This window comes from Nicotiana tomentosiformis, chromosome 6, assembly GCF_000390325.3.
Source record: "Nicotiana tomentosiformis chromosome 6, ASM39032v3, whole genome shotgun sequence".
NCBI lineage: Eukaryota > Viridiplantae > Streptophyta > Magnoliopsida > Solanales > Solanaceae > Nicotiana > Nicotiana tomentosiformis.
In genome coordinates, this window is record NC_090817.1 from 80,184,933 (window position 1) to 80,257,021 (window position 72,089).

General features: G+C 39.6%; 3 protein-coding genes across 3 annotated transcripts; all 3 read left to right on the top strand.

Annotated features, from left to right (window-relative positions):
• Positions 1-22,487: 22,487 nt before the first annotated feature.
• LOC138894274 (uncharacterized) lies at positions 22,488-23,120 on the top strand. Its single transcript, XM_070178958.1, has one exon. The coding sequence runs from the start codon at positions 22,488-22,490 to the stop codon at positions 23,118-23,120; it is 633 nt and encodes a 210-aa protein (XP_070035059.1).
• A 2,203-nt stretch (positions 23,121-25,323) lies between these two features.
• LOC108943917 (uncharacterized mitochondrial protein AtMg00810-like) lies at positions 25,324-26,259 on the top strand. Its single transcript, XM_018768488.1, has 2 exons — positions 25,324-25,496; positions 25,611-26,259. The coding sequence occupies exons 1-2, from the start codon at positions 25,324-25,326 to the stop codon at positions 26,257-26,259; spliced, it is 822 nt and encodes a 273-aa protein (XP_018624004.1).
• Positions 26,260-31,061: 4,802 nt separating this feature from the next.
• On the top strand, positions 31,062-33,478 carry LOC104089216 (transcription factor MYB119-like). The gene is made up of 3 exons (XM_009594060.3): positions 31,062-31,474; positions 31,629-31,755; positions 32,538-33,478. The coding sequence occupies exons 1-3, from the start codon at positions 31,125-31,127 to the stop codon at positions 33,378-33,380; spliced, it is 1,320 nt and encodes a 439-aa protein (XP_009592355.1). The 5' UTR covers positions 31,062-31,124; the 3' UTR covers positions 33,381-33,478.
• Positions 33,479-72,089: the final 38,611 nt, after the last annotated feature.

Here is a 72,089-nt window from a genome sequence, read left to right on the forward strand (position 1 = left end):
GTAACATGTGTCATGCCGCGGCGTTAAATCAGGCGCTTCTTGGGAGCCAACCCATGTGTTTTTATTTCTTTATTGATTTTCTTCTTATATCAGGCTTTATTTTGAACTAACTGGTTGTGCCTCGGCAAGTTTGATGATAGCCATGTGGTGGCCTTGATCAATTTCCAATGATGTTGGTAACATGTGTCATGCCGCGGCGTTAAATCAGGCGCTTCTTGGGAGCCAACCCATGTGTTTTTATTTCTTTATTGATTTTCTTCTTATATCAGGCTTTATTTTGAACTAACTGGTTGTGAGCTTTGTGTAGGAATTGTTTGTGTAGTATAGGACTATTACTGGAAAAATTTGCCTAAGTTTGGGGAATTACGTGGACCGCGCTCAAAATTTCGCGGTCAGCGAGAGCTTTTCACGGGGGCGCAAATTGTCAGCGGACGCGGACTTGAAAAGTCCAGAATATCAATTCTCTAAAGTTGTATTCGTGTCCGCATTCATAATTTTGCGGTCCGCGTTGATCTTACGCGGTTGCGCCCATTAATCCGCTTTAAGAGGAACTATTTCTAAAAAGGCTCTTCGAAAGGTAAAAAGCATGGACCGCGATGGAATTTCGCAGACTGTGCTCAGGTAAGTCAGTGGGACCTTTGGGGTTGGTATAAATAGGAAGTTCTTAGGACTTTTACACTTTTTGAACCCCACACTCTCACCGAAATGGACCACTGTTCATCTTCCCCTTCTTACACTTTCGATTTCATAGCTCATTAATCATGAAATAATTTCCTACTACAAATCCATATCTGGTATGCTCAAATCTTTACATTAATTTCATCTTTTGATTTTCTTTTCTTCTAGTTTTACTTTTTATTTTTTAGGGTTTAACACATGTCATGATTTCAAAATGATGCTTGATTGATGCTAAAATTGCATGTGGGTAATGTTTAATGCCTAATGGGGGATAGGGTTGTTCACTATGCCTATTAATTGCCTAAATATTTTCACTAAGTGAAACCCTAGGTCTTAAATAATTCATCAGTGCCAGTATGATTTGAATTTCGCGGACCGCGGTCCGCATTCATGCTTTTGTGCGAACTGGGTAGGCTTATATGTTTGCGGACACGGTGATTTTTCCGCGGTCATCGGCTGACTTTACGCGGCCGTGTCCATAATTTCACGGACCTCATTCATGAGCTTCATAGAATTAACAAATTGATTCCGCGGTCGCGTTCATTTTTATGCGGTCCGCGTTTGTTGTTTCGCGATCGCGCCCATTATTTCGTGTTCAGCGAAAACCAATGTTCAGAGAGTTGGTATTCTGAGTCCAACCTCCTCGCGGCCGCGCCCAATTTTACGCGGTCTGCGATGGCCCTTCCGCGGTCGCGCCCATTTTTCCGCGGTCCGCGATGCACTGTTTCATTTCATCTGCATTTCTTTAAGGATTCATTGAACCACAATACTAATGATCTTTCACTAATTGTGTGTGCAGATAATGGTGCGATCTCGTGGTGGTCCCGACAAATCAAAAGGGAGGGGAGAATCCTCCCAAGGTCAAGGCAAAGGGAAGCATACTGCACCCTTAGCACCTCAGAAGATTATTAGCAAAAGGCCCCACCTTTGAGACCTCAGGCTAACTCTTCGGACACTAGTGAATACATCCCTTCCCGAGAGATTTCTGAGGGAGAATCTGCACAACAACCCGATGCTCAATCTCAACCTTTCCGCCTCGTCAATCAACCCACCTCCTCATCTAAGTCGCGTGATGTCTCAGAAGGAGGTAGTGAGACTTCAGCACCATCTCCCCCACCTGCTGCAACTCCGGTCTCAACAGCTACTCCTATTGATAATGATGAATAAGAGGTTCCAGACGACAGGAGAGGAGGTGATACCCATGAGGGGGGTTTGATTAGATAAAGGAAATCGGTAGTTTGGCAAGATAGGTTCGTGAGTGAGAAGGCCTACCACAAATTCTGGTAATGGTGGCCACAAAGGTCGCTCACCCTTGAGCGACATTTCATAGAAAGAGAACCTCTCCCTCACAAACCGAATGTGAAGAGACAATTTGATGAAAGAGTGGGGTGGAAATTCTTCACCAGCAAGTTGTCGGAAGCAAATGAGTACCTAGTTAAGGAATTCTATGCCAATGTTGCCCACATCAAAAAGGATACCTATATGACTAAGGTACGAAATAAGAAGATCCGGTTCGATGGCAAAACTTTGAATACATATGTCGGGTTTGATGATGTAGACACTGCTCTATACATATAGAAGTTGGCATTAGATGAAGCAGCCTGTCCATGGGTAGCAGAGGTGATATCCATACCATGGGCAACACCGACCCGGCTTACATCGGGAGTCTCAATTACCAGAAACACCCTTAGCTTTAAAGCCAAAGGGTGGTGCACCTTCGTCTGCAGCCGCCTTGATCCGTGCCAGCATGACAGTGACATTCCACTCTCCCAGACGATCCTCTTATCGTCCATCATGGCGGGGTACCCAATAAATGTGGGGAACCTCATGGCCCAGAACATATCTAAGGCAACCGGGAAGGAAGAAAGGTCCTACCCTCACCCCAATTTCATCACTATGTACCTAAAGGACCAGGGAGTTGAGGGGAGACACTTTGACATGAAGGTGAAGCCGAAAAGGCCCTTCTCTTGTTACAGCCTTCAGGGAGCAGACAACCCGAAGTCCAAAGGCAAAGCCACTACCTCCACTGGCCAGTCTGAAGAGCCAAGGGTAGTGGCCACTGGTTCCAAGTTTTCCAGAGCATAGGGTTCTTCGGCTGCTATGCCACCTCCCTCATCCGGGCCATCTGTCACAACCCCATTATCTGTGCCCTCATCTTCCGTATATCCTCAGACTTCACTGCGGGTCTCTCAGATGCTATCCAGCGTCAACAACTGGTTGCAAGCAGCTACATCAAAGCTGTCTGTCTTATCCAGTGCAGTCACAGCACAGGCGGCCCCATCACAGCTTTAGGTACCTCCATCTGTGGAGGATTCATTGAAGGAGCTTCTGGACAACCAGAGGAAGCTCCTGGACAATCAAAAGAAAATCCTGGAGACATTAGATACTCATGGGAAGGTGATCAAGTAGCTAGGCAAGCAGGTCAAAAAGATGAAGAAGACTCAAGCTTCAGAAGAGTCAGTGGAGCTACTGAAGAAGGAGGTAGAGAAGTTCAATTTTACCGGAGATATTCCACTGGACCTGCTTATGGAGGAGATTGCCCCTGCAGCATAGACAACACAGGCATCAGAGCAAGAGGCTGATAGAGAGCCGGTGAGAGGATTATTGGTGCCCCAGTCAGAGGACCTAGAGATACAGTTGGAGGACCCGAAGGGAGTTGATGATCCTATGCAGTCCGAGGTCCCCACTAGTGAGCCTTACCCCATGTAGTCAGAGACCACATAGGGAGTTTTCTTTACTCTCTATTCCTTCCCTAATCTTATTTTTGCTTTTAGCATTGAGGACAATGCTATATTTTATTTGGAGGGGGGGGGGGTCTTATTTTGATTTGATGACTGGCATGTAATAATTATGATACTATTTTTCTTTATTTTTACTTATCGTTATTTTCACTTTCGTTATTTTTTACTTTTGGTATGTATATAACTTTATCATTCCATGTATATATTCATCTCCATTTTGTATATATTCGGTTCACTCCATTATTGTACATATTCATTTTACTTTCCGTAGTTTATTTTATAACTTCTTTTGTATTTTTCCTTAATAGCTTAGCTTCTTATTTCCTTTAGTAGCTTCTTTTTGATTTTTTATCTTCTTTTCACATTTTTGCGTGATCAATAAGCCTTTAATTTTTTTAATACTACGGTTCTTTCCAAAGGTGGATATTGTGTGAACCGGGTGACTTTTCCCAACGATGGATGGCATGACCTTCTTAAGGGATTGAGTCTGTTTTACTTTTTGCTCTGATATGTAGTAGTAATGAATAAAAGTGTCTCAAGCAGGCTTCACTTGGTACTAACACATTTACCTTCGACCTCATGGTTAGAAACAAGTTGATTGACAAAGAATAGCTCTAGTTGTGACCTTTAGACTCTTGAGTTGACTAAAACTATCATCAAGTGGTTTCTTTGAGCCATCTGTGATCTTCAATCTTAGCTAGGGTTGTCATGCGCCCTCGACTCTGTTATCTTTAACAATCCATTAGCTTGAGAGAGAGGTGAGGTATTGAATTGCAAGTCCAAGTCCCGTACCAATAAGTCTAGAACTTGCCCTGAATGTTTGTCTAGGCAAAATTCTAAGTGTAGCTCAACTTGAGAAGTGATTGTAGGCTCTCCTTGGTCCCATTTGAACTGTGAAAGCTTCCGCAACCTACCAATATGATATCCCTAGTCAACATCTTTGAGCCTAAGCCTTTTTCATTCAATAGCCATATTACAAGCCTTCATCCGTTTTATAATGACCCTCTCTTGGCACACAATCTTTCCTTAGCATTCGTGATGAGCAATTAGCAAAAACATAAGTTTGGGGGAGAGACGAGGAATTTCAAAGTGATAAAAGGTACAAAGAACAAAAAGAATTGATGAAAAGGAAAGGCAAAGAAAATGATGAAGAGTTAAAATAAATATGTCAAAAAGAAAGAAAAGGTTGAAGGGATTCAAAGAAAACAATGTTGAAAGGTATGGAATGATGAGAAAAGGATAAAAACGATTGTGAGAAAGAAGAAAATGACTCAAAGAGTCAAGAAAGTATGAACCGAAATGAGAAAATAGAGTGCTTAAGGAAAGATGAAACCATCATAGTTCATTATGTCCTACCTTGATCCAAAAGCCTTCATTACATCCCGCTAAAGCCCTATATGATTTCAAGTTGAGTGAGCTTACATTAGTGGTGATTTACATAAGGGGCAAACTTATGGTACTTAGAGCCGGACTTGTGGCATTCTTTTGAGAGTGATGAGCGCACTTCTTTACAATCCTTATTTTGAGTGTCACATTCTATAAAGTGAGATTTGCTCATGGAGAGTAGAGGAGGAGGAGTTTGGAATCCACAATGACCTACGTGAGAGAGCGAGCTTCCTTGATGAATTGAGTCAACTCTTTATGCTTTTGTGTCACATTAGAACTATGGAACTCAAGAAGTCATAGCATGATGTTGTTGATAATGCATTTGTGTTGAGGGTAATTGTTAGTCCCAATTGATGCTTGATGAAGTCACCTTAGGAAAGCTGAAATTTTCCTTTCTTTTTCTTGTGGAGGTGGGAATTACCTTGTTTGCTTGAGAACAAGCAAAAGCTTAAGTTTGGGGGAGTTGATAACTAGGGGTTTTAGCCTATTATTTGCTCTCTTTTGCATAGGTTTTGGGTCAAAAATGCGTAAAGGTATTCCCGAAAACTAACTTAATGTGCTTGCTTACAGGGTTTGGTCAAAATGAGGTAAAGAAGTCATAATCAACTCATGAAGGAGTCAAACTTGCACGAATCCAAGGCTGAGACTGGAGCGCTGAGAGCGGCAAAAAAGCGCGGCTGCGTAAGGACCACCGCTGAAGTGGCCACTATTACGCAGACCGCGAAAGTAGATTCAGAGAAGCTGCTTTCACTATTAAAATCACCGCACACCGCATTGGAAAAGCACGGCCGTGAAATCTTTGGCGCGGCCGCGAGGGGATTTTTGCTTAGAGCATGGTTCGAGGTTCAGAGACTCTACAGTTTGGGCTCAAATGAAGAATGCGGCCCGTGTCCAAATTACGCGGCCGCGAATTGATCTTACGTGAACGCGAAGGGAATTCCGCTGAGAGCGCATCTTGAGGTTCAGAGATCCTGCAAGTCGGTCTTAACTGAAGAATGCGATCTGCGTCCAAATTACGCGGCCGCGATGGAAGCACATGCGAATGCAGTTGAAATTATGCGGTCCGCGAAACTAAGCCCAATCCAAGCCCAGTATTGAAGAAATGCGGACCACGCTCATTATTACGCGGCCGCGAAAGCTCAACCGCGAACGCGGTCAGAATTACGCGTTCGCGAATCCTCCACAGGGGCACTTTTGTCCGAAAATTTCAGCTGTGTATAAATAGACCTTTTTGACATTTTTAAAAAAAGTTTTCTTTAAGAGAGCATGTGAACGGCTAGTTTTTCCCTTTTTGGGCAATTTTAGAGTAGATTTACCTTAAAACTTTAGATTTTCATTTTGAACTTTAATATTATGGCTTATATTTCATCTTTATCTTTGATTTCTACTATTATTATGAGTATCTAGACCCCATAGCTAGGGTTGTGACCCAACCCTAGTGTGGGTATTTAATGGGTCTTGAATTTTGGGGCTTAATTGTTTATGGGTTAGTGATATTTAGCCTAATTCATGCTAAAATTGTAGAATTAGTGGTTGCAAACACTGACTCATGCCTTTATGACTTAGGCTCTTCTTGAGAAAGAGGTACTAAGTCTAGGAAAATTAGGCTAACAAGGAATTTAGGTGAACTCAAGAGATTGATATCCCCAATTAAAGGGTTAAACCTAGAGATAGTAATACCCGACTTGAGCCAATTTCACTTGTATTGTATGAACACCCATTTGGGTTTGAGAAAGCCAAATTGGGCAAAGTCACTCAAACTATCGAGAGGTATAGAGTGAGCACTTATGTGTGATGGTTATATCACGACCCCAATCATAACAAGCTTGTCCTAGATTCTTGATACCCATTAGATACTCACCTAGGCCGAAGTCACTTCCATAGTGCCTTTTAACACTTGAAAACATTCACCAAAAATATTGTACTTAACTTACACTCAGCATACAATAGTATAAAAATTAGAATAGAATCAACCGCAACAATGTTTGGAAGTGCAATTAGGAACAACACGCACATCTAGATTAGTTAGATACCCAACTCCAAGCCAAATTAACTCCCTGTGGAAATCGATTCCGACCTGTTGGATAAAACTGCATCGACCATCCTCGCTACTCTATAGTGGTCTAGGTTTGACATCAATCAGCAAGACATACAAGCGAAGATCCACTCGGGGATGATTAGATAATCTTTTGCTCTATAGCAAATTCCCACCGGAAAGTTAAGTTTGCTATTGAGGAAAGGTTACCTGATCGTTCATGAGCACAAAACACTAGAGGATTATCTAGCAATGTATTAGTGGAATCTTCGAAGATACAAGACTTTCAGTGTTCCAATTCGCGCTCTTCGCATTCAAACACTGGGGGGGAGGGGGATGATGGATACGACAACAATGACTGCCACGTCAATCGAGAAATGAAAAATCGTAAATATAATTGCATCATCGGGACCGGGGACTGCGCGACCAGCCCCCTAGAAACAAGTTGTACAAGTTAGCCATAAGTAAAGGAAATTTCTTTTTAGCATAGTAAATGCTTATGTATTTTTTTGAAAATGGAAGGTATAAAATGAAATCCTTTTGTTTTTAGCTTGTTTCTTCTCTGAACGATGAATTAACTTTGTCATTTGAAAGTTAAACAAGTACTTCAAATACTAGTGCCGTAATGAACATGAGACGTCCTCTTCAAGAGCACTGTAAATATAAGAGAGTCCTCTCTTGTTACGCCCTGAACCTGGGAGTAGGTGAGACCGTCACCTGGTGCCTCACCTATCCTTGCATACCAACTTGCGACTAGGGACTCTGAACATATAGTGCCATACTTTGGCCATGTGCCACATTGCAAGATAATTTGCGAAGCAAAATATAAAACTGATTGGAAACCAATGTTGACTAAACATCAATATAAAGTTGGGCCGGTAAGGCCGTCATGACTACTACAGCTGACAAACCAACAAAATATACACACAAGGCCTACAAGCCCAACATACTGCACTAACTGACAGGTTATGTCTACAAGCCTCTAATGATGGATGTATCGTGATCGGAACAGGGCTCCGACCTACTCATAACCTATATACATATATACATAAGATGTACACAAAACTCCTAGACCCGGTAACTCTGAAGGACGTGGAGCTTATCGATAAAGCTGAACTCGGACAACACCTACTGAGGAGGTCTACCCGCCTGTCTGTCTGAACCTGCACGCATGAAATGCAGTGTCCCCAGAGAAAGGGATGTCAGTACAAAATAATGTACTGAGTATGTAAGGCAACATAATAACTGAAAGCTGAAACTGAACGATAATATAATAACTGAAAGTAACTGGGAGTCAAAGATAATGTGAAGATTTGCTTACCTGCTGATACTGACTCAACTCTCTCAATATAGTAAGTAAAATAGCTGTCCGGCACTATAAGGCTTGGTATATATATAACTGCTCTGCCGTAGTAGGATCGCTCATAGGCGCTCGGCCATACTAGGCTCTGTATCTCGGCCAACTGGGCTCGCTCATAGGCGCTCGAGCACAGCAGGCTCGGTATATAACTTACCATCTGATCAGAGGCTGCCCAATAGGGGCTTGCCCATCGATTATAGCTTGATGGTAATGAAAATACTGTAGTACTGTATAAATAGGCTCCCTGCTCTCTTGACTGGAAGAAGACAATACTCAATTACATATGAAGTCTCGATAAGGAGAACACTGTAATTTATGAGACTAGGGTAATGTATATAAATTCGGGAGTATGAACTTCTCTTTATGCCTCGTTATCAAACACATGTAATTACGAGATCATGCCAAAAGGAAGGAAGGGCTTAGCCTTAACATACCTGAGCCGGTTCTCTGGACAACCTTTCTAGCACACGACAATTGTGACAAAATTTGTGACGACAAGATCGGAGTAGGGAAAAATTCGTATGATATTTTTGAGAAAGATTATACCGGACTTCTTTAGAATTGCCAAAAAAATGTCACGTTGCTATGAGCTTGAATTCTTGAATTCTTGATTGAATTCTTGTTGAATCAGAATATGTCACGTTACTAAGTTTCATATGAAATTGTGGAGAATCCAAATCCCATCCGTTACTGATTCTCTTAATCCATCTCCTTAAGTGATTTTTGGAGGTATTTTTGTTATAGGGGTGGACTCCACTTTGGCAAGGTGACTAAGCCATTAGTTCACAATATTTTGCCACCTTGAAGTGTGGCTTAAGAGTCACTAAATTGGGAAAGATGGGCTGCCACGTTGGGACCTCTTTTAGGACTTATCCAAGTCTTAATTTATTAATCACTAATTCCTTAATTAGTTAATTAATTAATCTTTCATTAATCAATAATCAACTAATTACCCACATAATTAAGAATTATCTCAAATTACTTAAAGTACTACTTATTTTAATACACTTTATACATCATACTATCATGGTCATATAGTACATTGTATGACACTAGTCCATAAATATCGGGTATTATAACTCGGACCGTATTTATCCCAAATCGACAACCTTCAACGAAACTCATTTTCTTTGATTCGTTCACCCTTTATCTTTCACGGCACTTACTTATCGCTTGTTATAAATAGCATAAACGCTTATAATCTCAAGATAATCCCATCCCCTAGCTTACGTCGATTAACTTACGACAAAACTTTAATGTATGAAAACGCGAGATGTAACATCTCTTATAAAAACCCTCACTTTAAAGGATTGGTTCCGGAAGAACTTATGTCCGGAATCAAAAATGCCTTCGGGGAAAGATACACCCAAAGCCGTATATGAAAGGACGCAAAAAGTAAACTTGCAAAAATACTTATCAAAGCCTTCGCGAAAAAGGGCTGGGTCCCAGAGCCAAAAATGCTTTCGGGGAAAATACACCCAAAGCTTCACATAATAAGACACAAAATTCTTAAAAGGAAGAAAATGCAAAGATTAAAGACTTGCAAGAATATTCAAACGAAAAGAAGACTCAAACAATACTTGAGCAAAAGATGTTTTTTATTTATAAGAACATGTCAAAATGGCATAGGTACAAGAATCGGAAAAAGAAAAGAAAAGCTAAAATGCAGTATTTCCGGAACCAGGAGGAAGAGAAGTGTTCGTGCCCCCGGGAGAAGTAGACAGACCCACCAATGGATCAACATTTTCACCAGTTTGGCCTTCAGCATCATCATCCTTCGATTCTTCTTTAGTTCCCGAGAACTCAGAATCGGAACCAGAAGGACTAAGTGCATCAGGCCTCGCTGGGAGTCCACTTTTAGCAACTAACTCAAGTTCGCGAGCCTTAGCAATTTTGTCATCAAAATCAATGACACCAGCTTCGGCCTCTTCCATGGTTTGAGGGAAGCCGCTCGACGCTTGAGTTCTTCTTTGAGTTGGGTCACCTCGGCAGAAAGGTCTTCCTAGGCGGACCTAGCAGATTTAAGGCTAACATTAAGGTCATGGACAGTTGAACTAAAAGCCTATTATGCTCGATAGGTTTCCTGTACTTCTCTTCCAGGTAGGCATGTTTCTCCCCCATAGCAGGAAGCTCTTCAATTTTGGAGTTCAAGGCTGCTTCTAAGTTGATCACTCTTTCAGTGGAGGCTGCCTTGCGTTCAGTTGCAGCAAGAAGGACGTTATGGACTTCAACCTATTTGGCCCTGGCTTCGTCAAATCTAACCCTCAACGGGCAAATTTCTTGGCTAAGGGTTACCATTTCTTGCTCACTTTGCCACAAACGAGCTTCCAATACAACAGCCTCAGCAGCTTTGGCTTCCAGTTCCGAAAGGCGAGCGACATGTTGCTCCTTCTCTGCCAAAAGCTGATCCCGAGCGGAGGTAATTTCTTCCTTTTCACGAATCAACCTATGAAGGCCCTCAGAAGCAAGAAAGTTGGCCTACAAAGTAAGAACGGTAAAATTGAGGATATGTTCACACCAAAAATAGAAGGAATAATAAAAGGAAGAAAGGAACGTACCGTTGCAGCGTTGTGCATGGCGTTGTTTAACAAACACTCTGCTTGAATCTTTATCCAGTATTTCTGTGAAGCCAAAGGCTTCAGATAATTAGCAAGCTCCACCAGCTGGGATAACAAGTTACACCTGGTAGAGACCGAAAGAGTAACATTCCACTCTTTTGTGGATATTTAGAAGGGGCAACATAATTTTGTTCCAAATTCCCATGAACTGGGGACTGTGGAAGAGGAACATCTTCTTCATGGTCAGGTGCGGCCGGTGGAGATGATGTAGCAATTGCTGGTGGAAGAGTGGATGAAGATGGAAGTGATGTAGCAGTTGCTGGTGTTGTCGAAGATGGAGATGAAGCTGATAGAGATGAAGAGTGAGAAGCAGCTGCATCAAGTGCAATGCTGGTTGTTAGATGCTCGCCAACCAAAGGCGGAAGGGACCCGGTACTTAGCCCTGCAGTAACGGGCACAACAATAGGGCCCGAAAATGGGATTTGACATTATCTACCAAATCAAACTCTCCCCAAAGTACCGAGGCATCGTCCTCGGTTGGTGTAACTCTTTCAACAGGTTGAGCATCCTGTTGAGATGATGAGGATCTTTGTCTTCTCTGAAGAGAAGCTCCCTTATCACTAGATTATTCATCATCGTCTATCTTCACAGTGTCTATGACCGGCCCGAAAAGAGGTCAAGTCATCATCGCTATCAGAGATGACTTGGGAGCATCGGTCCTCGCCCTCTTATTCTTTTCCCCGACTGTAGACGTGCACCTTCTCTTCGGTTGTTTGTCTTCTGGTAGGGGACTCCGTAAGAAACATTTTCTCCCGAAGTAGGCCCGAAGCCACCTGTTCGAATAAGCGCCTCCTGAAGCAGCCTCATTGTATCAGCATGATCAACCAAGACATCCTCCTCGGGAATAGCAACAGAGCCCGCGGGTAGACCTAATTTCATAGACAGGTTAGAAGGGATCAATCAAGTTCTTCACATGAAAAAATGAAACAATGTGAGTTTGAATTACCATGATTCTTGGCCTTCCACCCGTATTTAGGGGCCAGTTCTTTCCACAAGCGAGTCTTGGGCATCGTAACGTCTAAAATCGTTTGTACCCACTGGTCCAAACCTTCAATCACCGGTGGGATCCATCGAGTTGCTGAAACAAACGAAGGATGAAGGATCAATACGGCTGTAAAAAAATATTTAGTAAAAGGAAATACTAAACAAAGAGATTACGAGTGCGGTTCCAAGCGGCCGGAAAGGATGGAGCCACTGTCGGAATGATGTCGTTGGTGGCGGCCACAATAAACCATTTCATCCACCCACGTTTGTTGTCATCGTCCATGCTAGACAACAAAGTATAGTGGCTATGCTTGCAGAGGTTTATCATTCCCCCGCGGAAGATTTTGGGAGAATAGAGATTCATCATATGAGCTAAGGTTAGCTCCTCCCCAGTTTCCTGGTACAAACGCCGAAGGCAAGCAACCGTCCTCCACACGGAAGGACTTGTGCCAAACACACTTGATAACGGAGACAAAACTCCGCAATCACGGAGTCAAGCTCTCCGCTCAAAGAGAACGCACCCAAAGTAAAAGGGATACGTATAAAGATATGTAAAACCCTTCTTGGGTAGGGTGACTTGCTCCGATAGATCAGGAGCAATAATTTCCAAGTCATGGCAACAACAGTCTTCCTTCATAGCAAGAATGCTGGAAGGGTGTATGGAAGAAGGATACCTACTAACGGCCCGCGTACAAGAGTTAGCAGTAGGAAATTTCTCCTCGAAATCTTTTATGGTAATAAGACTTCTAGGGATTATGGAGCCCACTGTTGGAGGAGCAGAGTCCTCGGCCTTGTTCTTGCTTTTTGAAAATCGGTACGCTTTGAGAAAGAAGCCACTGTATGGAAGAAGGAGAATGTTTTTCGTTTGAAGAAAATTAGAGAAAAAATGAAGAGCAAGAAGCAAGTTAGATAAGGGAAGCTTGAAAAATTATGAAGTATAAGGGAGTAAGTTGATACGTATAAGTAAATATTTTGGTAGCCAAATTCATGGCCATTATTATCTCGATAATCGGCAAAAGTTGTGCTGAATCATAGGATGACGCGTGTTCGGGGCATTAAATGCGGAGAGACGTGCGTCTAATCAACCGTCAGAAGCCTTCAGAGAGAATTATAGTAATTTTCGCCAAAAGAGTATTTCTACCAACTTCCCGATAACACAAAGTTATGTCACCGAAAAGCAAGGGAACTATCTGTATAGGGTAAAATATGCTATGACACGTGGCCATCCAAAAAAGGGACACGTGGAACCTAAGACGGGGGAATGGTCAAAGACCAAAGGCAGCTGTTTCGGTTGTCACCGAAAAGAATAACGCTCATAAAGATGTGATAAATACTCTTCGACCGGTAGTATTTAATAGAGAATACTCCATGGCATTAAGAGCAATTACCCGTTACAGGGAATTTGACATTTATGTTCACCGTTACATCTTCATCAATGCCCCTCATAATTGACATTAAAGAAGGGCACGATCCTAAGACCTCCTTCATAGCTATAAATAGTGAGATCAATTGTCATTGTAAAGGACGAATTTTCTAGCAAACTTACACTACATTCTATACAAAGCTCAATACAATCTTATCTTCTTATTCTTTTGATTTCGTCGTTGTTGCGTCCGAAAATCCTGTTCCCGGAACTGTTACTTTTACTGTTTCGTCTATATCCTAAGGCTAAGTATTGCATAATTCTTCGATTATTTTATTATTTCAGGATCAAATTAATTCACTTGTCTAGAAATCACGTATAAATTTAACTGTACCATTTTACGGGTAAATAATATAGGAGTTTAGAACCACACATTTGAACAATGTCTTAGTGTAAAGTTTATTTATCTCTACTAATTCCAATATCAATCAGATACTTTAAATCTTTAGTTTGCTAATCTTCAAATGATAAGTCCCATTTTAAGCTCTTTCTTTCCCTGATTTGTCCATTTTAATTCTTTAAAAGGACCAACATAACTGTTCCATTCACAGGGATTACTCCATTACATTTAAACATAATATTTCATCATATTTGTATTATATATCGATGTTTGCATGGGGGAGGGGTGTGTGCTAAGCTTAATAAGGATGTGTTAGGGATTGTTGTGATGTTTCATTTCTTTCTCATAATCAGGGGCGTTTTAGGAAAGTTGGTGGCCTAAAGACAAACGTTAATAAGAAGTTCATTGTTAAAAAAAAAAAAAAAATCTTTTATATATATTTTTATTTGAAATTTATTTTTCTAGATGCAAAATCAAAGCTTTCGAAGACTTTTATTTTGTCATCCCTCTAATTTATTTTTCTGCTTTCATACAGATGGTTTTATCATCGTTGATAAATCTACAGATAATGTTAGCTTTCTTTTTTGTATTTCTCCTTTGTTCCCCGATATAGAAGGAACTATAAGAAACAATGACCAAAAAACGATGATGGCACTAACTACTAATAATAAATAGTTATTGGGGACTCAATAAGTTGGAGCCTAAAGCAGTTGCTTCCCCTTCAGCCGGCACTGTTCATGATCGTTGTGATTGGAATATCAAGCAAAAAGGTCCTTCGATTGCGCACTAGCGTTGAAATTATTGGATTTTGAGAGAAAGTTAAATATTTTGGTCAAAATTAAAATGTTTATAAGCTGAAATTCATAAGAGAAAATTAAATATTTTGGTCAAAATGTTTGTCTTTGTTTTTGTTTATGAGCACTTGACTTATAATTAAGCACTTTAATTTAACCAAGCACAGCACGTAGATAAATAAAAAAATACAAATTTCAGACAAACACCCTCTCAACCGGGCGTTTTATCACTTGACACTCGCCTTTTCTTTAGAATTTCAGTTTGATATTGTGTGCGAGTGTCAATTGTTTTCCCTTTCGGGCATCTAAAACTTTCTGGATTGTGCATTTGTGCTACATACTTTGAGAGTACGACAAAATGAGCAAAACGACTGTTTTTTTTTGGTCTACGTAATTGTTTATATAATTAGCTTAATCTACAAGTTCTATAAAACAATAGACATGGCAATAGTTTATCAGTTTGAACAATCATTTAGTAGCTTTGTTCGCCTCCTGAACTTCAACATATACATGCTGCATTTAACGCAATATAATTCTTTTTTAAAGTAAAAGTTTTCTTCGAATGGACATGGAATGCACTTTTGACAATCTTTATGGTATATTTAGTGTGTTTTACAAGTCTAAGATAAATACTAACAATCACTAATTTAAGCTATAATTTTATAGATCTGATTTAACACATCATAACAAAAGAAAAGTAGATTTGATACGAAAGTAGGTAACATCGCTCACATCTTTTCTGGAAAAGTTAAGAGGAACACACACATATCACGAGCACAAAATGGAAAAGCATAATTTGCTTTTTGACCTTTCGAGTGGAAATTGTCGAGTTCCTTTCATATATATTAGTCTTAACCTTTTCCCGATCTGTATTAATTGACCAAAGTAGCTATGCATTTTGTCTCAGTATTTATGTCTTCGGGTGAATGCAGATATTATGGATCCGCCCACAGATAGCCCTATCCGCCCACAATAGGTAAATTCCGATTGCCTAGAAAACTAGAAAATGAAACATGGCACTTCACGGAATCATAGGTAAAGTATGTAAGTAATGTATAAGACGCCTATTAAAAGGATTTTTTTTAACTCAAGTCTGGCGACCGCAGACGGTCGATATTTCTGACAGTAGTCGGTCGGTAAATTCAACGTACTTTTGCCAAATAATCTGGCACAAACTAAATATACCGACCGAATTCAGTCGGTATTCTAGAAAATAATTTTTAATTATTTTTTAAATTAGCAACCGATATCGATTGGAATTTTAAATGTTTATTTTTTTAAAATTGTACATTTCTGACAAAAATCAGTCGGTATTATTAAAATATTTTAAATTTAAAATCAAAAATTCCGACCGATTTCGGTCGGTAATTTCAAAACCTGAAAAAATATTATTGCTGATACCGACCGAAGTCGGTCGGTAATTTTAAATTTTTGAAAATTTTATTTTAACATTTCCGACCGATTTCGGTCTGTATGCGGTCGGTTTTCTAGGTAAAGTTTTGGCAGAATACAACCGTTTAACAACTGCACCACCTGCCAACAACCAATAACCTATAATGGCAGCACTACATTGCTGCCATTCAACCAATAACAACAACAATAACAACTATCAAAATTATATTAACAATATTTATAGAGTTTCAAAAAACCCAACAACAAAACGTTTCACAAGTTAAAATTTCAAACATCATTCAATGAGTATTTTGTACTACATCATCTCCATCTCCACTACTAGAATCTTCATCGTCGGCATGATTCGAAGGATCACGACGAGAAGGATTAGCATATGGGGAAAACTCACGAGACCGGAAATCGAAAAAGCACCACTAGCAAGAAGATTGACCAGCTGACCTTGAAGGGCATTAAATTGTTCGTCCCTCTTTAATCGAATATAATTGAATTTTCAATTGATCCTCTGATGAAGTATTCGGGCAAAGTACTAATAAGGTGATCAAGAATAAAATATTCTAAGACTGTGTCGATTGTACACATCTTGGAGCATCTAGTCACTCATTATACCAGACCATCTAGTCACTTAAACTCCAAGAATTATTTTCTTATTTAGTTATCAATCAAGCATTCGAGTATGAACAGTTGAGAATAAATCATCAAAGCTAGTCATATGTATGTAAGTGTAAATTATCATAAATGAAATAAAATCATACACTCTATTAAAAATCTATTACACATATACAAATATGTATGTGTGTATACAATTTATGTTGGTAAATATATATAAATTATAAATAACAATAATTTATAAGGGGTTGACCATTTTTAACCACTAATATCGACCGAAATCGGTCAGTATATTCATAATAATTTAAATTTTTTTGTTATGAATTTTTTTTTTGAGCCTGGACGAAAAAAAATAAATCAAAGTTTCCGACCGAATTCGGTGGGTATAATTGAATGTTTTTAATTAAACATTTTTTGACAGATAATATGCAAGTCTGACCAGGTCTTGGTCAAAGATTGACCAATTTCCGACCGATATCGGCCGAAACATTTATAGGTATGAGACATAGCAATGTTTCTTTATGGTGGGACACTTTTTCCGACAGAAAGTGGTCGGTATCTTTTTGTAAAAAAATTTATTTGACTTTTGCGACTAATTTATATATTTTTTGACCGATTTCGGTCGATTTTTTCTTCCGACCGATTTCGATCCGTATAGTGTGGATGAATTTTGGCAGATTTCTAGCCGTGCATGAATTCATTTCGGTGGATATACTTAATTAACAACAATTGAGGGTAATAAAATATTAGCTTCTTCCCATGATCAAGGCGTCAAATGATAGCCAGAAGAACTTTGGGCTTTAGTAGGCTCTGTACACGGGTAAAAAGGGCTTCACTTCTAACTGATCTTCAAGTTGGTTTCAGAACTGGGCCTGAAGTGGCTAACCGACACACAAGTGGGACCTTTTCGTATATATATATATATATACGAAATTTTATACTCATTTACACGAATTATCTAGTTTTTTTGTTATTTACAGAAAGTAACTAAGTTTTTTTGACAAAATATATACAAATTCTGTCAAAATCTATAATTTATTTATAACTTGAATATAATTTTTTGTGCATCGTCCTGTCAAAAACTATAATTTACATATAATTTTTATACAACTTTTATATTTTGAATGTCGTTTGTACACTCGGATCTTCACCAAATTCTCTTAAAATTGAGGTATAAACTCCAAAAAATATTTTTAATTATTTGTGACAACACCCAATCCAAACATATAACAAATCCGCAAAATTAAATTTTTGAATCAAAGCTTCAAAGTCTTTTAATAGTTGTCAATAAAGCTTTTAAACTAGTTAGAAAATGTTATAGACGTGACTCGGTTTGTGATGGAATTGTGAATAATTATGCAAATGAAATGAGGCAGTAGCCGACTCTGCTCGAGCCTCCATGTAAATATTCTCTGGTCATTCAATTGATATGTGTTTCATGGGTTTTGGATATCTGAACTATATAGTAAGTTGCATATTGGATTTGTCGTTAATGTAATTATGAAGGGCTGTCCTACTTTGCGGGGAAAATATTGATAAAATATTATTTTATACTTGTAATGAAATTAAAACTTAAATATTGAGAATATATATATATATATATATATATATATATATATGTGTGTGTAAATCTCTTCTAATATAAATGTTTGGACATAGCTTACTTTCGGGAGAGATTAGTTTGTGGTCTATTATAAATGTTCTTTTAGTTATATATAATTTTTTTTAATTGAAAATCGATAAATAAAAAATATGAAATCCTTGTAGGATCCATTTTTTTTGTTCATATTATAATGGCAAAATACATAAGTAGCCATTTGAACTATAGGCTAAATCAATGTTATACACTTTCTAAGAACCACCATCACCTTACACATGTAACCTTTCAAAATTGTATCTAATACACACCGCTTTTTTCTTGACCAGTTTTTGTTTGGAGATTGTATCCACGTGCCAATCAAAATGTGATACGTGTCATAACTCATAACTTATCTGTAAATAAATAGTACTCCATATATTTAAAATAAATCTTAATTGATTAAATTTAAAAAATATATATTATGTCATCTCCCCCAAGCACCCCCCTTCCCATCAGCTTCCTCTTTGGCCATAGAGCATATAAGAGGAGAGTAATATCATCTGCTATCTATCGAAAATAATATATGGAGCTCAGAAGAGAAGAGCAAAATCAAGGGCAACAAACGAAGCCAAGAATGCAATTATCATAATCACTTCAACAACGTTTTCAGATCCGAGAATGAAAGAGATGAATATTGAAATTACAACTTCTCCTTCCTCCATTTTCAGATCTAATACTACGACCAAACAAAGCAAATCAAAGTTAATTTTTGGTTTCCATTAGAAGTGGCAAACGGACGGGTCAGATATATTTCGGGTCGAAAACGGGTAATGAAAAAATGGATAAATTATCCGACCAGACCCATATTTAATATGGATAAAAAAATGGGTTAACCGGCGGATAATATGGGTAACCATATTATCCATGACTTCTTGAATATGATCACTTTTGGGAGAATTCCTAATCTCCCAAACTTGAAGAATCCCTAGTTTGAGACTTTACATATGTAAAAGTTAAACCTATTAATTAGTTATCCATTGGTTACCCATTGGTTATCCATTTTCTAAATGGATAATATGGTTCTTATCCATATTTGACCCGTTTTTAAAAAGTTCATTATCCAACCCATTTTTAGTGGATAATATGAGTAGTTAACTATTTTCTTTTAACCATTTTGGCACCATAAGTTTCCATGAATTAAAGAACTCCATTGTTAAAAAATCTCCACTCTTCTCTTATAATTTTATTCATTCTCATGAAATACGAAAAACTATTCCTTTTTTATTATGTAATGATTGGATGTTTTGATGAAATTTGGGGGAAGAGATGAAACAAAGGGGAATTTGGGGAAGACAAGTGAGGAAAGGGTGGTGGGACTGGTAGTTTTGGAAAGGCGGAAGGTATTTTCATTTGATAAAAAAGGAAAACTAAGGAAAATGTTATTACTTTGACACGTAGCACTAAATACGGATTTAGATAAAATATTTTTCAAGTTTTACGCCCTCAGTCATTTTGTTAAGCACGCGCGTGTCACGTAGCAAAATTGATGTGTACTAGATTTAATTTTGAAATGTTGCGTGTGTAAGATGATATTGGTCCTCAGAAAGTGTGTAACATGGATTTGGTGTATAGTTCAAGTGGCTACTTATGTATTTTGCCTATTATAATTGGTCATGAAAATCATTCTCTCTCACTTTGCAGGAACATGACTATCTTTATAGAATTATTTTCTTTCTCTTTAAATAATAACTGATTATGGAAAATTATTTCCTCTCTTTTATCGGAATTGGACATGACTATGAGGTATATGCACCTTCACCTTGACTTGGTAACCAACAAGCAAAGAAATTAAGCAAGTTCTCTCATATAGCGTATAAGAAATGAAGAATATATCTAAAAATAAAATTCAAGTGGAGTATATTACAAATGCAACTTGATAAAGTTGATCTCACATTTGAATTATGAGAAAAACATAGAGACGTGGTATGTAATAAGTATTTTAGCCAAGTTTTTACACTGGATAGACTTTTTTACGACCACCATTTAGGTTTTGACCCATTAATAAAAACAATTCTTTTTAGGCTTCTGCCAAAATTTTCTTTGTCTTCTCCTCCTCCCTTCTCTTCTCCATCTTCTTCTCCTCCTCTATCTTTCAATAAATTATGATTATACAATTAAAATTGAAGATTAATAGATACGTCTAATAGAAAATTAAAGATTCATTGCATATTAATTGAAGGTGATAATGTTCCATTGAGCTTATATTCAAATTTGATTTGGTTGGAGAAAATTAAAAATCATCAATATTGGGTTTTGTCGAGCTTGAAACGAATCTTGTTGAGTAAGACATAGTACGCCAATTGATTTTTGAAAAGTTCAGGTTGAATCTAACTATTGAAAATTATTGGGATTGATATTCTAATATTGCATATGGAATTTTTAGTCATTTAGAGTTGATTTGGACCAATTTGAAGTAAAATATGATAATAAATTTCTGCATAACAATTATCACGACTGCCGGAATTTTGTGGCAAGTTACGGCAATTTATTAGGATTTGTGATCAAAATTCTGGCGATCCGTCAGAATTTGACCAGAAACCATAATTATTGTAAGCGCAAGTCTTACCCAATAGTACAGCATCTTATGGATGATTTCCATATTTATACATGATCACCATATTTGTGGTAAAATCCTGGTAATTATCATATTTATACATATCATATTATGTTGATTATCATGATTTGGCTAGAAATTCTGACGGATCGCCATAATTTTGATCACAAATCCGCTCAAGCTTTAATGGGTTTGGGTTAGAGCGATTTTAAAAATGGGTTGTTCTGGGCTAGCCAAGTTAACCCATCAAAAATTTCAGCCCAAATGGACCCATGATGATGCCCAACCTTGACCCAGAGAAATGCTCAATCTTAGAGTTCTACCTTGACCCATGTTTTGGAAAATATTTTCTAATTTTTCCATATTTGGTTGATTTAAATGTTTGAAAAATATTTTCTTTATGAACTCATTTTTCTTCAATTGGAGAAAATATTTCTCTTTATCAAGAGAAGGGACATTTTCCTATACTCTTTTTCAACCTTTCCCATCTTCACCAACCCCTTCCCCACCCACCCACCCACCTCCCCTACCCCCACTCCCTATCCCCACCTCACCCCCACTCTAACCCAACCCACCCCTACCCTCGACCACACCCTAAATATATGAGAATATTATTTAGATTACTTTTTTTTTAATGATGTAGAAAAAATATTTTCTTTCATTTTAACAAAATGAGTATTTTCTTTTCATGACGTAGAAAAAATATTTCTTTCATTTCAATAAAATGAGTATTTTCTTTTATGACGTCGAATGATTTATTTAACTAACTGTTGTTGACAAAACTAATCATCAAATATGAGAAAAAAAAACTGAAAATAATACATTATCACAACAGAAAAAATAATAAATAAAATTTATATCAATACAATAAAGGACGGATACTGAGCTATTTTTAGGTATCACAATAAAATAAATGAAAGTACTCATTTTATTGAAATGAAAGAAAATATTCTTTCTACAACATGAAAAACAAATATTTTTTTTGTTGAAATAAAAAAAATACTTTTTCTACAACAGAAAAAGAAATTACTCATTATGTGAAAAAAAAAAATACTTTTTCTATATCATGAAAAGAAAGTACTCTTTTTGTTGAAGCAAAAGAAAATACCTTTTCTACAACATGAAAATAAAGTATTCATTTTGTGAACAAGAATATACTTTTTCTATATCATGAAAAGAAAGTACTTTTTTTAAAAGTAATTTCGCCGTCGGGCGGCGAGACCCTTTCTTATATCATTCAAATCAACCTTCAAAGTATTGTTATAGAGACTAGACTGAGGTGTATTAGTAACTAGTTGAGGGACTAAAGTGTAAATAAGAATGGCTAGTTAGAGTAGGTCATGTGGTGTATAAAGGGGACCACACTCACGTGTACTAGACATATGAAATAACACTTTCAGCTCTTTTTCTCCATCTCACTTTCTGCATCTCCCATTTCTTCTCCTCTTCTTCTTCAACATTGTTAGCTCGCATGTGTGTTGTTTTTGATGAATTGTGTAGGATTTATCATGGTATCAGAGCGGCGATCATAGATTCATCAGAATTAGGAAGAAATTTATAGAATCGAAACTCGACGGAACTCCGATCTGATCAGCGATAGCTGGAAATGAGGTCGCCTCACTAGATCATAATCATCCGCTATTTTTGTAACCCTCAGATGCTCCTGGACTTGTCCTAATATCGCTCAAGCTCACAGGGCCCGAAAATTATGCGTTGTGGAGCAGGGCGATGAAATTGGCATTCCGGGGAAAGAGTAAACTGGGGTTTGTGGACGAAACTTGTGTGAAGAGCATGTATAGAGGCGAATTGGCAGAGCAGTGAAAAAAATGCAATGCAATCGTTTTGTCATCGATTGGAAGCACTGTATCGAGTGAGTTGATGCCAAGCATTGTCTTTTCTTCAAATGCGAGAAAAGTATGGAGTATTTTCAGGAGAGGTTTGATAGATCAGATCTTACTAGAATCTATCACCTTTGGACAACCATAGTAACATTAAGAAAATGTACTGACTCTGTAACTACCTATTTCTCTAAAATGAAGGATTTGTGGGATGAACTTGATGTATTAGTGCCTCTGTCCTCATGTGATTGTGAGGAGGCTAGACCTTCAGTTGAACATTTAAGGTCACAACGTTTGCTGCAGTTTCTTATGGGCTTAAATGAAAGCTATAGTAACATAAGGAGTAATGTACTAGCAAAAAGACCTGTAGTAACTGTTAATAAAGCGTATGTAATAGTTACTCAGGAAGAGAGTCAAAGGTCCTTAGGTGTGGTTGATACACATAGGGAACCACTCACCATGCTAGAGGAACGGGGTCAAGACTTTAAAGGTAAAAGGCCAAGGATCATTTTTGAGCATTGTGGATACAAAGGCCACCTTAAGGAAAACTGTTTTAAGATAATTGGCAATCCAGCTGATTTCAAAAGCAAGAGAAAAAATCAGACTGGAGGAGGAAAGGTTTATACCAACAGTGTGAATGTAAACAATAAGGAAGGCAGGGAAAAAGCTGTGCAAGTGCAGGGGAATAAACAATTCTTCACAGAAGAATAATACAAACAACTTGTCAAGCTTTTGTCAAAACCAGCAACACCAGAATGTTCCACAAACATGACATGTATAATTTCCTTGCTAGCAAATGCAGGTATATGTGATTGGGTGATAGACACAGGAGCAACTCATCATGTCATATATTGTAAAGATATTCTGAGTAGTATGAGAAGAACTGATGATCAAGGAAGGAATGAAGTACAATTACCCACAGGAAATAAGGCACAAATAATACACAATGGAGAAGCATCTATACTAGGGAATAAGACAGTTAAAAATATCTTATATGTACCAGATTTTAAATTTAATCTGTTGTCAGTATCAAAACTCACCAAAGATCTCAGTTGCTCAACCACATTCTTTTCTAATTTCTGTATGTTTCAGGATCTTTACAGTGGCAGGGTGATAGGGATTGGTAGAGAGCACAATAGATAGTATCTGCTAAAGGAGAATATAACAGTAGCTGCAACAGGTTTCTTTATGAACAAAGGAGCAGAAAGTGAAATCTGGCACCTGAGGTTAGGACATGCATAATTGAAGTCAATGCAACATATTCCCGAGTTAAAGAATAAGGTGGATATGCAGGTGCAAGAGAATTGTCATGTTTGTCCATTAGCTAGACAATGTAGGTTAAAGTTTTCTTCAAATAATACAAGCTCTAATAGTTCTTTTCAGCTTGTTCACCTAGATGTTTGGGCCCCCCATAGAGTGTCCACATATGATAGAAAGCATTACTTTGTTACCATTGTGGATGACTACAGTAGATATACCTGGATATATTTGATTCAATCAAAGTGTGAAGTGCTAGTTGTAATAAAAAACTTTCTTGCTATGATAAAGAATCAGTTTGGTATAACTGTGAAAGTGTTGAGGTCAGATAATGGTAGTGAATTCTTTAATTCTCAGTGCAATGATTTATTGACATCTTTGGAAATTATACATCAGAGTAGCTGTCCATATACACCTCAACAAAATAGCACAGTGGAAAGAAAGCATAGACATATCCTAGAAGTTGTAAGGGCACTGATGTTCCAAAGTTCAGTCCAATGAGATTTTGGGGTGATTGTATAAGAACAACATCATATTTGATTAATAAGCTACCCACAGAAGTGCTGTAAGGGAAGTGTCCATATGAAGTGCTGCATAACAAACTAGTAAAGATAGAACACTTAAGGGTGTTTGGTTGTTTGTGTTTTGCAAGTAACTTGCCTGGTGGTGACAAGTTTGCTCCAAGAGCAAGAAAGTCAGTCCTTATAGGATACCTAGAAATACAAAAAGGGTACATGTTGTATTATTTAGATAGCAGAAGAGCGTTCATTAGTAGAGATGTCTCATTCAGATAACAAGTGTTTCCTTTCAGGGAAGGAACTCAGATCACCGAAGACATATTTTCATGTGCTGAACATCCTGTCACAAATGACCTTCTGCTTGAACAATTGTGCAGGGTTCTTCTAGTGAGGAACATGCAACCAATGAAGACTCAAACTTCTCTACAACCCATGATCAAATTGAACCTGCCCATGATCATGTCTCACCTGCACCAGCCATGGAATCAACAGCTGCAACAGACACTCAGACACTGGAACCCATTGAGAACACAGTGGATTCAGTTGATACTTCTGATGTTCACCAGCCTATAGAACAAGTTGGATTGCAACTAGTCACAAATCCAGACACAAGCTAATCACATATGGAGCAAGTACTTACTGAGGAAGCTGGTGTCAGGAAATCTAGCAGTATTGCAAGACCTTCCATATGGCTGAAAGACTATGTTACAACCTCAAACACTCAGAATCATCCTCATTATATCTCAAACACTGTGTCCTACTCTCATTTGTAAGCCAATTACAAGGCCTATTTGGGTGTGTTCTATGCAACAACTGAACCAAAGAACTTCAAAGAAGCTTGCTAGGATAAAAACTGGGTAAAAGCAATGTCACAAGAGATTAAAGCTCTTGAGGACAATGCAACATGGGAAATTGTTGACCTACCTGCAGGAAAAATAGCCATAGGATCCAAATGGGTGTTTAAGATAAAGTATAAGGCAAATGGGGAAGTAGAAAGATACAAGGCTTGGTTAGTGGCAAAAGGTTATACACAACAAGAAGGATTGGACTATCATGAGACCTTCTCTCCTGTAGCCAAAATGGTTACTGTGAGAACAGTCATTACCATAGCAGCCTCTATATGATGGAATTTGTTTCAAATGGATGTCAATAATGCTTTCTTGCAAGGGGATCTTTATGAAGATGTCTACATGGAACTGCCACATGGTTTCCAGAGACAATGGGAGTATAAGGTCTGCAAACTACTTAAATCACTATATGGTCTTAAGCAGGCTTCAAGGCAATGGAACATCAAATTGACTGAGGCTTTTGTGTAAGTAGTATATCATCAGAGCGCTCATGATCATTCACTCTTTACTAAGAACACAAAATCTGACATTGTTGTTATCTTAGTGTATGTGGATGACTTGCTTATCACTGGGAGCAGTGCAGAACTGATAGATGAAGTCAAACAGACACTACACAATTCCTTTAAAGCTAAGGATCTAGGGGAGCTAAGATATTTCTTTGGTATTGAGGTTCTACGATCAAGGAAAAGGATCTTGCTCACGCAAAGAAAGTATGCACTTCAGTTGATATCAGAAGTTGGGCTTGCAGGAGCTAAATCAATCTCCACCCCAATAGAGCTTAACCAGAAGTTGACCACTGTTGAATATAACAAGCATGTAGGGGTAAATGGAGATGAAGAACTTGAGGACATAGGGAGCTATCAGAAACTTATTGGTAAGTTGCTCTACTTGACCATCACCAGGCCAAATCTCAGTTTTGCAGTCCAGGTACTTAGTCAGTTCATGCAACATCCCAAACAATCTCATTGGGATGCAACATTGCGAGTGGTGAGATATGTAAAGGTAGCACCATGCCTTGGTATTTTGCTAGGGACATGGCCCATAGATACATTGTCTGCTTATTGTGATTCAGACTGGGCCTCATGTCCTAATACCAGGAGATCTGTCACATGGTATGTCATCAAACTGGGAGATTCTTTACTTTCATGGAAGTCAAAGAAGCAACAAACTGTCAGTCAAAGCTCAGCCGAAGCAGAGTACAGAAGTTTAGCAGCAGCAGCAGCATAAATCACATGGTTCTTAGGATTGCTTAAGGAACTACAGGTTCAGATTCAGCAGCCGGTGTCTTTATACTGTGATAGTAAAGCAACCATGCAAATAGCTGCTAATCCTATATTCCATGAACACACTAAGCATATCGAGATCAATTGTCATTTTGTTCTAAAGAAGATCAAGAATGGGAAGTTGGCACCACAATACATCTCTACCAGTTTGAAGCTGGCTGATCTCATGAACAAAGGCTTGGGTTTATCACAATACCATTTTCTTCTGTCCAAGTTTGGGGTGCTCAATGTGTTTCACCCCCCAGCTTGAAGGGGAGTATTGTTATAGTGACTAGACTGAGGTGTACTAAGTAACTAGTTGAGGGACTAAAGTATAAATAAGAATGGTTAGTTAGAGTAGGCCATATGGTGTATAAAGGGGACTACACTCACGTGTACTAGACATATGAAATAACACTTTCAGCTCTTCTTCTCCATCTCACTTTCTGCATCTCCCATTTCTTCTCCTCTTCTTCTTCAACATTGTTAGTTCGCATGCGTGTTGTTTATGATAAATTGTGTAGAATTTATAACAAAGTACACACTGGACTGGATTAAACCAATTCCGAAACATCTATCTTCTACCACTATGTAAGATTGCATCAGTTAGCAGACATCTACGAAAAAGGCTATGTGCAAAACTTCACAAAAATAAGGTGTACTTACATAGCCTTTACAATTCAAATAGATCAAGAAAACGCAAACCTCTTGTGCTTGTGCCTGAATGAAACCATTTCAAAGGAGTCCATTCTATATGGACCTTTAGCGTAGTGAGGTAGATCAGAAGAAGAAGAAGAAATTAGTAGATCATTATTTTGGAGACTCCATTTGGCCAAGGCATCCGTAACCTGATTAGCCTCTCCGTAGTAACAGTGCTGGACTGAACAAGTGGGTTATCTTCTAATACCTTGAATTTGGTTAATAGTGTCCAACATATGCCATGGTGGTTTGCTCCTTCCTCTGACCATATCAACGACCAGCATAGAATCATACTCCAGGATCATGAAAAAAAGTTACTTATTTTATTGAAATGAAAGAAAATGCTTTTTCTACGTCATAAAAAGAAAATATTCATTTTGTTGAAATGAAAAAGAAAATACTCTATATATAACATTAAAAGAAAGTACTTTAAATAATATTTTTATTTAGGGTGGGGAAGAGGTTTGGGTTTGGGGTAGGTGAGAAGTTCTAATTTTACTACTTCTTTATTATTATGATCTTTGTTAGTATTATAAGATGAAGAACTATGAATTAAAATTCTGAATCTAAATTGAGGAAATAAATCATTAAGCGTGAATTGACATTTATTCCAAAACATAAGATAATTTATATATATGATTGTTTTAAAGTTGATAATATTACAAAGATTTGAGTTCATTTGGGCGGGTTGGGTTACAACCCATTATTTTAGCGAGAAAAAAAATAATTGTGCAATATTTTAAAAACTTTTACAAAGTCATAGCAGTAGCACTTAATTAAAATTTCTAGCAGTTACATATTTACATTCATAATAAAAATTCGTAACAGCTCCTACCCATGTTACTAGATTTTAGGAAATTGCTATATATTTAGCTCAATTGATTTCACGCACTACTCATAAATGACTTTTCCTTATCTTTTATCTCTATTCAAGAATGATTATGAATGTGCTTTTAGTTTTTCTCTCTCTTCCAACTATACTTGGATAAAGAAGTATACTTGGATAAATAGTTGAAATATTGACACTATAGCTATCACATACCGTATGTGTAAGTGGTATATGCATATTAAATAATTATTTTATTTAGTATATATTAAAATATTATTGGTATAAATAATATTATTTGAATATTTTATACTAGAAATATATATGGTATATAAAGTTACATTGTTAGTTTTGCTTTGTGTTTTTCATATTCAAAACTCTATGAGGTGCTAATTATACCCTATGTATACATCACATATATTTGAATTGAAATAAATATATATAAATCCAAATCACATATTATATAAATCTTAAATACTGAATCCCGCAATATAAAAAATATACTATATGGATCTAGGGTACAATCACTTTATAACCCGTATAAAAGATGTATAAATGTAAGAAACTTACACCGATAAAACCTTCTAATTTTGAAAAATACACACAAATATTCCAATAATATATTTTGAATATAACATGTACGGTAAAATAAGTTACCACCAAATGGTACACATAAATATATATACCAATAATATATTGTATATATAACATATATGGTATAATTCATAATTTATATAAGTGCCTTATTTTCTCGCCAAAAACTTTGCGAGAAAGCTTGTGCCATTTCTCACTTATAATTTGATTTTGGTGAACCTAACTACTGTCATGGAATAAGGATGGTGGTGCCTAGAAGGAGTGAGGAGAGACCTGGAGAGAATTTGATAAAGAGATATGGATGAATAATAAAGAGAAAACAGAAATTGTTAGTGGTGATGAGAGAGAAAGTATACATTGGTCCCTTAATTTGTGGATGAGTGAATTTTAAATTTTTGTAGTCATTTAATTCTAAATCTTTAATGTGCTAGACTTGTAAATGAATTTGCTATTTTTATAATAAATCAAAAGTGATGTTATTTAAACAAATAATTTTAAATAAGTGACTTAGCGTGTAAAAAACTCTTATAGCCATCTTGACCTAAGTGAACCTTGGATAGGATTGGACAATGACACATTTGTTATATCTCTGTATTCGAAAATATATTCAAAAGCAGTAGCAATGAAAAAATCAGAAATGTAGAAGAACAGAAAATGAATCCGAGCCCACTGAATTCACAATGTTTCATTAAGGAACTTAATCCCCTCCTAGTACCTGAGGTTTAGGATTATTTTCTCCCAGGATAAAACGGATAACCTCACCGGTGTAGCGGTACTTCAAACCCCAGTGATCAACGAACTCAAAGAGCAGTAGTAAATCACACTTACTGTTTTCTTTTATGTTAAAACAATGCAGAAAGAATAAGGAGACCTCAGAATTTTTCGTAAGGAAAATCTAAGGGAGTGTTCATGTATTTATAGCCAAAAAATGTTGGGTTATACTGAAGAGTTACAACTCTTCAGGTAAGGCTGCAACTTAAAATGGTTGTTTTATAAAAATGGCCATTTATGCAAACCGTCAAATTCAAATTATAACGGGAAAATTAAAACGGAGGAAGCCGAAGCCGAGCGATGATGACGGCGCGAGGCTTGCCTTCTTCTCAACTCTTTAAGAGCTAGAAGAAGAGCAATTATATATATACCCATCAAAAGTCTTTTCTTCCTCCAAATTGGGAAAATCAAATTTTCATTTTTACCTCCATTTCCCATTTACCCTCTTTTAAGCTCTAAGAGGTTTAAACCCAACAACATTTAATGAGTCAACCCATCCTGACCAGCCCAAATACAACCCAAACAGCCCATTTGCCATTTACATGTTTCTTTAGGGAAGTGATAATGTTCTTTATTTTTCTTTAAAATGTTTTTAATCAAGTTATACTATTAGTTTGTACCAAAGACAAAAAAATAAAAAAAGATTGCCATATAGCGAGTTAAAGCAATGGAAATTTCCCCATACATTTACGCAGAATCGAGACACTTTCTGCGTTCATGACGCAATTTTTTTTAAACTTATTGGCCATTCCATGCAACATTCCTGTATCATTTATATATGTTATTAAGCTGTCGTTACTATATGCATTATTTACACTATCAAATTAAAGAAGAAAAACATACTCCTATGATTACAGAAAATTATTAATCAAGTAAGAATATTATGAAGTTGTTAAATAAAAAATTACGATGTTTATTCATTCTTCCCTGCTCCCTACTGTAGCTTTCGATATCCATTAAATTTGGTATGTAGATTTAGATGTAAATCGCTAAGTGTATATATATTACGTGCATAAGACCACCTTTTGACACGGACTCAAGCATCTCACATTCTTGAAAACATCGTAATGATTATCTTGTAATTTCAATTGAATTTGACTTTTTAATACAATTTTATCAATGTCTAGAATATGAGTTACATAGATGAAAATGTGCTAGAAAACTAGTTCAAGGATGGCCACTTCTTGTAGTAGTAGGTATGGTTGTCCAAAAATAGAACAAATTATGTTAGTGATTGATGATATTGAAACCCTAGACTTTTCAACGTGATGCATAATGAACAGTACTAAAAGACTAGCCGGAGAAAAAATGAGATTAATTTTAAGCATAGAGGTCATCTTGTTATCTCCAAATGAGTAAGCATTTAGTTGTAATGCAGAGCTATTAATATGGAGCTTAAATCATCCATAATTCCCTCTATTACTAGGCAGAAAATTAAGAGCACCAAATACCTTATTAAGTAAGATACTTTTAATTTACCCGTCCCTCTAAAAATATTTCAACTATATATATATATATATATATATATATATATATATATATATATATATGTAATAGGTAGTTTAGCATCTAATTATTGTCAGTAAAACAAAAAGAAATTCTCAATGAATTCACCACAAGTAATTAAACTTTTTTTTAATTATAGAAATTGATGCATTAATGATAATTCATTAATGACAGCACTAATCTCTCCACATTTCTTTCTATTGTTGACACTAAGAGGAAGCTCAGGAGGCATATAGCTAGCCCACCTCCTTTCTGAACCGTTGGATGAGTTCTAAGATCAACGGTTGTCGTTGCCCCTCAGCTGCTCTATACAAGCCATAGTATTAAAAGCTCATGACCCTATCTTCTAAAACAAGAAGAAAACTAAAACACTTTCCTTTTATTCAAAGCAAATTTCATTGCTGAAAACATTCCGTTTTTCTTCTTCCCTTTCCATGGAAAGTGGTAGTGCTTTTCGTCCCTATCAAAATTTACCAAAACCAAGTCCGCCATTAACTGCTATAGATAAGTTCTTATTGAGTCATGAAAATGATTTTTATCCTTTTAGTGGTGCAAATGCAAGTAGTAGTAGTAGTAGTAGCCATGCAAATGGGATTTCTTGGCCAATAAGTTTACCAGACCCAAGCTTTATTGAAGGTTTTTTTCTCAATGAACATGAGAATGGGTTAATAGAAGACGCGAAAACAGTTCAAAAAAATAAAAGGGAGAGTTGGAAAAAGGCAAAAGAAGGCAATTCAACAAAAAATTATTTGGTCAAGGGTCAGTGGACTGATGAAGAAGACAGGTACTATAATATACTTGTCCAAAAAAAATAACATGAATTTTCTTTGTTACTTCCAGAAGTTCATATCTTTTCTCTTTTTTTTTTCCATTCTTAAGATTAACTGAAGTGTTCTATAATTTTTTATTTTTTTATTTTTGGAATTTGGATTATGAAGGAAACTTCTTAGGTTGGTAAAACAATTTGGAGAAAGGAAATGGGCTCAAATTGCTGAGAAGATGGACGCTAGAGCAGGGAAACAATGTCGAGAGAGATGGCATAATCATTTCCATCCAGATATCAAGGTTTTCTTTTCCTCTATTTTTTGTTCTGATAATTTTCCCTCGTCTTCTGAAGTTTTTTTTTTTAAAATTCTTTTATTAATTTATTCTACTACTGTACTTCCCTAACTGCGTATTCATCAAGTGATTTTTAGTCTCTAACCAAATAGAAGTGTTAAATTTTCAATAGATACTTGCAAAGGTCATCTAAATTCGCTCTAGATTTTGGGTGATGTTTAATCATTAAGATTACCATCCATTTTTATCTGATCCAGTAACCAATACTTTTCCAAAGATTTTCAAGCCCCTTAATTATGTGGTTTTTATCCCCTAGAAAGAAGTTGTTTTATTTTTGGTAATGAATGCCCCCTCTATCAGAAAACAATTTTTTCTTAATGTTTTTTAAGGACTAGAAGTAACCTATAGAACTTCAGATGTTTGAAGATTTTCTCTCGATTTTTTTTTTGGTGGGGAATTAAAGCTTGGACCTAAAGTTTTTTGTGGAAGATGTCTTTTTCGATTTGCTTAATTAGCTTTTATGCTCTTACCTTTTTGGTCACAAGGATTTCCTCCAAAAAGGCATTTTTAGAGTTTGTTTTTTCTACTAATATTTATTTCAATATTCTTCTCGCAATGCTTGACTGATTCCAATCCTCCATTTTCACGTGACAAGTGAAACTTTTCTTTGACAAAGCATCAAAATTTGTTATAAAAGTGAGTCTACCTCATTGAAAAAAGTTATAGATTTTCTTGTAAATTATGAACATCTTCATTCTCATTTATATTTACTATATTTTTTCTTTTAGAAAGATACATGGAGTGAAGAAGAAGAATTGCTGTTAGTGGAAACACATAAGCAACTTGGAAACAAATGGGCAGAAATTGCTAAGAGAATTCCTGGAAGGACTCAAAATTCAATCAAGAACCATTGGAATGCCACGAAAAGAAGGATGAATTCAAGGAGAAATAAGAAGAGAAAAAATCAAGCAGATGGCGGCCAAAAAGAAGGCTCCAATGTTCTCCAAGATTATATAAGAAGCGTGTACTTCACTGATGATTCTTCTCCCACCGCCTCCCCGTTCCACGGTGGCGGTGGCGATGGTTCTGGTGGTGGCAGTTCCACCGCCACGACAGTCGTCACACCGAGTAATAGTACAAACACAAATGCGACTCCACCATACACTGATGATGATGCTCTATCTTTGATCACTCATCAAACATGTGATGAAGAAATGAACTTCATGCAAAATTTATTTGGAAAGAATTCACTCATACAATGTGATAATAAAGCCATTGATCATTCCAAGGAGGCAAAAGAAACTCAAAATCTTTTTGACAACAACTCATCAATGATCTCTTCTGCATTCAATTCCTTTCCACTGGCTAAGGGTAACGTTGGGAGTTACAGTACTGCTAGTACAGAAAAGGTCACAGACGAAGTTGGGAATTACATGCCTGACTATAATACCAAAGAGGTTAATCAACATTATTATTGTCCTGACATTTACCTTTCGTACCTTCTAGATGGTTCGTCTTATATGATGAATCAAGCATCTGGTTGCTCTTCTGGAGGAAACAATAAGGTGGAAGTTGATTTGATGGAGATGGTTTTATCTTCTCAAGGAACCTTTAACAATACCTTCTTTTGATAATGCTACCCACGTTGTCTCTCGTTTAGTCCTTTAATTTGGTGACATGTTTCAAGTGATACAACATTTTAGTCATTTTGTATAAATGAGATTTGCTAAGACGGTCTGGTGGAATTGTACTCTTATATTCTACTGTTTTTTTTTAATCATGGATAGATTATTATAATCTCTGGTCGGTATGTTTTGAAAAATGTTTAATGGTTCTCATTTTAGCCATTGATCGACCATTATGTACGTATTTCAATGTCCCAGGTGTTAGTTTTCAGTTACTGAGGTTCTTGCATAATTGCTATTCTAGTTTTATGTCATTCTCAAACTATAGCTTTTTATCCCTTTTCTCTTATTGTTTTTGTCTTCTTTTTCTAGTTTCCATCTGATTTTCGCTATCTTTTTTGATTCTCGTCAACGAAACCTTAGCTTATAAGATTTTGTCCTTTTTCAGTTGAAAATGAAGGGAAATACTTAGAAGATTATAGGTTAGCTTCTCATCAGTCCTGATGATTAATGCATTAAACGTGTTACTAACAAGTAACACTTGTTGCTGATACATTTTATGCTTAATTATTCGTCATATTTTGTGCCATTCTTGATCGATGTCACCTGAGAGTTTCGACTTAGAATATTATCCTTGTCTGGTTCTTACATATGATGAGCTGTAATATTCGATTAAAGGATTTAAAGGGGGGCGGAAGTTTTACATCGATAAACTATTTTTACAAATTATACAAGTCTATTAACTGTAAAATAGGCTTTTCTCTAACAATTAAGAAATATTCTTTTTGTTGGATTAAATTTCCCACCAGTATTATTTTGTTATCTGTCACAATTGGTTAACATAAAAGTTTTTCTAACTTGTGTACAGTGTATACAGTTAAATATCCCTATAACAAACTCATTTGTTTCGGACATTTTTTGATGTTATAGAGAACATATACTATAACAAAATATGACATTTGGTTCCAAAACAACTTGACTTTTATAGTGAATATTATTATATAAAGATGTTATTATAGAGAGGGCTCGCTGTCTAACTTAAGTAATCATATGAAGTGCAAAATCGTGTCAAGATAGAAGTCAGCTAAAAAGAGTTGCTTGTTAAATGTTTCGGCAGCGGGAAAATGTAGTGCATCCTTTCTTTTAGCAAATAAATGTATCGTACCCACAACAACTAAAAGTTCAAATTGCACTGTTTATATATAAATATAACTATTACATTATTATTATATATAACTTAATGTAAATATTATTGTCACGACCTCAAAACCTAACATGTCGTGATGACGCCTATCGTCAAACTAGGCAAACCTAAATCCAATATTTTCTCCATTACAATAAAAACATCTTTTGAAATTAACAGCGAAAGGGTTTAACATTAATAAAAGCCCATTTGAACACAGAATCTACCCAAAATACAATACAACTGTCCCAACAATCGGGGCGTCACTGAGTACATAAGCGTCTAATAACTTGAACATAGTCCACAAAAATATCTATAGAAATAAACTCAAAAGTATAAATAAACCAAGGAAGAGAAAAATCAAGGTCCGCGAACGTCGTGCAGCTACCTCAATAATCCCTGACTCCAAATGCAGAAAAACCAGCAGCCGCTGCCGTGACCAGAAATGCCTGGATCTGCACACAAGGTGCAGGGAGTAACGTGAGTACACCAACTCAGTAAGTAACAAGTCCAAACTTTGGACTGAAAGGTAGTGACGACTCAACCTCAATAGATATAATAGAAATAAATACGTAGAATCGTAGGCATGCTTTCAAGTCAAATATACAGTGTAAGGCAGTAAAGTAAATGCAGATCTGAACAGTGCATAGTATACAACTCGGTATCCTCTACATGCTAATGCACCGATCGTATGAAATGCACCATATACTCCCACTCTCCAGTGCTCAACCACTCGGTATTGTATATGGCCATCCGGCCCATGGAAATCCATCCCGGAATATATACAACACTGACTGAAAGTCACCCAGTACCGAGGAACACGGGTAATTCAACCCTGTGGAGAAATCCATCTCCAGGTTCAAGTTCTTCGGACAAATCCATGTCCACGAAAATCCACCCCTCAATAATATCATCCGCGCTCACTGGGTGTGTGTTACAAACTCCGGAGGGGCTCCTACAGCCCAAGTGCTATCATAATCATTAATATAACCACCGCGGCGTTCAGCCCGATCCCATAACTGTCATTCATAACCAGGCACTCGGCCTCACTCAGTCATCAACATCTCCAGTCTCACCACAGGCTCACAATATCATGAAAATAACCCGGAAAATGATACGATGAATCAATAAATAACTGAGACAGAGACATGATATATATATGAAATATGCATGATCATGACTATGGAATAGTAAATGAAACTAGTGAGATGACAGCAAGAAACGATCGCTAAGGGTCCAACCAATACCGGCACAAAGTCTAAACATGATATCTAGCATGATCTACAGCTCAACTACTTTATTACCTGATGAAAACATGGATATCAACAGGATAGAGTCACTAAACGGTGCCATGAAATCACCCAAGTCACAATTCTCACGGTGTACGCCCGCACGCCCGTTATTTGGCATGTGCGTCACCTCAATACCAATCACGTAGCATATAATTTGGGGTTTCGAACCCTCAGAACCAAGTTTCAAAATGTTACTTACCTCAAACCAAGCAAAGTCCTACTCCGGAATGCCCTTGCCTCTCAATTCGGCCTCCGAACGTCCCTAATCTAGTCACAAGTAATACAATACGATCAATATAGGCTAAAGAAATCAATCCCACAAGAAAAATACCAAATTATAGCCAAAATCCGAAATCGGCTCAAACCCGGCCCCCGGGCCCACGTCTCGGAATCCAACAAAAATCACAAAACCTGGAAGCCTATTCACTCACGAGTCTAACCATACCAATTTATCAAAATCCGACCTCATTTGGTCATTCAAATATCCAAAATCCACTCTCCAATTCTCAAGCCCTAAACTCCCCAAATTTCTAGCTCAAATCCCTAATTAGATGATGAATAAAGCCATGGATTCACGAAATTTATACTATTATGGGTTAGAATCACTTACCCTAACGTTGTTCTTTGAAAACCTTCGAAAACTCGCCTCTCTCCCGAGTTTTTCAAGTCCAAAATTGAAAATGAATGACAAAACCTCGAGCTGGAGTTTTCTGCCCAGTTAAAACTGCACCTGCGGTCCTAAATCTGCACCTACGGAACCGCATCTGCGAACCGGGCTCCGTTTCTGCGAAAATTCATTAAAAGCCTGACTTCGCTCCTGCGATCACTTGACCGCATCTGCGGTCATCGCAGATGCGGAACCCAAGCCGCACCTATGATCCATCTGCGCATCTGCGCCTCCCAAACCGCTTCTACGACCACCGTAGATGCGGGATTTCCATCGCACCTGCGGTCTGAGCCCAGGTCTCCCTTAGCCACACCTGCGGCACTTCCTTCGCTCCTGCGGCCTCGCACCTTCGTTTCCCACTCCGCAGGTGCGAAAGACACCAGAACCAGCAGCTTAAGCTGCATTTCATCAACTCCAATTCTTCCGTTAACCACCCGGAATCACCCAGAGGCCCTCATGACCTTAACCAAACATACCAACAAGTCATATGACCCCCTACAAACTTAGTCGAACCTTCGAATCACCCAAAATAATATCAAAACTCCAAATTACCCTCGGATTCAAGCCTAGGAACTTCTAAACTTCCAAATTACGCAACCGACACCGAAACCTATCAAACCGCATTCGAATGACCTCAAATTTTACACACACGTGAAAAATGACACCACGAACCTACTCCAACTTCCGAAAATCCATTCCGACCCCGATATCAAAATTTCCACTACCGATCCAAAATCGCCAAATTTCTAATTTTTGCCAATTCAAGCCTAATTCTCCTACGGACCTCCAAATCACATTCCGGATGCGCTCCTAAGTCCACAATCACCTAACGGAGCTAACGGAAATCAAAATTCAAGTCCGAGATCGTCTATATATAAGTCAATATCTGGTTGAATTTTCCAACTTAAAATTCTAATAAAGAGACTAAGTATCTCAATTCACTCCGAAACCACTCCGGACCCGAACCAACTAGCCCGGTATATCACAATATAGTTGAAGAACACAAAAAGAAATAGAAATAGGGGAAACAGGGCTATAACTCTCGAAACGACCGGTCGGGTTGTTACATCCTCCCCCTCTTAAACGAACGTTCGTCCTCGAACGAGTCTAGAAATATACCTGGAGCCTCAAATAGGTGTGGATATCTGCTTCGCATCTCCCGCTCGGTCTCCCAGGTGGCCTCCTCCACAGGCTGACCTCTCCACTGCACCTTCACTGAAGCTATATCCTTTGACCTCAACTTCCGAACCTACCGCTCCAAAATGGCCACCGGCTCCACATCATAAGTCATATCACTATCCAACTGAACTGTTTTGTAGTCCAAAACATGGGACGGATCGCCAATATACTTCCGGAGCATAGAAACGTGAAATACTGGATGCACACTCGACAATCTGGGTGTCAAGGCAAGCTTATAAGCCACCTCCCCTATCATCTGAAGCACCTCAAAAGGCCCAATGAACCGGGGGATCAACTTGCCCCTCTTCCCAAAACTCATAACACCCTTCATGGGTGATACCTTCAGCAAAACCTTCTCTCCGACCATGAAAAATACATCACGGACCTTCCTGTCCGCATAGCTCTTCTGCCTAGACTGCGCCGTGCAAAGCCGCTCCTGAATCAATTTCACCTTGTCTAATGCATCCTGGACCAAGTCTGAACCCAAGAGCCTAGCCTCACCCGGCTCAAACTATCCTACTAGATATCTACACCTCCTTCCATATAAAGCCTCATACGGAGCCATCTAAATGCTCGACTGATAATTGTTGTTATAGGCAAACTCCGTGAGCGGTAGAAATTGGTCCCATGAACCCTAAAATTGATGACACAAGCGCGTAACATGTCCTCCAATATCTGAATAGTGCGCTCGGACTGTCCGTCCGTCTGAGGGTGAACGGTTGTGCTCAACTCAACCTGAGTACCCAACTCTCGCTGCACGGCCCTTCACAACTGCGATGTAAATTGAGTGCCCCTATCTGAAATGATGGAAACTGGGACACCATGCAGGTGAACAATCTCTCGGATGTAAATCTCAGCCAACCGCTCTGAAGAGTAAGTAGTACCAACTAGAATGGAGTGCGCGGACTTGGTCACCCGATCCACAATAACCCAAATAGCATCAAACTTCCTCGAAGTCCGTGGGAGCCCAACTACGAAGTCCATGGTAATCCGCTCCCACTTTGTCACGACCCAAAATTCCCACCTTCGGACCGTGATGTTGCCTAACATTTCACTTGCTAGGCAAGCCAATGTTAGAATAATATTAACCAATTTTTAAATTTATTAATAACAAAGAACGATTGCGGAAGTAAAGTCTGAAATATAGTGAGTAATCCATAAAAACAACGGTGTCTAAATACCATCCCAGAATTTGGTGTCACAAGTGCACGAGCTTCTAGAATAATACAAATAAGGGCCTGAATAAAATAAAGCTGTCTGAAAATAAACACACAGCTAAAGTAAAATAGACGGGGACTTCAGAACTGCGGATGCCATGCAGTTATACCTCAAGTCTCCTCTGGTAGATGAAATCCGAGCAAGTCTATGGTGCGCCGCTGGGAGCAACTCCGAAATCTGCACAAAAAGTGCAGAGTGTAGTATCAGTACAACCGACCCCATGTACTGGTAAGTGCTGAGCCTAACCTCGACGAAGTAGTGACGAGGCTAAGGCGGGTCACTTACATTAACCTGTACGCAATATTAGTAACAAAAACAAATAATATAAATAAATCGGGTAACTCATTTATAATAATTGAAGCAAACTCAGCAGTCATAACCAATTATCATTTCCATCAATTTTCGTTGCAGCGTGCAACCCGCTCTCACAATATATTGATATTCCATTCTGTTGCGGCGTGCAACCCGCTCCTCCAAAATACTCATTTTAATCAATTCTGTCATATATTTATTTCAATCAAGTATATATAGACTTTAAAATAAGTCTATTATATATTTATTTCAATCAAGTATATATAGACTTTTAAATAAGTCTGTTGCGACGTGCAATCCGATCCCCCAATATTGACTTTTAGATAAGTCTATTGCGGCGTGCAATTTGATCCCCCAATATTTTCATTTCAATCAATTCTGTTGCGGCGTGCAACCTGCTCCTCTAACATATTTATTTACCAATTCTTATAGAAGAAATTTCCTCAATAAATGCAACAATTAATATAAAAATATAAGACATCAAGCATATAATAATTATGATTTAATTATGAAAGAAACAATGACAAATAGCAAGTTATTATGAAAATCAAGGAGAAAATAGGCAGTTTAATATTTAATATGCTAAATGTCAAACAACAATTAAGACATATAATTCAAATAGCATGTAACAATTAATGCAGGAATTCAAGAATTAATACTTGACAAAGAATAGGAGAGAAATAATTTTTATACCAATTAATTCGTGATTTAAAACAATTTATGATTTTTCAAGTAAATAGGCAAACAATTAATTTGACGACGTATAGACACTCGTCACCTCGCCTATACGTCGTTCACATACATTTCACATAACAAATAATTTAAGGGTTCTATTCCCTCAAGTCAAGGTTAACCACGACACTTACCTTGCTTTGCAAATTCCAATCAATTACTTGACCACAACTTTTTCTTTTAAATTTATCTCCAAAAGCTTCGAATCTATTCACAAATAATTCGATATACTCAATACGAATCATAGGAATTAATTCCCTATGAATTTACCTTTCCGGATAAAAATCTGAAATTCATTTAAATATTCGACAGTGGGACCCACATCTCAAATCTCGAATAAACTTAAGAAATCCAAACACCCATTTCGAGACGAGTCCAACCATATAAAAATTGTCCAATTCCGATATCAAATGGACCTTCAAATCTTAAATTTTGTTTTTTGAAAGATTTTATAAAAATCTGATTTTTCTTCCATAAATTCACGAATTCATGATGTAAATGAGTATGGAATCATGAAATATAATAAATATAGGATAAGGAACACTTACCCCAATTCTTTCCTTGAAAATCGCCCAAACATTCGCCTTAACCTAGCTCAAAACGACTAAAATGTGAAAATAATATCGGACTCTTCGATTTATGCACTGCCCAAGCATTTCCGCACCTGTGGTGCCTGGGCTCGCATTTGCGAGAAAATCTCGCATCTGCGAAAAGGGGCTGCCAGGCGAGGCCTCGCATCTGCGGAGGAAAAATGCGCACCTGCGCTGACCTGCGCTTCTGCGATTATTGTGTCTGCTTCTGCGGACGCGCGGGTGCGTACAGGTTTCCGCACCTACAAACTTTTTCCCAGCCACTCCCGGGCACATCTGCAATGGAAGGCTCGCTTCTGCGAGCTCGCACCTGCGGTCAAAAATCCGCAGGTGCGGTTACACCAGAAGGCCAAATTTCAGATTTTTGCTTAAGTCCAATTCTTATTCCGATTTCGATTCGAATCACACTCGGGGTACTTGGGACCCCGTTCGAATATACCAACAAGTCCCGTAACATAATACGGACTTACTCAGGGTCTAAAATCACGTCAAATAACATAAAAATTACTATTCACACCCCAATTCGAACTTTTAAGTTTTAAACTTTCCAATTTGCAAATCTCGTTTCAAAACATATTAAATGAATCCGGAATGACTTTAAATTTGGCACACAAGTCATAAATAACTTAACGGAGCTATTCAAATTTCCAGAATCGAATTCCGGCTCCGATATCAAAAAGTCAACCCCGTGGTCAAACTTGGAAATCTTTAGCCTTTAAATTACTAGATTCCGTTAAATGGTCATAACTTGAGCTAGGGACCTCCAAATTAAATTACGGGCATATGCCCAAGTCCCAAATCAAAATACGGAGCTACCGGAACTATCAAAATACTTATCCGGGTCCGTTTGCAAGTCAACTCAATTGAGTTTTAAGGTTCTAATTCATATTTTAATCCATTTTTCACATAAACCTTTTCGAAAAATTTTACGGACTGCGCACACAAGTCGAGAAATGAAAATTAGTGTATTTCGAGGTCTTAGAACACAAAATTAATTATTAAATTTAAAGATGACATTTTGGGTCATCACATTCTCCACCTCTAAAACCAACGTTCGTCCTCGAACGGAGTTAGAAAAAGTACCTGAGCTGGAGAAAAGGTGTGGATATTTACTCAGCATGTCCGACTCGGACTCCCAGGTAGATGCCTCTACCGGCTGACCTTTCTATTACACTCGAACTGAAGGATAACTCTTAGACCTTAACCGCCGGACCTGCCGGGCTAGAATAGCCACCGGCTCCTCCTCGTAAGTCAAATCTTTGTCCAATTAGACTGAGCTGAAATCTAACACATGAGACGGATCACCATGATATTTTCGGAGCATAGACACATGGAACACCAGATGAACCGCTGATAAACTAGGTGGTAATGCAAGCCTGTAGGCTACTTCACCCACCCTTTCAAGAATTTCAAAGGGTCCGATATACCTAGGGCTCAACTTGCCCTTCTTTCCGAACCTCATTACACCTTTCATAGGTAAAACCCGGAGCAATATTCTTTCTCCAACCATGAATGCAATATCACGAACTATACGGTCGGCATAACTCTTTTGCCTAGACTGAGCTGTGCGAAGTCGATCCTGAATAATCTTGACCTTATCCAAGTCATCTTGTACCAGATCGGTACCCAATAACCAAGCCTCTCCCAGTTCAAACCAGCCAACTAGTGAACGGCATCGCCTTCCATATAATGCCTCATATGGAGCCATCTGAATGCTCGACTGGTAGCTATTATTATAAGCAAACTACGTAAGTGGCAAGAAATGATCCCAAGAACCTCTAAAGTCTATAACACAAGTGCGAAGCATATCTTCCAATATCTGAATGGTGCGCTCTGACTGTCTATCTGTATGTGGATGAAATGTTCTACTCAACTCAACCCGCGTGCCTAACTCATGCTGTACAGCCCTTCAGAAGTGCGAGGTAAACTGCGTACCTTGATCTGAAATAATAGACACGGGCACACCGTGAAGGCGGACAATCTCACGAATGTAAATTTCAGCTAACCTCTCTGAAGAATAGGTAACTGCCACTGGAATGAAATGTGCTGATTTGGTTAACCTGTCCACAATGACCCAAACTGCGTCCAATTTTCTCTGAGTTCGTGGGAGTCCAACAACAAAATCCATAGTGATACGCTCCCACTTCCACTCAGGAATTTCTAACTTCTGAAGCAAACCACCAGGTCTCTGATGCTCGTATTTAACTTGCTGACAATTCAGACACCGAGCTACATATGCAACTATATCCTTTTTCATTCTTCTCCACCAATAATGTTGCCGCAAATATTGATACATTTTGGCGGTACCTGGATGAATAGAATACCTGGAACTGTGTGCCTCTTCAAGAATTAATTCACGAAGCCCATCCACATTAGGCATACAAATATGACCCTGTATTCGCAGAACTCTATCTCCCCCCACAACAACCTATTTGGCATCATCGTGCCGCACCGTGTCCTTAAGGACAAGTAAATGAGGATCATCATACTGCCTCTCTCTGATGCGCTCATATAAAGAAGAACGAGCGACTGTGCAAGCTAGAACCCAACTGGGTTCTGAAACATATAACCTCACGAACTGATTAGCCAACATCTGAACATCTGCAGCTAATGGCCTCTCACCAACCGGAATATACACAAGACTGCCCATACTCACAACCTTTATACTCAAAGCATCGGCCACCACATTGGCCTTTCCGGGGTGATACAAAATAGTGATATCATAGTCTTTCAACAACTCCAACCATCTTCTTTGCCTCAAATTAAGATCTTTTTGTTTGAACAAATACTGAAGGCTACGATGATCAGTAAATACCTCACATGAAACACCGTAGAGGTAATGCCTCCAAATCTTCAGCACATGAACAATAGTTGCCAGTTCTAAGTCATGAACAGGATAATTCTTCTCGTGAACTTTTAACTGTCGCGACGCATATGCAATCACCTTGCCATCTTGCATTAATACTGCACCAAGCCCAATGTGATATGCGTCACAATATACCGTATACGATCCTGAACCTGTGGGTAACACCAACACTGGCGTCGTAGTAAAAGCAGTCTTGAGTTTCTGAAAACTCACTTCACACTCATCTGACCATCTGAATGGGATACCTTTCTGGGTCAGTCTGGTCAGTGGGCTTGCTATAGAAGAAAACCCTTCCACGAACCGACGGTAATAACCTGCTAGGCCCAGAAAACTCTGAATTTCTATAACTGAAGTAAGTCTAGGCCAATTCCGAAAAACCTCAATCTTCTTAAGATCCACCTGTATGCCTTCTGTCGATACAACATGCCCCAAAAAGGCAACTGAGTCTAACCAAAACTCACATTTTGAAAATTAGGCATATAACTGATTATTCTTCAAAGTATGAAGCACACTCCTAAGATGTTGCTCATGCTGCTCTCGACTGCTGTAATAAATCAAGATATTATCAATGAATACAGCCACAAAAGAATCCAAATAGGGCTTGAACACACGATTCATCAAATCCATAAATGTTGCTGGGGCATTTGTCAACCCAAATGACATCACTAGGAATTCGTAATGCCCATATCGAGTCCGAAAAGCTGTTTTAGGGACATTAGATGCCCTAATCTTCAACTGATGGTAACCAGACCTCAAATCGATCTTCGAAAATACTTTGGCCCCCTGAAGCTGATCAAATAGGTCATCAATTCTTGGCAGCGGATATTTGTTTTTGATAGTGGCCTTATTCAACTGCCAATAATTTATACACATCCGCATAGAGCCATCTTTCTTCTTTACAAATAATACTGATGCACCCCAGGGCGAGACACTGGGTCTAATGAATCCATGATCAAGCAAGTCTTGTAACTGCTTTATCAATTCTTTCAACTTTGGCGGGGCCATTCGGTATGGTAGAATAGAAATGGGCTGAGTGCCTGGAGCCAAATCAATACAGAAGTCAATATCTCTGTCGGGTGGCATCCCCGGCAGATCTGCAGGAAATACTTATGGAAATTCACGAACAACTGGTACTGAGTCCATAGAAGGAACATCCGCACTGGAATCGTGAATATAAGCTAAATAGGCTAGACACCCTTTCTCTGCCATATGCCGAGCTTTCATATAAGAAATAACCCTGCTGGCAAAATGACCATGAGTTCCTTACCACTCTAACCGAGGTAACCCCGGCATAGCTAGGGTCACTGTCTTAGCATGCCAATCCAATATAGCATGATAAGGGGACAACCAATCCATACCCAAGATGACATCAAAATCTACCATATCAAAATCTACTACAACAGAGTCTCCCACCGGTGTAGATACACACACAGAAGTACTCAGAGAATCACAAGGCACAACCAAATATGAAGCAAAATAGGAGGACACATAGGAATAAGTAGTTCCTAGATCAAATAGAACTGAAGCATCTCTATGGCAAACTGGAATATATCTGTGATCACAACATCAGATGACTTGGCCTCAGGCCTAGCTGGAAAAGCATAAAATCGGGGCTGAGCCCCACCACTCTGAACTGCGTCTCTAGGATGGCCTCTAACTGGCTGGCCTCCACCTCTAACGGTCTGACCTCCACCTCTAATGGCCTGACCTCCACCTCTAGCTGCCTGACCCCTACCTCTAGCCAGTTGAGCAGGCGATGAAGCAACCGGTGCCAGTATGATGACACGTGAATCCTGCCGAGATCTGTTACTCGCCAACCTAGGGCAATACCTCATGATGTGACCAATGTTCCCACACTCATAACACCCATCTTGATGTCGTAGCTGCTAAAGCTGAAGCTGACCCAAATGGGCCGGATAACCGCTGTAGTAACTCTGGAGTGGTGGTGCACTGATAGGAGCTGAATGTGCACTAAATTATGGCTGCCTATAGTAAGGCATAATAGGACCGTGACTCCTTGAAGCACCGTGAGATGCATGAAGTGCTGAATGAAATGGTCTGGGAGGATGACCCCTACCAAAATTACCCCTGCCTCCAGACGAGGCACCATTGAAACCACCGAGCTGATGAGGCCTCTTATCAGACCTCTGCCCTCTCTCCTGTGCAAGAACCATCTCGATCCTCCTCACAACATTAGCAACCGCCTGAAAAGAAATCTCACTTCCGGTCTCCTTTGCCATCTAAAGCCTGATAGGGTAAGTGAGTCCCTCAATAAACCTCCTCACTCTCTCCCCCTCAGTAGGTAGTAAAAGGAGAGCATGACGGGCCAAATCCACAAAACGGGACTCATACTGAGTAACAGTCATACTGCCCTGCTGTAGAAGCTCAAATTGCTTGCGAAATTCCTCTCTTAGTGTGATAGGGAGGAACTTCTCCAGAAATAGCTTAGAGAACTGCTCCCAGGTAAGTGCAGGCAATCCAACTGGTCTGATCAATGTATAATCTCTCCACCACCTCTTGGTGTAACCCATCATATGAAATACATCAAAATCAACCCTATTGGTCTCAACTATACCCATGTTCCGCAGCACCTCATGGCAACCTTCAAGATAATCCTGTGGGTTCTCAGAAGGTGTACCACTAAAGTGAACTGGAAAGAGCTTAGTAAACTTATCCAATCTCAATAAGGCCTCAAAAGACATGGCGGGCCTATCACCGGTCTGTGCCGCAATAACTAGCTGAACTACCCCAACTGGCGGGGCTGCTGAAGCCTGATTCTGGGGAGTCATATGCTCCGAAGCAGGAGTAGTGGTTGTTTGTGCTCCTCCCCCAGCCTATGAGACGGCTGGTGCCACTGGAAATGTACCATTCTGGGCCATGCCCTCTATAAGACTCACCAAACGGACCAAAGCATCCTGAAGTACTGGAGTAGCTATGAATCCTTCCGGGACCTGAACTCGTCCAGCTGGTACATTCTGAACTGGAACCTCCTCCTGAAGGTCTACCTGAGGTTCTACAACAGGTGCAGCTACTCGAGCTCTGGACTGAGCTCTACCTCGGCCTCTGCCTCGGCCTCTAGCATGACCTCGGCCTCTACCTCTACCCCTGGCCATAGTTGCCACCGAGGTTTTTGGTCCCTGTCCATCGGTAGAGGTATTACGTGTTCTCACCATCTACGAGAGAATAAGAGTAGAATGGTTCAATTATCGATGATAGAATAAAATCGCACGACAGAATAAGAAAGAAGTGATGTTGTTCCTAAACTTCATAGCCTCTGAGAGATAAGTACAGACGTCTCCGTACGGATCCTTCAGACTCTACTAAGCTTGCTCGTGACTCGTGAGACCTATGTAACCTAGTGATCTGATACCAACTGTCATGACCCGAAATTCTCACCTTCGGTCCGTGATGGCGCCTAACATTTCACTTGCTAGGCAAGCCAATGTTAGAATAATATTAACCAATTTTTAAATTTATTAATAACAAAGAACGATTGCGAAAGTAAAGTCTAAAATATAGTGAGTAATCCATAAAAATAACGGTGTCAAAATACCATCCCAGAATTTGGTGTCACAAATGCATGAGCTTCTAGAATAATACAAATAAGGGCCTGAATAAAATAAAGTTGTCTGGAAATAAACATACAGCTAAAGTAAAATAGACGGGAACTTCAGAACTATGGACGCCATGCAGTAATATCTCAAGTCTTCTCTGGTAGCTGAAATCTGAGCAAGTCTATGGTGCGCCGCTGGAAGCAACTCCGAAATATGCACAAGAAGTGCAGAGTGTAGTATCAGTACAACCGACCCCATGTACTGATAAGTGCTGAGCCTAACCTCGACGAAGTAGTGACGAGGCTAAGGCGGGTCACTTACATTAACCTGTACGCAATATTAGTAACAACAACAAATAATAAAAATAAATCGGATAACTCATTTATAATAATTGAAGCCAACTCAGTAGTCATAACCAATTATCATTTTCATCAATTTCTGTTGCAGCGTGCAACCCGCTCTCACAATATATTCATATTCCATTCTGTTGCGGCGTGTAACCCGTTCCTCCAATATACTCATTTTAATCAAGTCTGTCATATATTTATTTCAATCAAGTATATATAGATTTTTAAATAAGTCTGTTGTATATTTATTTCAATCAAGTATATATAGACTTTTAAATAAGTCTGTTGCGGCGTACAATACGATCCCCCAATATTGACTTTTAAATAAGTCTATTGCGGTGTGCAATCTGATCCCCCAATATTTCCATTTCAATGAATTCTGTTGCGGCGTGCAAACCGTTCCTCCAACATATTTATTTACCAATTCTTATAGAAGAAATTTCTCCAATAAATGCAATGATTAATATAAAATTATAAGACATCAAGCATACAATAATTATAATTTAATTATGAAACAAACAATGACAAATAGCAAGTTATTATAGAAATCCAAGAGAAAATAGGCAGTTTAATATTTAATATGCTAAATGTCAAATAATAATTAAGACACATAATTCAAATAGCATGTAACAATTAATGCAGGAATTCAACAATTAATATTTGACAAAGAAGGAGAGAAATAATTTTTATAATAATTAATTCGTGATTAAAAATAATTTATGATATTTCAAGTAAGTTGGCAAAAAATTAATTTGATGACGTATAGACACTCGTCACCTCGGCTATACGTCGTTCACATGCATTTCACATAACAAATAATTTAAGGGTTCTATTCCCTCAAGTCAAGGTTAACCACAATACTTACCTAACTTTGCATATTCCAATAAATTACTCGACCACAACTTTTCCTTTTAAATTTGTCTCCAAAAGCTTCGAATCTATTCACAAACAATTCGATATACTCAATACGAATCATAGGAATTAATTCCCTATAAATTTACTAATTTTTCGGATAAAAATCTGAAATTTATTTAAATATTCTATAGTGGGACCCACGTCTCAAATCTCGAAAAAACTTAAGAAATTCAAACGCCCATTCCGAGACGAGTCCAACCATACAAAAATTGTCCAATTCCGATATCAAATGGACCTTCAAATCTTAAATTTTCGTTTTTGAAAGATTTTATAAAAATCTGATTTTTCTTCCATAAATTCACGGATTCATGATGTAAATGAGTATGGAATCATGAAATATAATAAATATAGGATAAGGAACACTTACCCCAATTTTTTCCGTGAAAATCGCCCAAATATTCGCCTTAACCAAGCTCAAAACGACCAAAATGTGAAAATAATATCAGACTCTTCGATTTATACACTGCTCAGGCATTTTCGCACATACGGTGCCTGGGCTCGCATTTGCGAGAAAATCTAGCATCTGCGAAAAGGGGCTGCCAGGCGAGATCTCGTATCTGCGGAGGAATAATGCGCACCTGCGCTGACCTCCGCTTCTGGGATTATTATGTCCGCTTCTGCGGACGCGCTGGTGCGTGCAGGTTTCCACACCTGCGGACTTTTGCCCAGCCACGCCCGAGCGCATCTGCGATGGAAGGCTCGCTTCTGCGAGCTCGCACATGCGGTCAAAAATCCGCAGGTGCGGTTATACCAGAAGGCCAATTTTCAGATTTTTGCTTAAGTCCAATTCTTGTTCCGATTTCGATTCGAATCACACTCGGGGTACTCGGGACCCCATCCGAATATACCAACAAGTCCCGTAATATAATACGGACTTACTCGGGGTCTAAAATCACGTCAAATAACATCGAAATTACTATTCACACCCCGATTCGAACTTTTAAGTTTTAAACTTTCCAATATGCAAATCGCGTGCCAAAATATATTAAATGAATCCGGAATGACTTCAAATTTGGCACACAAGTCATAAATGACTTAACGGAGCTATTCAAATTTCCAGAATCGGATTCCGGCTCTGATATCAAAAAGTCAACCCCATGGTCAAACTTAAAAATCTTTAGCCTTTAAATTACTAGATTCCGTTAAATGGTCATAACTTGAGCTAGGGACTTCCAAATTAAATTCTGGGCATACGCCCAAGTCCCAAATCACGATACGGAGCTACCGGAACTGTCAAAACACTTATCCGGGTCCGTTTGCTCAAAATATTGAGCAAAGTCAACTCAATTGAGTTTTAAGGCTCTAATTCATATTTTAATCTATTTTTCACATAAAACTTTCCAGAAAATTTTACGGACTGTGCACGCAAGTCGAGAAATGATAATTAGTGCTTTTTGAAGTCTTAGAACACATAATTAATTATTAAATTTAAAGATGACATTTTGGGTCATCACTCACTTCCACTCTGGGATCTCTAACCTCTGAAGCAAACCACCCGATCTCTGATGTTCATACTTAACTTGCTGATAGTTGAGACACCGAGCCACAAACCCAACTATATCCTTCTTCATCCGACTCCACCAATAGTGCTGTCTCAAATCCTGGTACATCTTCGCGGCACCCGGATGGATGGAATACCGCGAGCTGTGGGCCTCCTCAAGAATAAACTCCCGAAGCCCATCCACATTGGGTACACATATCCGGCCCTGCATCCTCAACACGCCATCATCACCAATAGTCACATCTCTAGCATCACCTCACTGAACCCTATCCTGAATAACGAGCAGGTGGGGGTCATCATACTGACGCTCCCTGATACGGTCATAAAGAGAAGACCTGGAGACCATACAAGTCAGTACCCGACTTGGCTCTGAAATATCCAATCTGACAAGCTGGTCATCTAAGTCCTGAACATCCAATGCCAAAAGTCTCTCTGCTGCTGGAAGATATGCTAAACTCCCCAAACTCTCCGCCCGGCGACTCAAAGCATCGGTCACCATATTGGCCTTCCCCGGATGGTACAAAATAGTGATATCATAGTCCTTGAGAAGCTCCAACCATCTCCGCTGGAGCAAATTAAGATCCTTCTGCTTGAACAGGTGGTGCAAACTCCGGTGATCAGTATAGATCTCACAATGAACCCCGTACAAATAGTGCCGCCAAATCTTTAAGGCATGCAAAATAGCTGCTAACTTAAGATCATGGACAGGATAGTTCTTCTCATGAGGCTTCAACTGGCACGAGGCATAGGCAATCACCCTACTCTCCTGCATTAGAACACATCCAATACCTATCCTCGAAGCATCACAATACACGGTGTAAGAACCTGAAGCTGACGGCAGAACTAGAACTAGAGCTATGGTCAAAGCAATCTTTAGCTTATGGAAGCTCTCCTCACACTCATCCGACCACCTGAATGGAGCACCCTTTTGGGTCAATTTGGTCAAGGGTGATGCAATAAATGAAAATCTCTCCACAAAGCGACGATAATAGCCCACCAAACCAAGGAAGCTCCTAATCTCCGTGGCTGAGGACGGTCTAGGCCAGCTCTGCACCACCTCTATCTTCTTCGGATCCACCTGAATACCCTCACTGGACATCACATGCCCCAAGAATGCTACTGAACCGAGCCAAAACTCACACTTGCAATCTCTGTAACACAATCCTCAGGTGCTGGGCATGCTCCTCCTGGCTACGAGAGTACACCAGGATATCATCAATGAATACAATAAAGAATGAGTCAAAATAAGGCTGAAACACGCTGCTGGGGCGTTAGCCAGCCCAAAAGACATCATAAGGAACTCATAATGGCCATATCGGGTCCTGAAAGCTGTCTTAAGAATATTCGAATCCCGAATCTTCAGCTGGTGATACCCTGACCTCAAATCAATCTTGGAGAACACCCTCGCTCCCTGAAGCTGGTCAAATAGATCATCAATACATAGCAAAGGATACTTGTTCTTGACTGTGACCTTGTTCAACTGACTGTAGTCAATGCACATCCTCATGGAACCATCTTTCTTCTTTACAAATAGAACTGGCGCACCCCAAGGTGACATGCTAGGCCGAATAAACCCCTTATCAAGGAGTTCCTGAAGTTGTTCTTTCAACTCCTTCAACTCTGCCGGTGCCATATGATACGGTGGAATAGAAATGGGCTGAGTGCCCGGCACCAAATCAATACCAAAGTCTATTCCCTGTCAGGCGGCATGCCCGATAGGTCTGCATGAAACATATCCGGAATGTCACATACCATCGGAATAGAATCAATGGTAGGAGTCTCTGCACTAACATCCCTCACAAAAGCCAAATAGGATAGATAACCCTTCTCAACCATCCGCTGAGCCTTCAAATATGAGATTACCCTACTAGGTACATAGTCTATAGAGCCGCTCCACTTAACCCTCGGCGAATCCTGCATCGCCAACATCACCGTCTTAGCATGACAATCTAGAACGGCATGGCATGGAGACAACCAATCCATACCCAGTATCACATCGAAGTCAACCATACTAAGCAGCAAAAGGTCTACTCGGGTCTCCAGACCCCCAATAGTCACCACACATGATCGATATACACGGTCCACAATAATAGTATTGCCCACAGGAGTAGATACATGAAAAGATGAAACTAAAGACTCATAAGGCATATCCAGAAAATGAGTGAAATTCGAGGAAACATATGAATAAGTGGACCCAGGGTCAAATAATACCGAGGCATCTTGGTGGCAAACCGAAACAATATCTGTAATCACAGCATCTGAAGCAATGGCATCTGGTCTGGCTGGGAGGGCATAGAAATAGGCCTGGCTGCCCCCTGATTGGCCTCCCCCTCTCGGACGACCCCTAGTTATCTAAACTCCACCCCTAGCTGGCTAGGCGGGTGGTGGAGGAACTGGTGCTGAAGTCGAAGGCTGACTTCTCTGCTGAGATGAACCTCCCATCAGGCGGGGACAATACCTCTTGATATGACCCAAATCCCCAAACTCAAAGCAACCTATACCGGCCACTAGGGACTGAAGGGAACCCCGAGCACTGGAATAACCGCTAGAAGGTCTTGACATAGATGAACCCTAAGCTCATGGTGCATGAGACAAACTCTAAGATGGTAGCAAATCGAATGATATCTGGCCCTGCTGATAACCATGGGGCCCATGACCGAATGATGCACCTCGGTGCACTGGGCGAGCCGTCTGAGCATGCCTGAAAGGATGACCTCTACCGTGCTGTAACTGACCTCCAAAAGGTGCGCCACTAAATCCTCCCTGTCCACGAGGACTCTTGGCCTCCCTCTCAACCCTCTCCTGACTGCGAACCATCTTAATCTGATGAGCAATGTCAACAACCTCATCAAAAGTAGTACCAGACACACTCTCTCTGGTCATAAGCAATCGCAGCTGATAAGTGAGGCCATCTATAAACCTCCTGATCCTCTCCCTATCTATGGGAACCAACCAGATAGCATGATGGGTCAACTCCGAGAATCACATCTCATACTGCGTCACAGACATATCACCCTAACGAAGCTGCTCAAACTGTTTGTGCAGCTTCTCTATGCGGGACTAAGGCACGAACATCTCCAGAAAGATAACGGAGAACTGCTGCCAGGTAAGGGGTGCTGCACCGACCGACCTACACCTCTCGTAAGCCTCCTACCAACTGAATGTAGCCCCAGAGAACTTAAAGGTAGTGAACGAGATCCCACTGGCCTCCAGAATACCCGCTGTATGGAGTATCCTATGACACATGTCTAAGAAACCCTATGCATCCTCTCCCTCTGCACCATTGAAAGATGGAGGCTGGAGTCTCCCAAACTTCTCCAATCTATATTGCTCATCCTCAGGCATAGCAGGAACCACATAGTCCTGAGCAGCTATAACCGGCTGGGCTGGTGGTGCCCCCGGTGTCTGGAATCCCTGTACCACCTGCTCTGGTATGCGGACAGCGGGAGTCTGAGCACCTCCCCCGACCTGAGAAGTGGCTGCTGCGGTCGGAAAAGAGACCGCCTGAGCAAGACTGGTACACGTGGTCAGAATCTGAGCTAAGGCCTCTTGAAGGCCTTGAATCACAATAGGCATAGGTGGTGCCTAAGCTGGTGCATCAACAATTGGAATCTGGTCCTGATCTGGGACGACTAGTGGATCTGCAGGTACTGCCCATACTGTTGTGCGAGCTACACCTCTGCCCTACCGTGGCCTCTACCGCGCCCTCGGCCTCTTGCGACCGTAGCTGGTGGTACTGGTGGCTGTCCATCCTGCCTGGTAGTACGAGTCCTCACCATTTGTGAGAGAATGAAACAACAGATGTTTAGTTATTAGAATAAACAGATTCCACGACAATAATTCAAGAATGTGGAGTTTCCTAAGGGTTCTGCAGTCTCTCGAAGATAAGTACAGACGTCTCCGTACCGATCCGCAAGATTTTACTAAACCCGCTCATGACTCGTGAGACCTATGTAACCTAGGCTCTAATACCAACTGTCATGACCCCAAAACCTAACTTGTCGTGATGACGCCTATCGTTAAACTAGGCAAGCCTAAATCTAACATTTTCTCCATTACAGTAAAAACATCTTTAGAAATTAACATCGAAAGGGTTTAACATTAATAAAAGCCCATTTGAACACAAAATCTACCCAAAATACAATACAACTGTCCCAACAATCGGGGCGTCACTGAGTACATGAGCGTCTAATAACCTGAACATAGTCCACAAAAATGTCTATAGAAATAAACTCAAAAGTACAAATAAACTAAGGAAGAGAAAAATCAAGGTCCGCGAATGCCGTGCAGCTACCTCAATAATCCCTGACTCCAAATGCAGAAAAATCAGCAGTCGCTGCCGTGACCAGAAATGCCTGGATCTACACACAAGGTGCAGGGAGTAATATGAGTACACCAACTCAGTAAGTAACAAGTCCAAACTGTGGACTGAAAGGTAGTAATGACTCAACCTCAACAGATATAACAGAAATAAATACGCAGAATCGTAGGCATGCATTCAAGTCAAATATACAATATAAGGCAGTAAAGTAAATACAGATCTGAACAGTGCATAGTATACAACTCGATATCCTCTACATGCTAATGCACTGATCGTATGAAATGCACCATATGCTCCCACTCTCCAGTGCTCAACTACTCGGTACTGTATATAGCCATCCGGCCCAGGAAAATCTATCCCGGAATATATACAACACTGACTAAAAGTCACCTAGTACCGAGGAACAAGGGTAATTCAACCCCGTGGAGAAATCCATTTCCAGGTATCAAGTTCTTCGGACAAATCCATATCCAGGGAAATCCATCCCTCAATAATATCATTCGCGCTCACTGGGGGTGTGTTATAGACTCCGAAGAAGCTCCTACAGCCCAAGCGCTATCATAATCATCAATATAACTGCTGCGGTGTGTAGCCCGATCCCATAACTGTCATTCATATCAGGCACTCGGCCTCACTCAGTCATCAACCTCTCCAGTCTTGCCACATGCTCACAATGTCATGAAAATAACCCGGAAAATGATACGATGAATCAATAAATAACTGAGACTAAGACATGATATATATAAAAAAAAAATGCATGATCATGACTAAGTATGGAATAGTAAATGAAACTAGTGAGATGACAGCAAGAAACGACCGCTAAGGATCCAACCAATACCGGCACAAAGCCTAAACATGATATCTAGCATGATCTATAGCTCAACTACTTTATAACCTGATGAAAACATGGATATCAACATGATAGAGTCACTAAATAGTGCCATGGAATCACCTAGGTCACAATTCTCATGGTGCACGCCCGTCGAACCCTCAGAACCAAGTTTGAAAATGTTACTTACCTCAAACCAAGCAAAATCCTATTCCGGAATGCCCTTGCCTCTCAATTCGGCCTCTGAACGTCCCTAATCTAACCACAAGTAATACAATACGATCAACATAGGCTAAACGAATCAATTCCATAAGAAAAATACTAAATTATAGCCAAAATCCGAAATCGGCTCAAACCCGGCCCCCGGGCCCACATCTCGGAATCCAACAAAAATTACAAAACCCGGAAGCCTATTCACTCATGAGTATAACCATATCAAATTTATCAAAATCCGACCTCATTTGGTCATTCAAATCCCCAAAATCCACTCTCCAATTCTCAAGCCCTAAACTCCCAAAATTTCTAGCTCAAATCCCTAATTAGATGATGAATAAAGCCATGGATTCACGAAATTTATACTATTATGGGTTAGAATTACTTACCCCAACATTGCTCCTTGAAAACCTTCGAAAAATTGCCTCTCTCCCGAGTTTCTCAAGTCCAAAATTGAAAATGAAAGACAAAACCTCGAGCTGGGGTTTTCTGCCCAGTTAAAACGCACCTGCGGTTCTAGTTCCGCACCTACGGAACCGCATCTGCGAACCGGGCTCCGCTTTTGCGAAAATTCATTAAAAGCCTGACTTTGCTCCTGCGATCACTTGACCGCATCTGCGATCATCGCAGATGCGGGACCCAAGCCGCACCTGCGATCCATCTGCGCATATACGCCTCCCACACCGCTTTTGCGACCACTGCAGATGCGGGATTTCCATCGCACCTGCAGTCTGAGCCCAGGTCTCCCTTAGCCGCACCTGCGGCTCTTCCTTTGCTCCTGCGGCCGACACCAGAGCTAGCAGCTTCAGCTGCATTTCATCAACTCCAATTCTTCCGTTAACCACCCGGAATCACCCCGAGGCCCTCGGAACCTCAACCAAACATACCAACAAGTCATATGACCCCCTACGAACTTAGTTGAACCTTCGAATCACCCAAAATAATATCAAAACACCTAATTGCTCTCGGATTCAAGCCTAGGAACTTCTAAACTTTTAAATTCCGCAACCGACGCCGAAACCTATCAGACCACGTCCGAATGACCTCAAATTTTACACACACGTGAAAAATGACACCACGAACCTACTCCAACTTCCAGAAATCCATTCCGACCCCGATATCAAAATTTTCACTGCCGACCTAAAATCGCCAAATTTCTAATTTTTGCCAATTCAAGCCAAATTCTCCTACGGACCTCCAAATGACATTCTGGACACGCTCTTAAGTCCACAATCACCTAACGGAGCTAACGGAACCATCAAAATTTAAATCCGGGATCGTCTATACATAAGTTAATATCCGGTTGACTTTTTCAACTTAAACTTCTAATAAAGAGACTAAGTATCTCAATTCACTCTGAAACTACTCCGGACCCGAACCAACTAACCCGGTATATCACAATTTAGCTGAAGAACACAAAAAGAAGCATAAATGGAGGAAACGGGGCTATAACTCTCGAAACGACTGGCCGAGTCGTTACAATTATGAAAATAGGTATCGTGTTAGTTTGGAAGTTAACTAAGAGCTTGTTAAGTAGTCAATTTTGCAAAAACATTAGTACGTTGTTGAGAGTTGAAACCATGCAACTCCATATTGTTTGACAAAATTCAAAAGACTTCACGTATGCTAAGTCATACTACCATATATTTAAGCAAAGATTCCACAGAAAATGTTGCCTTTAACATTTATACAATGTAATTTTTTTATCAACTGTTAAGTAACTTAAACTACACTTGGAAAAAAGTTAAAAACTCTCTCCGTACCAACGTCTATTTCTCTTAAAACAGTAAATTCTCCCCCTCTGTTAGGGGCGAGTGGTGCACACGCACCTCCGCATGGGAATGCCGGACGACATCACACCAGCGCGTCCTATGGATAATCTAGCTCCCCCAGTTGGAGCGACCAACCCTACGATCAGAATTACACCCAAACTAGACTATGCCAACGCAGTCGTAACCCCTGCTATACCCAGCTCCAAAGCTCGACTAGGGGACCCCAATGTCAAAGCTAGGGTTACCACCCATAATGGTATGCCGACGGTCATCTTCAAAGCCAGTGACTATTACGGAATCATGACGGAGGAATGCAAATTCACAATCATAGGGAAATTTTTGAAAACTCACCCCAACATTGAAATAATTCGCTCTGTTTTTGCTGAAAAAGTTTCCCTAAAAGGAGACGTTAAAATTGGTGCCTACGACTATTACACTGTCTTTATTGATGTTAAGAATAAAGAGGATTGCAAAACTGTTTGGTTTAAGTGCTCAATTGAAATCGATGGATTAGTTATGTGGTTGCAAAAATGGTTGCCGGATTTTAAACCAGAAGTGGACTCTCCATTTATTCCTGTCTGGGTACTTTTGTCGAGCCTTACATTCCATTGCCATACTTTGCACTACGTGAAATAAGTTCTAGGTCCGGTGGGCATTCCTCTAGCGATGGATATCGCAACTGATTACAGAACCAGGCCGAGGAGTGGAAGTGGACCTAACCAAACCACTTCTGAATTCTGTCTGGGTGGGAATGGAGGAAGAGACTAATCCTCTCATGGGGTTTACTCAGAAGCTTGAGTATGATGGGGTTCCAAAGTATTGTGAACACTGTAAACTGCTGGGTTATTCCATTGTACAATGCAGGGCTATTGAAAAGGAGAAGGATAAAGAAAAAGAGAAGGAAAAAGAGCAACATGAGTTAGTGAATTAGAATCAAAAGGACGCTAAAAAAAAGGATGATGATAACAAAAATATTGGCAAGACCAAGAATCGTGAAGACAAGGCAGACAACTCCTCATTTCAATTGGGCAACAAGTCTCAGACCAAAGAGGGTACTAGTGCACCGACGACACAAGGAAGCAATGCTCACAACTCCAAACAAAAGCAAGCAGGGAATAATGGTGATCATAGTAAAGACATAAAGATGTTGGCAGAGCCTCACAAGAAAGAAGATCCTACTATGCTACCATGAAAGAATACCAATGAAAAACAAGTTAGTCTTCATCCACTTGATAAGCCTAAGTATTCTGCCCAAGAACAGGAGGAGAAAGCCATCAACAATGGTCCAAAAAAGAAGAAGAAAAAGTTTACTATCAAACACCTTCAAGTTAGGAACAAGTTGTGACCCAAGAGGAAAAATAAGATGATGTATAATGACATTGATAATGTGCTTAAAAGAATTGAAGGGGCTCTTGAGAAGTTTATTTTGCATAAGCTAGATCATGATCAAACTAAAGATCAACGTCAGAACGAAAAGGCAGACAAACCTAGCTCTAGCAACAACATCAACCAGGGAGCTGGGAATACTAGAAATAGAAATGAAACAACGTATGAAGTTCAGGAGATACAAGTAAAGAGTGGTGAACTACTCGTGGACCTTGCCTGTTAAGCTCGTCACTACTTTCAGTCCAAAGGTTAGTCTTGTTACTTATTGAGTACATTGGGTCGATTGTACTCATACTACACTCTGCACTTCATATGCAAATCTAGGTACTTCTGGATACGGCGGTTGCTAGATTTGTGGATTTATCTGTTGGAAACTATCGAGGTAGTTGCTCGGCTTCTGCAGACCTTGACTCTATTCCCTTTTAGTTATTTGTGTTGTTCTATATTTTCAGACAGTATTTTTATCAGTCAGATTGTGTTGTCATCTTGCTCATGTACTTAGTGATACCGAATTTTGGGAGTGTATTGTATAAAGACAGTATATTGTATCAAAAGTTTGTGGGATTTCACTCTTAAATTTATTTATTAATTTTTCAAACTTGAAAGATTTTAGCTTTTTATTTAGGTTATCGGCTTGCCTAGTATTAAGATAGGCTCCATCATGACATGTGTGATTTTGGGTCGTGACATTTATGGTTCACTTCAACTTTGTAGAGAGTTTGCACAAACTCATGTGGATACTGCGCAATACTTGTCTGATACAGAATGGAACCGATAATTTATTGAATGGTTTAAAGTTAGGGTGAGTAATACATAAACATCAAATTTGACACTGTAATGTTGTATTACTCATTCTAAAGTATTCAACTTAATCTTGTTGATAGGTTGCTCAATTGCATAAAGGAGATGATAGTCGGATCATGGAAGATCTGCTCTCACTTTCACGTGGTCCTACCCAATATACGACACGTTTTAATGGTTACATTGTTATTGGATATAGATTTCATGTAGAAGATTATGATAAAAAGTTAAGGACACAAAATTGTGGTGTTGTTGTAGTTGGTGAGAATGATAAAGATATTGAGAACATTGATTACTATGGAGTTTTAACAGATGTGATTGAACTGTAATTTGTCATGGGTAGAAGAGTGATTTTATTTCGATATAATTGGTTTGACGTGTATGATAAAATAAAAGGAGTTAAAAAGGATAAGTATGACTTCGTGAGTGTTAATCCAGGGAGATTTTTGAAAATAAATGAGCCTTTTATTTTAGCGGAGCAAGCATCTCAAGTATTTTATGCTAATGATAATTCCAACAAAGGTTGGAATGTAGTGAGGAAGACTCAACCTCGTGATACCTATGAGATTGTGAAACAAATGGATGATGATACTGTATATTTAGGAAATCCTTCACAAAAGAAACGAAAAAGAAATGATGAGGTGAAGTATCTCTTTATGAATTAGTATATTCACTGCTACATATTCTGATGGCATGATTTCTTTTAATATTACATTGTCACATATTTTTTCTTAATTGTTTTATACTTTTGGCTCTTGGCAGGTTCAATATGAAACCATCAAATATTGAAAATGAGGTGGGATCAACTATGAAGACTGCTGGCAAATATGCATTCGTCGCACTAGGTGCTATAAGAAAGGGACAAGGACAAGGACGAGGACTTAAATCTTTGGATGAGAAAGAGAATGTGCCAACTAAAAGTTTATTTCCTCATTCTAATGATCTAGTTAAGTAATACATCAAAACAATTGAAACAAGTAAGATTTTTTAAATCTAATATTTTTAATTTGCATAACTGAATTTAAATGCCTAAGCGTTAGTAATCTGATTGCTTTTCGCCAGGTGCTATAGGGAAGGGACGAGGACAAGGGCTTAAAAACTCTACCATGCCTGCTAGTCAAGGAACGATACATAAAAATCATATCGCTCCAATATAAAAATAACAGTACAAAAATGTAGGCATGCTTTCAAGTTCAGTAGTTAAACTCAAAACAAGAAAAATAGATCAAATCTGAATGATATGAGGAATATGACACCTCTATGTCTATATGCCAATGTACATGCCATATGTGATACAACATAATTAAAATCTCACGTACTCACACTCTGAGAGTACTCAATCACTCAGTACTATACGGGCAAATCCAGTCCAAGAAATATCCATCCCTCATATAAGTAGATGAATAAGGCAACTACATGCCCTGGGAAGTCCATCCCAAATATAAATAGATGAATAAGGCAACTATATGCCCTGGGAAATCCATCCCGAATATAAACATCAATTGCGCTCACTGTGGGGGGTGCACACTCCGGAGGGGCTCCTTCAGCCCAAGCACTATATAAAGCCAATATGACCTACTGCGGCGTGTAGTCCGATCCCATAATAATAAAGCCTATAAGGCTTGCTACGGCATGTAGCCCCGATCCATATAATAATAAATAAATATATATATATATATATATATATATATATATATAGCCAATATGCCATGCTGCGGCGTGCAGCTCGATCCCATAAATATCCTCACAAGTGGATGAACATGACAGAGTATGAAATTTATATTTTTAAAACGATTAATTCAACAATAGTACGACCCTTGTGGGTCCCAGAAATATCGGCACGTAGCCTAAACATGATCTTTAATATGAGTCTCAGCTCAATTCCTCTAACACGTAGATGATATGTGTTTAATGACATTATTATTTGATTATGCAACTCCATGGAAACAATTAAGTTGTAGTTTCTATGGTGCACGCCCACACGTCCGTCACCTAGCATGTGCGTCACCTCCAAACAATTCATATAACACATAATTCAAGGATTCATACACTCAGAACCAAGTTTAGAAGCGTTACTTACCTCAAACTGTGCAAGTCCTTTGTTCCAATATGCCTTTGCCTCGCGAATCGGCCTCCGAACGCCTCAAATCTAGTCACAATTAATTCGATACAATCAACACAAATTATAGGAATTAATTCCATGTGAAAATACTAATTTTCCAACAAAAACCGAAATTCAACTCAAACATCGTCAGTGGGGCCCACGTCTCGGAACCCGACAAAGGTTACAAAATATGAACGCCCATTCAACCACGAGTCTAACCATACCAAATTTACCAAATTCCAACATCAACTCGACTTCCAAATCTTAAAATTTTTTTTTGACCTAGGCCCAACTCCTCGAATTTCACCTCAAAAAAATGTAATCTAGTCGAAATACTCGATGATAATTCAATATTATTGACTAACAATGATCACAAGTGACTTACCTCAAGATTTCCTGTGAATGCTCGCTCAAAATCGCCTCAACCCGTGTTGGAAATGTCCAAAATGGCAAAAGCTCAGAACCCTCTAGTTTTCTACACTGTCCAGAGGTTTCGCTTCTGTGAAAATATTAACCGTATCCGCGGTTCCGATTTTGCGAAAAATCTACCGCTTCTGCGGTTTTTCCCAATTTCCCTGCCTCCACTTCTGCGACCTTGGTGTCGCTTCTGCGGACTCACTTCTGCGAGGCTCAGTTCGTTTCTGCGGACCTTACGCTTCTGTGACCAACAAGCTGCTTCTGCAGCTTCGCAGATGTGGCAAAGGCTCCGCACCTGCGCACACTACCCAACCCCTCGCCAGGCCGCTTCTGCGAGCTCGCACCTGCGAGCAAATTTCCGTAGGTGCGATTGCACCAGAAGGCCAAAATTTCTAGATTTTTCCTTAAGTCCAAATTTGATCCGTTAACCATCCGAAACTCACCCGAGGCCCCCGGGACCTCAACCAAATACACAAACAAGTCTTAAAATATCATACAAACTTAGTCGAGGCCTCAAATCACATCAAACAATGCTGAAACCACGAATCGCACCCAAATTCAAGCCTAATGAAAACTAACGAATTCCAACTCCTACATTCGATGCCGAAACCTATCAAATCAAGTCCGATTGACCTCAAATATTGCACACAAGTCATAAATGATATAACGGACCTATGAAAATTTTTAGAACTAGATTCCAACCCTGATATCAAAAAGTCAACTCCCAAAACTTCAAATTTCCCACTTTTACCATTTCAAGCCTAGTTTAACTACGTACTTCCAAATAATTTTACGGACACACTCATAAGTCCAAAATCATCATACGGAACTATTGGAATCATGAAACACTGGATGAACACCCGATTTACCATATAAGCAACATCGCGAACCTTCCGGTCGGCATAACTCTTCTGTCTAGACTGCGCCATGCGAAGTCGATCCTGAATCAATTTAACCTTTTCCAAAGCATCCTGAACTAAATCAGTACCCAATAGCCTATCCTCACATGGCTCAAATCAACCCACTAGAGATCAACACCGTCTCCCATACAAATCCTCATACGGAGCCATCTGAATGCTCGATTGGTAGCTGTTGTTATAGGCAAACTCTGCAAGTGGCAGAAACTAATCCTAAGAACCCCCGAAATCTATAACACAAGCACGTAGCATATCTTCCAATATCTGAATAGTGCGCTCGGATTGTCCGTCCGTCTCAGGGTGAAATGTTGTACTCAACTGAACCTGTGTACCTAACTCTCGCTGCAATGCTCTCCAAACTGTGATGTAAACTGCGTGCCTCGATCTAAAATAATGGACACTAGAACACCGTGTAGATGAACAATCTCACGGATATAAATCTCAGCCGACCGCTCCGAAGAGTAGGTAGTACCGACTGGAATAAAATGCGCGGACTTGGTTAACCGATCCACAATCACCCAAATAGCATCAAACTTCCTCAAAGTCCGTGGGAGTTCAACTACAAAGTCCATGGTAATACGCTCCTATTTCCATTCCGGAATTTAGTATCTGAAGCAATCCTCCCGGTCTCTGATGCTCGTACTTCACCTGCTAAAAATTTAAATACCGAGCTACAAACCCAACTATATCTTTCTTCATCCTTCTCCACCAATAATGCTTCCTCAAGTCCTGGTATATCTTAGCGGCACCTGGATGAATGGAATATCGCGAACTGTGGGCTTTTTCAAGAATCAACTCATGTAGCCCATATACATTTGGCACACAAATCTGACCCTGCATTCTTAACATCCCATCATCTCCAATAGTAACATCTTTGGCATCACTGTGCTGAACTGTGTTCTTCAGGACAAGCAAATGGGGATCATCATACTGGCACTCTCTGATGCGGTCATATAAGGAAGACCGAGAAATCACACAAGCTAGAACCCGACTGGGATCCAAAACATCTAATCTCACGAATTGGTTAGCCAAGGCCTGGACATCAACTGCAAGAGGTCTCTCACCAACGGGAATGAATGCAAGGCTACCCATACTCATCGCCTTTTTACTCAAGGCATCGGCCACCACATTGGCCTTCTCGGGATGATACAAAATAGTAATATCATAGTCCTTTAGAAACTCCAACCATCTCCGCTGCCTCAAATTTAGATCCTTCTGTTTGAACAAGTGCTGGAGACTCCGATGATCTATAAATACCTCGCAAGACACACCATAGAGATAGTGCCTCCAAATCTTCAATGCATGAACGATGGCTGCCAATTCTAAATCATGAACATGTAGTTCTTTTCATGTGGCTTCAACTGGGTTGAAGCATTAGCAATCACTCTACCCTCATGCATTAAGACACACCCTATACTGATCCGAGAAGCATCACAATACACTGTATAAGAGCCTTAAGCTGAAGGCAAAACTAGAACTGGAGCTGTGGTCAAGGCAGTCTTGAGCTTATGAAAGCTCTCCTCACACTCATCCGACCACCTAAATGGAGCACCCTTCTAGGTCAATTTGGTTAAGGGCGATGCAATAGATGAGAAGCCCTCCACAAAGCAACGATAATACCCGGCCAAGCCAAGAAAACTCCGAATCTCAGTAGCTGAAGATGGTCTGGGCCAACTCTGAACTACCTCTATCTTCTTCGGATATACCTGAATCCCCTCACTGGACAACACGTGCCTAAGAACACCACCGAACTTGGCATAAAGTTTCTCCTCCCCAAGCCTTTATAGTACAATACTGAAATATTGTGCATGCTCCTCCTGGCTACGTGAGTACACCAGGATATCATCAATAAATACTACGACAAATAAATCAAGATATGGCTAGAATACACTATTCATCAAGTGCATAAATGTTGCTGGGGCATTGGTCAGCCCAAAAGACATCACGAGAAATTCATAGTGACCATAATGTGTAACGACCCGGCCGACCGTTTCAGGAGTTATAGTCCCATTTTCCCCATTTCTACTTCTTTTGTATTATTCAGCTATATTATGTTATATTGAGTTAGTTGGTTTGGGTCCGGGAGGAACACGGAGTGAAATGAGACACTTAGTCTCATAATTGAAAAATTAAGTTAGAAAAGTGGACCGGATATGGACCTATGTGTAAACGATCTCGGATTCGAATACTGATAATTCTAATAGCTCTGTATGGTGATTTTGGGTTTAGGAGCGTTTCCGAAATATTATTTGGAAGTCTGTAGGGGAATTAGGCTTGAAATGCCGAAAGTTTATTTTTTGAGAAGTTTGACCGGGGGGTTGACTTTTTGATATCGGGGTCAGAATCCGATTCTGAAAATTAGAATACCTCTGTTATGTCATTTAAGACTTGTGTGCAAAATTTGAGGTCAATCGGACGTGATTTGATAGGTTCCGGAGTCGTTTGTAGAAATTAGAAATTTCAAAGTTCATTAGGCTTGAATTGGGGTGTAATTTATGGTTTTAGCGTTGTTTGAGGTGATTTGAGGGTTCGACTAAGTCCGTATGATATTTTTGGACTTGTTGGTATATTTGGTTGAGGTCCTGAGGGGCTCGGGTGAGTTTCGGATGGTTAACAGGTTGGATTTTGGACTTGGAACTCTGCTGGAAATTTTTTGATGCACCATCTGGTTTCTTTCATCGCGTTCGCGAGTGGAGCCTCGCGTTCGCATAGAGGAATTGAGAGACTGGCAATATTTTCTCTTCGCGTTCGTGAAGAGAAGCACGCATTCGTGAAGGGTGGGCTGGGTGTGCATCGCGAACGCGAGAGGTGTTACGCATTCGCGAAGAAGAGAGGAGGCAGCCGAAGACCCCAGGCAATTGGTCTAGTGAGAGGGAATGAAGCATCGCGTTCGCGATGGGTTGAACGCGTTCGCGTAGAAGGCATTGAGGCATAGGCATTTTTGTGCTTCGCGAACGCGAGGGTGATGTCGCGTTCGCGAAGGAGGAATTTGGACGGGAGCTATTTTGTGCTTCGCGAACGCGAGGCACTGACCGCGTTCACGAAGAAGAAAAGTCTGGGCAGTGAGTTTAAGTTCTGAAATTTTTGGCGATTTGGAGCTCGAAAGTGTGGCAATTTTGGGTTATTTTCAGAGGAAACAAAGGGGTAAGTATTCTTAACTCAATACTGATTAAATTACCCGAATCCATGGTTGTTTTTATCATTTAATTGGTGAATTGAGTTGGGAAAATTTGAAAAACCCTCTTGGTTTAAATTGAAGATTTGAGGGTCGAGTTGGGGTCGGATTTTGGTAAAATTGGTATGGTTAGACTCGTGGTTGAATGGGCTTCCGAATTTTGTAACTTTTGTCGAGTTCTGAGATATGGGCCCCACGGGCAATTTTTGAGCTAATTTTCGGATTTTTATAGAAAATCACTATTATCTTGTGGAATTAATTCCAATGAATTTTATTGACTGAAACAAATTATTTGACCAGATTCGAGGCGTTTGGAGACCAACTCACGAGGAAAGGACATTGCAGAATAAGAATTTCGCGGTTTGAGGTAAGTAACGATTGTAAATCTGGTCCTGAGGGTATGAAACCCCGGATTTAGTATCATTCTACTATTTTGAAGTGACGCACATGCTAGGTGGTGGGCGTGTGGGGGTGCACTGTTGGAGAATTGTGACTTGGTCCGTCCCGTAGCAAATGTAAAGTTGCATACTTTGTTGAAACCATTTGATACTTATATGTTTTAGAAAGAATTTTTGTAAATTGGGCTGAATGCCATGTTTGGGCCTTGCGCCAATGCTATTTGGAACCTTAGGGGTTATTTTTTACCGTCCTCTCACTGTTTTTGATTGAAAATATATACTCAGTCATGTTTATACTTGTTTACCGCATAACTCAGTTTATGACTCTATTTTGATGCATATAAATGTTGTTTTGGGCTGAATGCCCTGTTTTACTGAAATGCCCGAGTGGCTTGAGAGGTTTATGACTGAGCGAGGCCGAGGGCCTGATTTGTGAGGATGAGTGAGGATCGGGGCTGCCCGCTTACAGCATATTTATGACTGAGTGAGGCCGAGGGCCTCATTTGTAAGGATGGGTGTAGATCAGGGCTGCCCGCCTACAACATACTTTATTATTATAGCACATGAGTTGTCCGTGCAGATTATAGCGCTTGGGCTGACGGAGCCCTTCCGGAGTCTGTACACACCCCAGTGAGCGCAGGTACCTTTTGAGTGCGAGTGCCGAGTGCCGAGTGCTGAGTGACTGGGAGGCATGAGTCATTGTGAGGTATGCCCGAGTGGCAAGAGTGATTGTAAGGTATGCCCGAGTGGCACGAGTGACTGTGAGGTTTGCCCGAGGGGCTGTTTATGATTTCATCATTTCTTTTGCTCCCCTTTGCATTGAGCCTTGGTTTGAAAAACTGTTAGAAAAATATCTTTAAATGATTTTTACTGGAACCGGGTTTAAACGAGATGATTTGATTCAAACACTGATTTTTAAAGCATGTTGTACTTTACTGAGATTTTGTGATATGAACGTTATATGCTTTATTGCTCGACACTACTGCTCAGTCTTTATTTATTGTTGTTACTTACTGAGTTGGCGTACTCACGTTACTCCCTGCACCTTGTGTGCAGATTCAGGTGTAGCTAGACACGGTAGCGGTTATTGAGTGTTCTGGTTGCATATTTTCTTGGAGATAGCAAGGTAGCTGTTTTGCGATCGCAACCCCTGCTCTTCTCCCTCTTATCTTCCTTTAGTTGTATTTAGCTATTTTCCAAGATGAGTTAGCCTTGATATTGTTAGACAGATTGTAGTAGATGCTCATGAGTAGTGACACCCCGATGTCGGGCTTTTCTTTTCTGCACTTCTGTTTTTCTTAAATTTAAACTCTTTAAATTGAGGTTTTATGTTAAATTACCTTGAAATTATCTTTGAAATGAAAATTATCGGTTTTTTTTTTGTTAAATGAGTCGGCTTGCCTAGTTCCACGATAGGCGCCATCACGACAAAGGTTAGTTTGGGTCGTGACAGATTAGTATCAGAGCTTAGGTTACATAGGTCTCACGAGTCATGAGCGGGTTTAGTAGAGTCTTGCGGATCGGTACGGAGACTTCTGTACTTATCTTCGAGAGGCTGTAGAACCCTTAGGAAAATTTCACTTTCTTGTATTCTAACGTGCGAAATTGATTCAGCTTGAAACATAACTCTTTGAATTCTTTCCACGCATTCGTATGCGCATATGAACGCTCGATATCAGTTGTGCATCGCCGGCTTGTGATTCTATGAACGAGGTTCGATATGTGTATTATATGTTTTGGTGATGGTCTAGTATGGAGGACTTGAGTCCAGGTTTAAACTGTAGTTTTGGCTTGGTTGCTTCAGTTGTAACCTGCACATTCAGACTCATATGTCTGGTAATGCCCCTACAAGTGGAATTCATGGCTCGATGAGCGGTGGAATGGCTTTGTGATAAGTATGATGTAACTACGGGATATGTTAAGATGATTTGAATGTGACGAGAAGTGTTTCCTTGAAATGTAAAGGAAGGCCATTGGGCGCTTGATTTTCGTTTTGAGGTGACGTACGGTCTCAAGTGTGAATGTTTTGAAGGATCTTTCACATTGTTAAATTTTGGGGCAAATTAAATTCTTATGTCTTGTCAATGCATTTGGACTCAAGAAGAGTAAGTGATTGTGTAGTAAATGTGGTTGCGAATGGGTATTTTTGATGTTGATGACTCGAGAAAGATGATCTTCGAAGAGACTTAGAGTCGGTGACATTGTATTGGTTCAGGTGCGACAGAGATACATTTCTATTTGATGCAGCGGTTGGGTAGTAAAGTATGAGGGAAGACATGACGGGAAGTGTTTCACAGTGGTTGAAGTACTAGAAGGTCAAGTAGGAGAAGTAGAAGTTGAGAAGTTTCTTAAAGGAGATGATTTAACCGAAGTAAGAGTGGCAGATTAGCATATGAATTCACTAGTAGGGTAGTCGTGCGCCTTGAAAAAGTGTAGAATGGTTTGGAATCGCTTTAGTATGTGAATCGGTCTGCAGACTCTATTTGGAGTGATGGTTAGTGTACAAAAGAAAATTGAATATGGCAGAAAGGAGTGTGTTTGAAATGAATAGAGGCGTGAAGATCTGATTATCGTGTCAGGTGCAATATGACTTGAGTTCGGAAGGTATTGTTGACGTACAGTTGATGTCAATAGGGAAAGTGCAGACTTATACAAATGGTGGGCGAGCATGAACTCAGGAGAATTTATGAATTTAGTGGTCGTTGCACTCAGTGCAGTGTCATTGGAAGATGTCGATAAGGAATTCCACATGTGGGTTATCTCCTGTGTGCAGCTAGCGGTGGCGTGATGTTGATGAAACTTTGCGAGGAATATTACTTGCTACCCGGTAGGAGGTCGCATTTGTGATTTTGGCTGGAGATTCGGAATGTTCATGAAAGGCTTAATAAAAGACTTCGAGAAGTCTGGCAGGTTAACGGTGCGAGACCTTGGTAATTGAGAAAGAGAAATCCTTACGGGTTCTAATTATATATAATTGCAGCTTAAGGCTAAGTGGGGGAGTCTGCTATCGACGAGTTGATTGCACGGTTATGGGTCGTATTAGTTTCGGTTCGGGGTATACCGGTAAATCAGTTATGACTTGCAGAGGTCGAGGTCGAGGATGATTTGGGTAAAGGAATTTATGGACACAAGTTGTATTACACTCTATGGTTATAGGAGGACCATAAAATAATTGAGTGGTTATTCACAGAGAATGTAGTGTACATGGAGCGAGAATTTGCTCGGTTGCGTAAGAGTGTGGGTTACTCTTTATTCCTTTGGGTGATGGTGTGCTAATGGGGAACATGTCATTTCGGTCCATTTGGTCAGTTAATTCGAGAATGGTTACAATGTATTCAAGATTTATAAATATGGCTAAAAAATTGGGAGTTGCATTGAACGGTGTTGAGTCTCGTGGCATCTTATATCATTGTGAATTATGCATTTCAGTATCAAGAAGGTGAAGGAAACAGTTTTAGATTCACATAAAGTCTCTTCGGAGTAAGCATTTTTAGTTGTGGAACCTTTGGAATACATAAAAAGGGAATTCGGCGGCTTATAAGCCTTAGGGCGGTGTGATTCTATGCTAGAGTTCATGGGGTAGGTTTTAGTTAAGGATAGTAGTGTTCTAAGAAGGAAAAAGTAGCAATTTGAAGGCAATTTAGAAAGAACTTGGAGAAATAGGACAGCTTGGTAGTAGGTTGGGTTAGCACAGTAATGGATATGATCGGTTCTTTGGGTACTTATGATGTGGCTAGTATCTACAGGTGTTTCGTGGCAATGCTCTCGAATTTGGCAACCTGTGTGGCTTAGTGGAGTTAGAGGAATTCAGTTCAGATAGCTTGGTTATGTGCGAATGAATTTCAAAGTGTTTAGGATGGGTTCTACCATGGTTTGAACCAGATATTTTCTACCGATGTACGAAACGTGTTGTGTGTTATGATTTCCTCCTTGAAAGAAGCAAGAAAGAGGTTTCTAACTAATAAGGTATATAATTTGCTAGTGACTCAGAGTTGATAATGGAATTCTTATGCTTGTCACACGATGGCATAATAGATGTGGTGTGTTGTGCGCGAATAGGATTTACATGTACAAGGTCACAGTTCAGTTTTGAAGGGAAAGACATAAATTCTTAGGTAGCATGAATGGTTTTCGATGACTAGGTAAATGATATTACTGTCTGGTATAGCTTAATGAGAGTGTACATTTCAGAAGGGGAAGTGTGTTTTGATTTATGGGTACTTCGCTGGTATTGCGGCACTCTCCTGGTTGATCGACTGTTGATATTCAAATTTTTGCGAGGTGGCACTGAAGAATTTTAAGTATTTCTCATTTGATGATTGTGTATGAGAGAGGTGTTAGGCATTCAGGCGATGGAGGTGGAATCAAATATGGTGATTCATGTGTTCTATGGAATTGGAGATTGGGAGTTCTCCGGAGCAGATTGTTTCATGGTTGTGGACTGTGAAGTTGTGGCCGGATTTTATGGTTGTGGACTGTGAAGTTGTGGCCAGAGCTAGCCAGATGATAGAAGGTATTATGATTCCATCATTGTGGACTTTCGAAGGTTGTTTATCTATTGGTGGTTGACCATAGTTGATTTGGGGGCCCATTGGTAGGCCCAATTAAGATGTGTATTCTACACCGAGCCGGATTGCTGGCTCCATACTGCTATTTTTGAAGGATGTTCCCTTCGGTTGATGTGAAGCTTATTCGTGTTCCGAAATGATCTGTGAGTTACTCTTCTATGCTACGAGGAGTTGTGATTCGTGGTTATATGCACATATGGTGCGGTTTTATTGTGGCCTTATAGCGGAATTTGAGCGAGAATAGTATTGGATATTGCTTAGTTGATAACGTATTGGTTATGTTCTTTCGGGTTTTATATGGCATGGTGTCGTTTGCTTCTCTGTGGTTATGGTAATGCACTTTGGGTACTTGATGTCGAATTGCGCATGGTTATTGATTTTAGCAGGGTGGCTTGAGGTGATTTCATATGGACCAGTATTTGGATAGGGTCGCGTATTGCAGCAGAGTTATGTGGAAATATGATCCCTCGTGTAAGATTCGTGTGTTATGGTTCTGCGGTGTGTGATAGGTTCTTAGCATTGCGTCGGAGTGGTACTCGTCGAGCTTGCGGAATGGTTCTCCTGTTTGGGTCATTGTTACGATTGGGTACATTTAGAATGTTGCTATCTGGTGCATGGATTGCACGGGTTGTGGCTTTAGATTGTATTGATGTGTCATGTCATTAGAGTGGTCGTGTTGGATGAGACGAGGTCATTGGGCCTAGAATGGATGCTATCACATTTGATTGTGCTATAATTTTGACGATAATATCGGAAGTCGGCTTTGAAATTGGATATAGTTCTTGTAGAAGGAACGAGAGCTTCATAACCTATTAGTCTAATGAATGGTTATGAATTCGGTATGTTTCTTTCATCATCGGCAGTGTACGAAGGTTTTAGAATGAGGTTTTGTCTGATATGATGCTTATTACCAGCACTAGGTTGATTTGAATCGATACTGTGATTTGAATTCGAGCTATGCGGTATTTGAATTTGAATATTTGAGTTATGGTTACGGCTTTTGGTGTAGCTTGCTCAGACTTATACGGTATGTAGATGCGAACTTCTGATCTTATAAGAAATTTCAGATGCCGAAAATTTGATTCGAAGGCTTGTGGGCTAGATTGAATATAGGAATTTCAGTTTTGCTGTGCTATCGGACCTGTATGGGATATGGTGACGTGGGATCACCCCCGGGTATGTGCATGGGAAGGTTACACAGCCATTTCTTGGCTTTTTGAACAACTCTCGGCACGTTCGAGGACAAACGTATGTTTAAGTGGGGGAGGATGTAACGACCCGGCCGGCTGTTTCGGGAGTTATAGCCCCGTTTTTCCCATTTCTACTTCTTTTGTGTTATTCAACTATATTATGTTATATCGGGTTAGTTGGTTCGGGTCCGGGAGGAACTCGGAGTGAAATGAGATACTTAGTCTCATAATTGAAAAATTGAGTTAGAAAGGTGGACCGGATATGGAC

What these genes read in the sequence shown, in the direction of transcription:
- LOC108943917 (XM_018768488.1), top strand. Translation starts at nt 25,324, where the DNA reads ATGGATGTCAATAATGCTTTCTTGCAAGGGGATCTTTATGAAGATGTC. An exon ending in AAATTGACTGAGGCTTTTGT is followed by an intron (nt 25,497 to 25,610) that starts GTAAGTAGTATA and finishes CACTGGGAGCAG; the next exon opens with TGCAGAACTGATAGATGAAG.
- LOC104089216 (XM_009594060.3), top strand. Translation starts at nt 31,125, where the DNA reads ATGGAAAGTGGTAGTGCTTTTCGTCCCTATCAAAATTTACCAAAACCA. An exon ending in TGGACTGATGAAGAAGACAG is followed by an intron (nt 31,475 to 31,628) that starts GTACTATAATAT and finishes TGGATTATGAAG; the next exon opens with GAAACTTCTTAGGTTGGTAA. An exon ending in ATTTCCATCCAGATATCAAG is followed by an intron (nt 31,756 to 32,537) that starts GTTTTCTTTTCC and finishes TTTTTCTTTTAG; the next exon opens with AAAGATACATGGAGTGAAGA.
- LOC138894274 (XM_070178958.1), top strand. Translation starts at nt 22,488, where the DNA reads ATGGAGTATTTTCAGGAGAGGTTTGATAGATCAGATCTTACTAGAATC.